The sequence below is a fragment of the Macrobrachium rosenbergii genome, chromosome 40, assembly GCF_040412425.1.
Source record: "Macrobrachium rosenbergii isolate ZJJX-2024 chromosome 40, ASM4041242v1, whole genome shotgun sequence".
Taxonomy (NCBI): Eukaryota; Metazoa; Arthropoda; class Malacostraca; order Decapoda; family Palaemonidae; genus Macrobrachium; species Macrobrachium rosenbergii.
In genome coordinates, this window is record NC_089780.1 from 27,441,564 (window position 1) to 27,513,652 (window position 72,089).

At 36.9% G+C, this 72,089-nt stretch overlaps 1 protein-coding gene and 1 long non-coding RNA gene across 2 annotated transcripts; one reads left to right on the forward strand and one right to left on the reverse strand.

The window, feature by feature from the left end:
• Positions 1-31,524: 31,524 nt before the first annotated feature.
• Positions 31,525-46,367, forward strand: LOC136825968 (uncharacterized). The gene is made up of 3 exons (XR_010849496.1): positions 31,525-32,338; positions 45,423-45,495; positions 45,865-46,367. It is a non-coding gene; the product is annotated as an uncharacterized lncRNA (long non-coding RNA).
• On the reverse strand, positions 38,180-49,556 carry LOC136825967 (uncharacterized). The gene is made up of 3 exons (XM_067082831.1): positions 48,362-49,556; positions 39,703-39,744; positions 38,180-39,360 (listed from the first exon to the last, which is right to left on the reverse strand). The coding sequence occupies exons 2-3, from the start codon at positions 39,740-39,742 to the stop codon at positions 38,684-38,686; spliced, it is 717 nt and encodes a 238-aa protein (XP_066938932.1). The 5' UTR covers positions 39,743-39,744; positions 48,362-49,556; the 3' UTR covers positions 38,180-38,683.
• Positions 49,557-72,089: the final 22,533 nt, after the last annotated feature.

A 72,089-nucleotide genomic window follows, 5' to 3' on the forward strand; every position in this document is an offset into this window, starting at 1 on the left:
CAAGAGATTGCAAAGACAAGAGCACACAAAAAAACACAAAAGATTTATTAATAATAGTTTCACTAAGGCAAAATTTCCCTAAAATCCCTTGTTATACCATGGTAGTAAAAAATAAAATTTCAATTGACCTCACACAAGCTTGTGAAAACCTTTGCAAAATCCACAAAACACACTTTTCGTATGACGCCATTACAGTTTTCCTAATTTCAGATCTCAAGAGCTAAGTTTAATATTAATGACCACAAAAATATTTTACGTTAACTTATCTCTTTTGAAGAGAGAGAGAGAGAACCAACTCTAACGGTCTCAGAAATCAGAATGAGCAAACTTTAGGGTTCCATTGGGAAATGAAACAACCAGGCAACGTCAGAACAATATGTGATCAGAGCAATGCAATCCTACAAAACATGGCTTAATCGATCGAGATACATGCATTTACTCTCAAAAGGGCATATGCGATTCGAGCAGAAAATCGTATGGGACAAAGCTCTTAACGAAATCTCAACATGATCAAAACAGACAGTAACTGGCCAGCCACAAACGGCACGCTTTCAAAACAAAGACGAAGAACCAAAGTTGGTTTTCAGAACAGTACATGAAACATTGTGAAATAATTCATCTTTTCTTGTATGAGACAAGACTCCTACGACTCGATTGCCATTCCCGCACTCGTTCACTCATTATTCTTGCGACAACAACTGGTCCAAAACACGAGTACAGAACACTTGTTGCTAGGGGACAAACTGCGTGGTCACATACTATGTTATTATTAAAACGTATTGCTAATTCTAAATTATGTTGTTAAGTTATCTAAAGCATTAATTCTTTTGTGATCTGACATTATGCTACATATGATATTTCAGCAATTATTACTACTACATACAATACATTATAACACATGATAAAAAGAAGAGTAAATATATAAAAACCATGAGGTGGTATACATATAACAAGGCAACATCATGAATATATATATATATATATATATATATATATATATATATATATATATATATATATATATATACATATACAGTATATATATTGTCAAGGGTTTATCCTCCCTCATTTAGATGCCAGTGTATCATTAATCTTGAAATGCAGTTTCTCTGTTCATTTGATGATCGGGGCAGGGAAATAGGGCAGGTGACGTAGCAGTGAGAGTATTTTGAACCAGAGAATAGCAGCTCGCACCAGTTTGTATCAATGTAGGGATCACTTCCCCCAATCACCTGATCTGGGGAAACAATGGGGACCCCTTTTCACCCCCATTAAGCGACGTGGGAGTAGATAGGTATGGGGGAGCTTAATAGGCATAGTGGGGCTAGCCGCCAGGTAGGACCTTAACCTCTAAGTACTTAATCTTTAAGGATCCTTTCCCTCTGCTTTTTTGCTGGCTGTATGACTTTTGCAGGTCCGATTGGCCTAAATTTCGACAAACAGCCCACGCTATTTGCCGTCTCAGAGAAGCCAGTCAGAGACCTCCTGTATCTTGTCAGGGACGCAAGTCTGTGTTCCTTTCCACTCTATGCTGGGTGAAACTACCTTTGACGAACGGCCGAATTGATTGTTTGGCGCCAACAACTGTCGAACAGGTTCGTGGATCGCAAGTAGTCAGTATGCCAGCTCCTTTCCTCACCCTAAAATCCCTTGATTTTGTTTTCCATTCCTTTAATCTTCAATTCCTTTCTCCACAAAAGCATTTCCCTTTGTTAAGTTGTCCTGCTTCGGCATCCCTGTAAATCGCTCCATAACCTGCCTTGAAATCAACTAAAGTATCCAGTGGTAAATATCAAATTATCCCACCCCAGTGCAAATTAAGGGAAAATTAGTCTAACTGATACAAGTGTTGAAGTTTCCCCCTTTATGTGTCAGTAACACGTGTTCATTGTTTCCGAGCCCAATCCACTACAATTCCAAGACTGTGATTACGTGATTTCTTATAATTATCTTCTGGGCTACGTAATGTTTAGAGTTTAAGAACGTGCATTTGTGTAATACTTTTATAGGGAGATTTCATTCCTCTTTTCGTGTGGTGTTAACTCATAACCTCTCTTACAGGGGAGACATCATCTGCTCAGTTGCCAATCTTTGTCTGCTAATTCTGACTGCCATCCAAATTTTGCAACCATTCCTGGTCGCAGCCTGATTGCAAGAGTCCGTTGCTGGCCCCACAGAACTTTTACATGAATTGATTCCATTATCCTGGAGTTTATACCTTTTGAAGAATAATTAACTGAGACAATTTAATGTAATTTTGACCTGACCAAGTTATTGTTATAACGGGAATAATTGTACATTAGCCCCTTCATGTTTAAATTGCTTGTTTGCCAAGTACTGCATTATTGCTCACTGTATATAATTGATGAGCCTGCCCATTGGTTACAATTTGCATTCTGTTTTGTCTCCTTGCATACTTACCTAGTCTCTGTAAATAAACCCCTTTTAATTGTAAAAGAAGTCTAATTTCAAATGGCGACCTTAATCATTTACTTGTAAATCCAGGAAAAATCTAAGGTGAGTTTCAAATACCTTCCTTTTGTTTATAAACTCGGGCCCCCTTGGTTCTTTGGTAGTACCTTATAATAAATTGTTTCAATTCTCTCCTCAACCAAGCCCCCAGTTTATAGCAATATATATATATATATATATATATATATATATATATATATATATATATATATATATATATATATATGTGTGTGTGTGTGTGTGTGTGTGTGTGTGTGTGTGTGTGTGTGTGACAGTGAAGTGAGCATGCGTAAGTGTAAAAGATGAATGAGGGTCAAGAGTGACCGATTGATTGATTGACAAAATGTACAGAGGAAAAGAAGGAAGGTAAGTAATAAATGTAGAAAGAAATTATTGAGAATAAGTTGTTCTTTAGGGATGTAAATCCTGAGAGAAAGGTTTTTGAGGTAACGGATCTCAGAGTAACATATGCATGGATCGTGCATTGATGATAGGGAGAAAAAAAAGGCATTTGTAGATAATGTAAGGTTGAATCTGAAGAAGTAATTAAGGGAGATTATGAATCTGTACTAGAGATGAGACAATACAGAGAGGAAGGTTATTGAGTACATGGATCTTAGAAGCAGTTTTATGTCGCCTGGGCGAGTATTTGGCCGATTTGTGGAATGTGGAGGGGGAAGAAGAAGAAAGAAGAACGGAGGTGAATGAGATAAAAGTGGAAGGGTTAAGCAGAAGTTTGGAAATGCTTGAGTGTATCACTGCTGAGGAGGCAATTAATAAAATGAAGATAGAAAGAGTACCTGAGTAGTTGATGCTGTACTTTTGTGAAAGTGTAAATGTGTAACTAACCAGACTGTTTAAGGTATATCTGGTTGAGGGAAAGGTTTCAGTGGAATGAATGAGAGGAATGATTGTTTTCCTGTGATAAAGGTAAGAGTGGTAAAGGTGACTGTAAGATTTATAAAGCATAATGTTACTTAGTATACCAGGGAGGTGTAAAGTAAGATTTTAACTGAGGAGGTGAGATAGATGACAAAAGAACCGATGGGAAGAGGGAAGACTGAGCGTAGACAAGGAAGAGGGTGAATGGATTCGGCATTTGTTATGAAGCAAATCATGTGAGAGATTTTAAAGCAAGGAGAAAAAGCTTCATGTGGCATACATAGACATAGTAAAAGTCTATGATAGATCAATACACATGGCGTGGAAGTCTTGAAGATGAATGGTGTAAAAGATAAAGTATCAAGAGAGGTAAAAGAATTCCATGACTGAAGGGAGTGCGCATTGGAATTTGTGGATGGGAGAGTCCCAAACAAAGGCGTGTTTTATCATGGAAGCTGTTTGGTACCTTTATGGATAGACAGATGTGAGAAATTCCTCTCACCCATTCCTCCGAAACCTTTTACTCAACCAGGTGTACCTTACTCTGGTTAGCCATTCAGTCACACTTTCACCAAAGTACACCGTCAGTCATCATAGGATAAGGAAACAGGTCGTGAATGGAGTGCAGTGGAATGGCTGATGTCTGCAAATGAAGTAGCAGAGAAACTGCATAAGCGTCTTCATTTATCACAGCTTATGAAAAAACCGAATCATTTTAACCCTGCATATTTTGGGTGTGCAATGAAACAATTATCATAATACTTAGTAGGCAAAGGTAGATGACTTTGAACATTTGTTTTTGTTCTTCCTGTGAATGTATATTTGTATGATCAGTATACAGCCAAGAACGTATAGAATAACATGAACAATTATAAAATTTCGTGTGTAATTTTCATCAAGATAACGCTAGAGACAAAATAATCCAAGCATTACAACAAAACAACTTGGAAGTAACACGTTAAGTCCTTTAGAGTACCGATAAGTCCCATGACATCTTCATCTGTCAATACTGAATATAATAAGCTGTGGATTTTATGTAGTAATACCGCTTGATTACCTTTATTGCCAATCAGAGCTCTTATTTGTTTTATTTTGACGTTAGTTGCAACGGTATTGTATGAATAGGCCTATTATACTTGTACGGCGTGAATTGTAGGGGTGAAAATGACTGCAGTTTTCATGGTTTTGTGCATGATTTCGTTAGCCCACTAATTTAATCATTTCTGAATGTTGTCTGTGATATGTACGTACAGTCTGACTCCCGTCTAATCAATATCAGTGTAAACTGTAAAGCAATCTCTCTCTCTATACATATATATATATATATATATATATATATATATATATATATATATGTGTGTATATATGTATGTATGTATACTATTTTTACTTACGTATGAAGACAAAAAATACCATCCGATTTAAAGGAGCGGTCGTTGTGCGGTGGTGAATGTTAACGGAAATGACCACGTGGAAGGATGCGGACAACTTATTGGGTAAACTTTAGTTAGCTCACAGGAAGTGTCCGTTTGTCGTTTTACCCAAGAATACCGTCTCTCTTTCACTCTAAACAACTTTTAATAACTTTTATCGATTTATGTTGATATGAACATTATGGCTCAGTATAATACTTTGAGGGGTGATGAGTTAATTATTGCCCATGCTATTATTATAGCGGTGTTGCTATGCTGGCCTCTTGAAGGTCAAAGATTGCATGAGTTGTTGTTCTATGTATTGTGCAACTTAAAACAGTCTGCTAGCTTGTACCAGCCTCGAGTATATTCTCATATTTTGCTATTCGTATTGTTTATATTGCTACTTCTATTTCATTCTAGTGTAAAGGAAATATAAATATTAATTTTAACTTTCGAATTTTTAAAAGTACGGTAGTGAACTACGGCTATTGCCTATTGCGTGAGAGTGGCGAAACCATAAGCGTATCGCTTGAGTTACCAGATGGAAGATAATTGTTAATCAGAGGACTGGAAAAAAAAAGTTTCAGTGCATTTCTAATTGTGTTAAAAGTTCAGAATTTCGGAAGAGTTCTTTGGACACAAGCTTCCAATTTCATCCGACCAAAAGGAAAACTAGATATAAAGCATCGTACATACACACACACACCAGAGCCACTACGTATTAAAGGAGCAAAACGTTTTGCATCCGAAGCCTTCAAGCGGCGCAAGTGCTAGATTGTTCTAGAACTTCCATTGGCTTCTTTGTTACCAGCTTTTCGCTTCGATTTTGGATTGAATACACTAACCTGGTTACATTATTTTTTTTATTATTATTATTATTATTATTATTATTATTATTATTATTATAATAAACATTTAGAACGAATTAGAGAATACCGTTATTATTATTACAGCAAACATTTATAACGAATTAGAGCCTATCATTCTTTATCTTATCAGAAAATATTAGAATGGTCATGGTTTTGTGCTGCGTAACTGAAATGTTATAGTTAACAAGATATCAATGATTATGGGGCAACTACCTATAATGTTCGTTCATGCCTTGCAATTTAATACATTCAGAAGTGAATTCCTTTAGGGATGCTCTGTAGTTCTATCTGAAAACAGAACAAATAGATAATGTATATGGCAATCTTCCTTTCTCGATTGGTCGGTCTATCACTTTCATCGGGAGTTAGTAGATCCTGGTTCCTGGTTCCTGGTTCCTAGTCGTTCACCCCACCAACACAGTTGCAGGCACACCCACTTTAATGAATAGTGAACGTAGCTCACATAATTCCAGTGGTTTTTCATGTCTGTATTCGAATAAGCTACCTTTTATCTGCGATTGATTTGACTAATTTCTGATAACGTCATCTGTCCTATTTCTGTTGACAGACTTTAAATCTGCCTATACTACCCGCTACTTCTCGTTTATTTATGACACGAAATTGTGATAGTACTATCGGGTTAAATGATAGAACTGTCGGTTAAAAGGCGTCTTTGTGTTTCGGGAGACAGCAGACCACTCGTGAAAAAGGAAGTACAATGAATTTGTTCATTGTTGTACATCCTAAAACAGTAAGCAGTATCCGTCTGAGAAACACTTGATACAGGATGTACTCAAATGTCAAAGGTCGCGAGTCGCCACTTTTCGTATTTTGGTGATGATACCGGTTATAGCTGCTCTCATCTAGACCCTTCATTATCATCTGTGAGGTCTCTTATTTCTGTATTTCCCTTTACCTTCTCTTGCTTCTTCCTAATGAACACCATATTCTTTGGAAGCTTGTATTCCAAGTCTATGGCCCCTGTGGGCCTGGTCCATATGAATAGGTTTCAGATTCTGAATAATAATAATAATAATAATAATTAATAATAATAATAATAATTATATAATAATAATAATAATGATAAGATAAACATTGTGTAATATTCCTCTTCCCTTTCATAAAAAGGCACCATTTGCCAAAGTAGATAGGCTTACGGTGGTTTTGAGATGAGCAACGGTTGGAATTTTTGCGATTGATTATTTCTTGAACGGTATAAACCATTAAAATAAGTAAACCAGATCAATAAAAATGGAGGGACAACTGATTCCGGTAGTGTGCTAGTGTCACAATCTGTAGCAAATTCCTAGCAAGTTCTCTCTTTTGTGATTAGTTCATAGGTGCTTTGTGAGTTGTGGCTTGCAAAATGGAGGAATAATTGAGTTTTAAATAAATATCGACAAAACACAACAAGTATATTAATCAAGTTAAATTTCAGCCCATAAAAATGTTTTCATTGATGAGTTTTTGCTTCAAAATAATTGGGAGCTTGAGTGGAGCATGGTTTATTGAGTACCGCTACAATCAAGAGAGTGAATGAAATCGTGTTTTATTGAGTAATTGCCCACATTTACTGGGTGAGTTGTCACTTCTTTGTCGCTAGATTCGTCTGCCAACAGCCCTTTCTTTTCCTCGTTTCCTCCCGGATTTAGCTGTAGCAAAGTCGTTTGCTGCGTTCGCCGTTCCAGTTAAATCTTGCTTTCACAATCTATGACCTCCGCGCGCATTCCAAGCCTCGGGTTTTTCTTGTTACTTAACCCCGGATATTTATTGATTTTCACATTGCGCGGCGAGGCGGGAATTTTACTGCATTTCTTTAACCGGATCCTTTAGGAGCAGAATAAATAGAGATTATTCTTCGACATTCACAAGTTACGATGTCAGTGTTTCGTATTTACACTGACTTTAGTTTATGGTTAGTTTTTCTACCAAGGTGCGTGAGAGCTAAGTAAGGTTCATCACCATCATCGCAGCCTCCAACGACGCGCGACGCAATTAAGGGTCCCCGTGAAATTCTGCCACTCCTGTCATTCTGGTGCTCCCATTGCCACAATTATGTTTATAAGTCTCTAGCCTCCCGTCTTGTACTTCTTATCCACTTAGTTATGGGTCTTCCGTCTCCTTCTTGTGCCCTTAGAAGCCCAGCTGACACTTTCGTGTATTATGCCAAAGAGATTGTCCAAACCATCTTTATCTCTTCATGATTGTCTCATCCCCGTAAGGTACCTCCGTAATTTCATTTATGGTGTCATTTCTAACTCTATCTTGCCACGTTACTCGTATTAATTCCTTAAAGCTTTAATCCCAGAACGACAAAACCGTGTAGATATAGTTTCACTGACGCAACATGATTCACGTCCGTACAGCAAAACATCTTGCTAGACTAGTGTATGATAACATTCATGCGTTACTTTCAGTCTATTTGCTTTCCAAATCTTAGTCAGCCTGCCTACTGCATGAGTTGCAATTTTTAGCCTGTCGCTATAAATTTCCATCACAGAACTTGTGTTTGGTGTCTTTGTGCTTGAATATCTCATACTCATTAATCCTTCCCCTAGATAGTATTATTTAAACGCTTCGTGTTACTTCTGTTTTTCTTAGAGTTTCCTCAAGTCCCATCTCTAGGCATAGGAATTTTATTAAACCAGCTTTGCAAACACTGTGGCGTTTTGTTGAATAAAATGGCGTCCTCTGCGTATTCTAAGTCTTTTGAGTTTCAAGCGTTACCCCAATCTGAACCTTCTGTTCCATCTCTGATTCCGTTTAAAGCCCTGAATAATTTATTCATTAGTACATTCAGGTCTTCTTCAACTTCTGGAGTATCTCCTCATATCTCTTATTCACAACTTCTTTAAAATTTTCAGCCCAACGTTGTGTTTCTTATTCTTATGGTGTTATTTCTGAAGCATCCTTCCTTTCGACAGGCAGTTTCTTCTGAATTAGTAATTGTGTTATCATGATGTTGCCAGTCCTTGAATACATGGCTTTGTCAACATCATCAGCCTGTCAACCCAAATATTCACTCTTATCTCTTCTTGGTCTTCATTTAACTTCACTATCCAGACTTGGGTGCTCAGTACCTTCTACTAAAGAGTTCTTAATCGCCTCCGTGAAAGCTTTCTTCTGTTACCTTTTGCTTTCGTCTATTCTTTATTGTAATTCCAAGTCTGCTCATACTCAGATACAGTTTCTAGAAATGCAAAGCCATTTCGACATATAATTGCAAAAGTCTCGCTGTTCATCTCCAAGATTCTTTATTGTATTTGACCTAGTTATGCTCTCTTTGTCTCTCAACTTAAAATACTCTATAAAATTATCTATTTAAAGGTTAACACTGAAATACAGTATTTTCTTAATTGAATATTGTAAATATCTCCTCTGCAGTAAAACTGATAGTGTACAGATAACAAACTCCACGTTTAGACTTATCGCATTCCAACCCGGAGCCAGCCTCCCTCACCTTTGAGTCTACATCCGTGAGCAGAATGAATGCACTTTGGTACCAGTTTTGGAAGGCACGAAACGTCTCCAAGATCGGGACTTAGAGTCTCGAACCAGTGTTATATTAACATTAATTTTGGTGGTATCAGCATATTAGTTGTGAAGCTTACAATGTTTCTATTGCCTCTTGCATGACCATTTATTATGGCCATGAAATCATATATCACAGTTTTTACTGCGTGGGGATTATTATAAGTTATTATTATGATGTTCTTATGTTTACGATATTTTTCTAATATTCAATTAATAATTCTACATCAGCTCGACTTCAGTGTGCTTTATTTTTATGAACAACTAGCTGACCAACCCTGCGCTGCCCAGGATAACTCTGAATGACAACCGATAAACTTTCTCTCTCTCTTTCTCCTCCCTGACACCCCCTCTACTCTCTCTCTCTCTCTCTCTCTCTCTCTCTCTCTCTCTCTCTCTCTCTCCTTTTCCCTCTTTCTCCTTCCTAACACCCCTCCTCTCTCTCTCTCTCTCTCTCTCTCTCTCTCTCTCTCTCTCTCTCTCACTTTTCCCTCTTTCTCCTTCCTAACACCCCCTCTACTCTCTCTCTCTCTCTCTCTCTCTCTCTCTCTCTCTCTCTCTCTCTCTTCTCCCTAACACCCCCTACTCTCTCTCTCACTTCCTCTCCCTCTCACTCTCTCTCTCTCTCTCTCTCTCTCTCTCTCTCTCTCTCTCTCTCTCTGTCAACCCTTTCCCAACCCCCAACTCCCTTTGGTGTTATTGTTGTCTTACCCTCACAGTACTCTTTTTCAGATAGTAAGTCAAACGTGTATCGAAATTAGGTATGATAAATTCGTAAAGTTACTAAGTCTACGGGCGTAACCAGCCCCATTTCAGGGAAGCCCTTCCTACCCCCACCCACTTTGGAGCCCTTTGGTGCCAGAGATGCCTTACCCTAACAGTGCTGATTTCTAGATAGTAAGTCATATGTATACCAAGGTTGGTTGAAATTGCTCCAGGCATTTCAGAGTTATTCTGGCACATACACACACGCACACATACACACTTACATACATACATCCATTTTTATATATATAGATAGACAGATAATGAAATTGCATCTTATTTTGCAGCACTTTAAATCACCAGAGCTTTCTCTCTCTATATATATATATATCTATATATCTATAGTAGGGTGGCTCTAGAGAAAAACAAGATAAATGTCACTGCCAGTCATTGTTTTCACTTCTGAGTCCAAGACGAAACCCAGTGCATTACACTTCCAAACGCCACTGACACACATGCAAAGGTAACACATCTCACATATCCAATACGTCTTACACCACTTTCTGGATACAGCACTTTTGTGGTTCCTGGGTGGCTATTCCATTCCAGCCTCTCCTCCACTCAGTCGACCCATCACTTTCTGGTTGTCCCTTTCTCACTATTTCCAGCTAGCCCATTCTCTCCACATGAACCAACCACCTGAAAACATTCAGAACCATTTTCCTTTCGTTGGTTACCTTTCCTTTCCTTACGCGTTACATGCTTAAATTTCTCATCCCATACTCTAGATGCATATTCATCACATCATTTTCCTCTTTTTCTCCTTTTTCGCGTTGAGCGACCACATTTCACATCTAATAAGAAAGTTGACTCAGCAATCACTCCCCCATAGGAGGCGAGTGCCGTCAGTGCACCTCATGCGGTGCAGTGTAGGCATTACTTAAGGTTCTTTGCAGCATGCCTTCGGCCTCTAGCTGTAACCCCTTTCGTTCCTTGTTCTGTACCTCCTTTCATATTCTCTTTCTTCCATCTTTCTTTCCACTCTCTTCTAACAATTGATTCAGTGCAACTGCAAGGTTTTCCTCCTGTTACACCTTTCAAACCTTTTACTGTCAATTTCCGTTTCAGCGCTGAATGACTTCATTAAAATCCAGTTCCTTTGACGTTTACTTCAGGTTTGCAACATTTATATATCCTGCTACACTTCCTGTTCCTCCTGCTCTGCCTGTTTTCAATTCACTTTTTCTGCATTCGACCACCATCTCTCAATACTTATTCCTGGCGATGACATAAGTCATTCATTCATCGCTCCATCCACCTGGCTTCCATTCATCCAAACAACCATTCACCGGTCTCTGCGGTTTGTCTTTACTATCACCAGCTGATACTTCATCATCTACGAACATCTATCACTTTGCATTCCGGTCAGAATTTTATTATTATTTTTTTTTTGTCACGCAGCCTTGAACCTTCCTTCCTTCCTTAAATTCTCTGGTCAGTTCGTTAATAAACTTTCTTGATAGCTTCACTAGCTTCACGCACACTATATATAAATATATATATATATATATATATATATATATATATATATATATATATATATATATATATATATATATATATATATATATAGATATATATGTATATGTATGTATATTATATATACATACATATATATATATATATATATATATATATATATATATATATATATATATATATATATATATATATATGAATTTTTGTTACACGCTGGGACATTTTTCGTATTTATGATTATTAAGCCACAAATTTCGTTGAATATCCAGAGCCTCGATGGCACAGTCGGTTACAGCAGCAGCTTCGGACTTCATAGAGGTCTGTGGCGCGGTTCAAATCCGCAGTCGACTGATCAGAGAGGCGGACACTTTGCTATCTGTGTAGACACCCCGGGATTATGTATGTAATCAACGGATAGGTTTGCTTAAAAAGCAAATGGGTGTTACAGATTAAATGCACACACAAAACAAAGCCACTACAACATCTTCTAAAAACATAACAAACATCTCACACGTCTCGAACTCTCGACCTACCCGCGCAACAACTTCTCGCTGCTGGGAGAAAGGGCGTTGGGTCTGGTATGATACATGTAACATACGCTACCGGGGTCTAAGCGATGTCAGGCAGGGCAGCCGATCGAGACTACGGTCTACCCCAAAGTCAAATCAAAAGTCCTTCAAAAGAAGGCATCGTGCTTACCCCATACAAAAATGGGAAAAAAGCACGTTAAAAGAAGAAGAAGAAGAAGAAGAAGAAATTTCGTTGAATATCCAGTTCACTGTACCTCGGGAATAACTAGTTCCTCGTTGGAGGAGTCGGTAGAGTTCTCGGCTAGCACTCGGCTAGGCCCGAGTTCAAGTCTCTGGCCGGTCAATGAAGAATTAGAGGAATTTATTTCTGGTGATAGAAATTCATTTCTCGGTGTAATGTGGTTCGGATTCCACAATAAACTGTAGGTCCCGTTGGTAGGTAACCAATTGGTTCTTAGCCACGTAAAACAAGTCCAATCCTTCGGGCCAGCCCCAGGAGAGCTGTTAATCAGCTCAGTGGTCTGGTTAAACTAAGATATACTTAACCTACTCGGGAATAACTTACACCCAATGGGACTTATAAGCGATAAATGCCTCTCGCTAGTGGAATTCACAATGCCGCCTGGTTGGGAATAACCAAGTCCAAAGACCTTGGGAACAACGACGGGTAAATGGTTATAGTCACTGTGCTTCGGTTGCTACCTAATCAGATGGTATTTCGAATTCCACTGGTGTCGAAGCACTTATCACTTACAATTCCAGTTGGTGCAAGGAACTGGATATTAAACGAAATTTGAGGCTTAATATTTGTGAACATATATATATATATATATATATATATATATATATATATATATATATATATATATATATATGTATATATATATATTATATATTTATATATTTTTTTTCGAAAGCATCAAGAAATAGGTCCATTGGCGGAGGAAACTGTTGAACATTTTTTTTTAACCATTTACATTTTCATTTTACCGTGTGAAACGATTGAGTGATATATCTTCTTGTCTAAGAAGATTACCGGTATTATATGTCTGTGTGCTCTTGTGCATTTGTGCATGTGTTATATTTTCCTTAACATAGAGTCGTTTCCCCGACAATGGGTGTCTCCATACAAAAAAAAAAACATATTGGGAACTGTCACATTCATACATTATCTGCTGAGTCTTGGACGAATCCATTATGCCGAAATCTTCGACATCATTTGCCGCTTCATACACCTACTTAGAATCTCACCAGGGGTCTGTTGAACACCCGTAAACAATCACTGCACCATCACATTTTATATTGCACGTACTCTCGCCCCTCTTGGATATAAGAACCTTTTTTTCCAATGCCTCTTCCTCTCCTGCTGCTTGCTAAGACTTCCTAATTATATGTTCTTTCCACCAAAGTATTGCCTCCTTTACCCAACTATCTCATAATACTCTTGCTAAGCAATGCGTTCTCATATTCCCCCAATAGGCTTCATAGGCACTTCGTCTCTTCAATTTGACACCACCCTAATTCCTTCCTCATCTGTTCTGTGACTCACTTCTTTACTCATACTAACTCCATTCATAATATTTACTTCTAAATACGTAAACTACTCAACTGCTCACATTCTTCCACCATTCACACAACATTCATAGCTTCACCTTCTTGGTTACACTTTCGCCCTCATAACCTCACTGCTGCATTTATAAATCAGCTTTTCCTCTTACAAACACGTTCAAACTCTTTTATTAGTTTCTGCAGTTGCTCTTCTCTCTCCTCAGTCAGTATTGTATCATCTACAAACATTGACCATTCAACAACCCATTTATGACACATTTCTTATCTTCTAACTTTTCACCAATATCTATTGTCCTTTTCCTGACTTCTTACATTACTCCATTCATCAAAATAATCAATAGCCATGGAGAAATTGCAACACTTTTCTCAGACCTATATCCGTACCAAACCAGTCACTCTCCCGTATACATATTCGAACACACTCTACCTGGGGCAACTTTAGGAGCTGTAAGGCTCAGCTGAGAAATATTATTTTGGGGGGGAGGAAATCCCCAGATTGAGAATTAGTGTCTGTAGGATCACATAGGTATAAATAAACCCTGTTATATAAATTTTATTTACATGTTACGGGTAGAATGGAAACCAACTAAATGTGTGCTTAAAACAAAAAGGTCATGAGGGCGTTTTGAAAGCTTATACGGAAACGAAACCTCTGTTACTGAGAGAAATACGAAATAATTTTTAAATAAAGGATTGTGTGTACCTGTATTTACTAAAAGAACATGTTCGCCTGAACATATCCTATATTTTGGCGTTGGTATAAACATTGCATAGACACCTATCTAGAAAAACATATACACAGTCGTTTTTTCGCTTAAGTGGGAATAAACATATTATTGGCAAGAGCAACATATAGAAAGATGTATATGTTGAAAAGTACACAAGCCCATGTATGCATGTATGTATGAATGTATGTATGAATAAGTACTCAATACTCTTGAGTGTACGGGTGAATATGATTAAAGTATCAAAATACTTTTTTTTTCATTTTCGATCAAGTAATATTACTGATAATGTATCAGATAAACAAATATCAAACGTCCTCTTTTTCTCTCTCCCCTAAACAAAGGTTTTACACAGTTATTGTTATGTCATGACCGAAGTGTGTGAGTCACACTTTGAGCGTAAACAGGAGTCCCGTGATGAGAGAGACTTCATGTAAAGTCGATTTTCGTACTCCAAAGCCTGTCGTTTTGACTCCAAGCCACTCTGTCTTTTGGCGCTCGCCACCTAATGGGCGGCCGTGAGTCATAACGCTCGTGGAGATGCATGTTTATCATTCAGCTATCTCTCAACACTTCGCTCATTCCTCTGCAAGTGTCTGGCATTTTTATATTTTTTTCATTGTGGAAAATAGGTTGATCATTTAGGAATGGGGAAGGAGCCAATGACTCACAGCAATGGAACTTCCAGTTGTCCAAAAAGAAAGGAGAAAAGTCAGTTCTCACGGAGGACACGGGAGCCTCGGCCTGGCTCCGGAGGACAAAGCTTCCTCGGACCGCATCCGCATAACCCTTAGAAGACTGGTCGGGATGACGGATTCGACAACCTAAAATACCCATGGAATTTCTTCGATGGGTGTTTGAGCATTTTTTCTAATAAACACTGCAGTATCCTGGCTAAATTAATAATAATAATAATAATAATAATAATAATAATAATAATAATAATAATAATAATAATAATAGCTGTTTCAAAGGCATTTGGCTTTCAGAGTCTTCTCTATGCTTAATATATTCTTCTCGTCTGCCGGTAGGTGATATAATAAAGCAGAATATCTTTCCATGTCCTTTGGATATTTATTATACCTAGCTAAAAAATTCATCTTTCCTAATAATAATAATAATAATAATAATAATAATAATAATAATAATAATAATAATAATAATTACTAGAAAGCGTTCAGAATAGCCGAAGTAATTCTTATTGTCGTAAGTGATTTTTACTCTAAGGTAAAATACAAAACAGTTTCGCCCGAATTATAGTGATTTTCTTATCTTTACAATGTCAATCATGGTTAAACTGTTAAACAGATGGAAATTTTGCGACCGAGTTGCACTAGAACTTGCGGTGATCAAAATATAAATAGAAAACGGTGTATAAGTTATTTTAAGGGGGATTGCAGAGTGGGGTTGCGTAGGTTGCGTCAGTATCATATGTGGCACTTCGGAGGCTTTGTTCCTGCTCAATATATATATATATATATATATATATATATATATATATATATATATATATATATATATATATATATATATATATATATATATATATATATAATATACTTATGTATATATATACAGTACATATAGTGTATATTATGGAGGGGACAAAACTTCGAAAGAGCCAAATATGACACTGAATTTTTTTGAAAATGAAGGGACAATTATTCGTGCGTTGAATTCACACATTTTGGCCACCACAGGGATGAAAAAAAAAGGGTCGTAACGTTGTATAAGATAATTAGGCGATGCCATACCACAGATCTTGTTAAATCTAAACAGCACAAGTAAACAAATATAGGCACTACTGTTGATAACGGCTGAGACGAATTCCGTTAAATCACTCTGACGTTAATACTTAGATAAGAAATGTATAAGATAAAATACGAGATTAGTCATCATCATATTCACGTATTTCACATTATAAAGTGATCATTGGGTTATTCCGGGCCGTTAAATACGGCAAAGTTAGAGGAGGATCGGAAATTCACCACTCAGGAAAAGATAAATGACAAATAAAGGCAATTTAAAAGATGTGAGTGTACATTACCCGACAGTGTAGGGGCACGTATTGTAATCAGTACCACCTGGGCAGGCCCCGCTCCTGAGTATCGAAGGCAATGGATACGAGAGAGTTGTTTGACTTTCTTGATTTTTTGCAAGGAAGTGTTCACTTCATGACCTTAAAAGCTCGTTATGGAAAAAAATGATTAAGACACAGGAGAGCTTCTTCTCGATCATCACCTTCTCAATTTAATCCTCGGTCGTGGGACTGATTAAAAACAAAAATGAGATTGATACGTCTCTCTAGGCTAAGCTCTTTAGCAGTCGCTCTAGGATAAGCTTTTTACAATCTCCCTATGCTAAGCTTTTTAGCAGTCTCTCTAGGCTAAGCTTTTTAGCAATCTCTCTAAGTTAAGCATTTTAGCAGTCTCTCTAGGTTAAGCTTTTTAGCAGTCTCTCTAAGTTAAGCATTTTAGCAGTCTCTCTAAGCTAAGCTTTTTAGCAGTCTCTCTAGGCTAAGCTTTTTAGCAGAGTTGTCAGAAACTACTGAACTGTACATTTGAACTGTTAACTGCATTGCTGGAACTGCTGGAATGCACCCTCACACTAAGAAACCTCAGGAAATAACGAATGTACTGTGTAGAGATTTGTTTTTACAATCTTTGGAAACTCGAGTTTCCAAACACAAAGCATTTATGAAGTCTATCACAGAATTTTCTCTCTATGTTCATTTCAAATATAGTATCGAAGCTTATAAAACGCAATACCATTGCATATCTGTACTGATTTCTTTATATTGACAAGCAGTCAAATGAAAAACTAACAATTATGATTAGACCAGCTTTTATAAACAATACAAGGGCAATGTATGGTGAATTAATTCAAACTTCACTAGGAAAAACACGCACAGAGACAAGTATTAGGCAATAAGCTTAATAAGTATTTGATTGCACATTGCTTAATCTCTATTCCTTTTATCATTTATTTTAGTGATTCGTCATAGTCTTCGTTATGATCTCTTGTAATTACCATACTGAAAACCTTTTTTTAAAGAGCTTAATACAAAGCATATGTAAAATACAAATGACTACTTGACAACAAAAATATATATTAAGATTATAACTGAATTTAAAAACTGCACAAGCAGAAACGGCATGCATTTCCTGTGTCCACATTCCAGCGAGTGCAGGTTCGCTGACGTCATAGCAAGCGTAGGGTGAGTCATGGGCGGGCGGGAGAAGTTGAAATTCTATGACAGCGGCCGAAGAACCAGATGCCTTTACACTTGTTCACTTTTCATACATAATGCAGCAAGAATCTGCGTCGAATGAAAATAACATATTAAAAGGATATTCAGTACAATAACTATTACATTACGGTGAATAAATTTAAGAGATGATTTTGATTTGTTTACGCAAGACATATGTTTTTAACTTTTGGTTTTATTCCCAAATTGAGAGGTGGACTTCTTCCAAAACAAAATTAATTATCTCATGGTGAAATGTTGCTTTTATATTTATGAAACGGGTTTAGCAGGGAAAAAGTGTCCTTAACAATGGTAACATTCCATTCACTGATAATAGTTATTAGTTCACTAAAATATATATTTGAAAAAATTTCTTTAATTGTACTCTATTTTCTAATCTAAATAGCAATGGCGCAACGGATGCTTTTCCACTGTGTCGTAGTCCAGTGGTTCTCAACTCCCAAAGCTTCACGGACCCCTTGCAATCATAAATGAAATTGCCGGACCCTTGTACCATAATAAATTTGGGATGAATATTGAAATGTCATCCGCGTGATAATTAAGTGTCCAAACAACACCCACTGTACTCGTACACACAATTGCGTAAAGAAAGGGCATTAGTGAAATGACATTCCATTTGCTTTAAGAATATACCATTTTAAAATCTACCTGCAAAAATTAAACAAAATACGAAAATTCAACTTTGCAGAAGAAAATGAACATAATATACACCTAGGCCCTAGAATTAATATAACTGAAGTACAGAAGAAAATTAACATAAGTCATTTGGAATTAATATAACTAAAGAACAAAACATAATATATTTTACAAGTGAAAAATAAAAATTAGTGAGAAACATTTTGTTTATGCTTAGAAATAATGATATCAATACGAGGTGCAATTTTTGATAAGTAAACGCGCAGATCACCCTTAATGCCTAACCTAGACCTATATTTTGTTTTTACTGCAGTCAGTGCTCAAAAACCTGCTTCATAAAGATATGATATACTAAAAGGGATAAGAATTTTCATAGCCATCTTACGACATGACGGAAACTCATCATGACATTGAGACAAAAATGATTCTAAAGATTTTCCCTTGAATAGAGGTTTCAGAGCACTGGCTATTTGATGAAATGTCAACGAGCTCTTCTAATAGCTTGGATGGAAGGCTTAGGGAAACGTGGTCTCGATATTTGTGGAGAAGGGATTTACAATTCATTTATATGTGGCTTCTTCATCCTCTGATATGTTAGGAAAACAATATTAAACTTATCCAGCAATCCTGAAAGGTGCGATGTTACTTGAGGCTGAATTGTACTAAGTTCAAAATTATTATCTTGTGGAAAGTTGCTTACGTTCACAAAATTATCAGTAAAGCCTGACGAAACACGGTATTCCCATAGATGTCATTTTCTTTTAAATTGAGAGATACAGCATTGATAATAATAATGATACTGCGCAATTGTTGTTGTTTTGTCCTTATTTTTTTATTTATAATTTTATTTTTGTGATTTTCCAAAAATTCTCTCGGACCCCCTACTCTATAGTCACGGACCCCTTGTGGTCCGGGGACCGCCAGTTGAGAACCATTGTCGAAGTCATTATACCTATGTGCTAGGCCTCTCCAATGACTGCCATCTGACCTATATCCTAACAACTTGGCTGTGTTCAAGCTTCAGTTTCTTCCTTCATTTTCCTCTCGATATCAAAGTAGCATTACAAGCCTAATGAATTATCCTATGTAAGATTCAAGTTAATTATAGTGATCATTATACAAGAGTTAGCGTTCCTTTTCATGAACCGTTAAATCGTCATTAAGAATAGGAAACTAAGTAAGTAAAACATAATCGAATAAAACAAGTAAATAGAAATGACTCGGTAAAAGGTTGAGCAGGTGTTAGTCACTGTACTGGATGTGATTTTTATTCTATTGAGCCAACCGACTGCTAACTGCATGTTAGCAAAAAATACATAAAAACGAAACGAATAGAATAATGTATAAGCAAACTCAGTAAGTCATTTATTCATACATTAACGGGCATATTGACGATACAAACATCGACAATTTATAAACTCCATCTTTCGGTACTTATAGAACTATTAGTAATGGTAGAATGGTTGTAGAATTTAGTGGCTACTACTTATTGTTGATTATTCTATCTTTAAATCGATATGTAGTATGCATCAGTTTATTAATAACTGTAATTAGTTATTCGATGACCCTTCATGTGATGTAACTGCAGATAATTGATTTTAGAACGAGACTGATTCTGCAGACACTCGTCAAGAGAGTCGTCGCCCGAATTTCCTGTCGAGCGACAAGTATAACAGCGCACAGCTGCGCGCACTGCGCCTTCTTTTGTCTCTTTCATTGCCCTGCCTGTGTACTTCAACTGTGCGATTGAAATACTAAGTCGACGTTAAGTTTGCATAAGTTTTTGTTTATATTTCTTCGAGAACGATAGGCATCATGCACTTTCAGCTGTAGACATTTTGGGGCCCGGTGGGCACAGTCACATTTAGGGGCCCCTCTTGTGGGGTGGGAGGCGAGCGGAGCGAGCCAAAGCAGCTGGGGAGTTGGGCGGGGGGCCGCTGTAAGCCCCCGGGAAAATTTTTAGAATGTGAGCAACTGTGGGATCATTTCAAAGGCGCTTGTAAATGCAAATTTCAGAATTTTTATTTCTTCAAACTAGGTGTACATTGAATAATTGATGAGGATAATTAGGACCCCTGTTAGCAGTAATCAATTGCCTTAGATCGGCCCTGCCCTAACCCCAATCAGCGTTAACCCACCCTCCTCCGATCCTTATGAGAAGGTCTATAATGGGTTCTACGATTGGGGGGGGAACCCTGGATAGCCCAATTTCTTTTACATAACATTTTTGTTCACAAAATTGGAAACTGGGGCCCTTTAGTGGGCCCCAAACTTTCGGGTCCAAATATAAACGGGGCCCCTGGACCATTCTGGGCCCACTGGATTTAGCAGCAATGGTTAAATTTCGCATTTTGACCCCCCCTCACTTTGGGGCCCGGGGGGCGATTTCAAACAACCCACCCCCTCAGGAACGCCACTGAGCTGTAGCTTACTATTAAGTCGTTAATTTCTAACTTGGTTTGGGATTTCTCCGCTGCTGGTTCAATTTCACTCCTCGTTGGAACTGCAATTGTGTCACGGTTGACCAAAAAGAATTTCCAGCTTGTTTTGCTGAGGTTATTAGTATTGTCCACAACAAAAGTATTTACATATATAGGTATAAATGGCAGTTACGTATTTTATTGATTTCATAAGACATTCACACTACAGTTCTATTTTACTGTTGAACTTTCCATCATAACTTAAAATATTATAGATGAACAGAAACCTACAGTAGACATCTTTACAGGATCTCTGATTTTATAAGTTGCAAAATCTTGACAGCAACTCTGATATCACATAAGAAACTTGACAGCCACCTAAGATTTCATATGTAAAACGTGAAAGCACCTGTCATTTAACCTGAGAGGTCTGGCAGGTTCTGTGACTTCACATGCAAAACTTGACAGCACCTCTGATAAGTTTGGTGGTAGATCAGTTTGTTTTCCCTTCACAGTATGGTGGTCCCGAGTAAAAGCCCATTAAGAACCATAGTTTTGAGTTGAACTGAATATAGAATTTAGGCTAAAGGCCAAGCACTGGGACCTGTGAGGTCATTCAGCGTTGAAACGGAAATTGACAGTAAGAGGTTTGAAAGGTGTTAACAGGAGGAAAACCTCGCAGTTGTACTATGAATCAATTGTTAGGAGAGGGTGGAAAGTAAGATGGAGGAAAGAGAATATGAAAGGAGATACAGTAAAAAGAATGAAAGGGGTCGCAGCTAGAGGCCGAAGGCACGCTGCAAAGAACCTTAAGTAATGCCTACAGTGCACCGCATGAGGTACACTGATGGTACTAACCCTCTACGGGGCATAGTTTTGAGACTATCATCTTAAATTAAACTCTTTAGATGCGTATTGCCGTCAGTGTGCCTCACGTGGTGCAATGCAGACATAACTAAAAGTTGCTTGCAGCGTCCCTTGAGCCCCTAGCTGCACCACTTTTTAGTCCTTCACATTACCTCCATCCCCGCTTCCCTTTCTCTCATCTTAGTGTGCAACACCTCTCAAGCGTTACTTCTTAGCGCAGCTGTGAGGGCCCTCCCCCCGTTCCATCTTTAGATCCTTCTACTTCATCCTCTTTATTGTTTGAATCCCTTTATCTTACTATCCAGCCACTCTAACTCACTCTTTTCGCTGTCTGAAGCTCTAAATGGCCGAATGTCCTCCAGTGCTTGGCCTATAGCCTAAATTTCATTAATCAAATAAATCATAAATTCAAATTAAATCTCCTTTTGCCAAGAATTCTGTTTTCTACATTAGAATATATTCTGCTGTACGACAGAGCGTGCACATAAGAGTACAATAAGATGCAGATAATTTCTTGCAAATAGGTATATGAAAATCATAATATATCAACTTCAGCTTTCTGGCCCAAAATTGCAAACAAGGTTAAGTACACGTCATTGTCATTCATATATAGGAATACTTCTTTTTATGGAGAATTTAGACTATTTCACAGTTAGTATTGTATACAATTGCTTTTAGAAATAATAATCCCTTACAGTTCAACTTGTATTTTAATATTTTACTTACATTTTTATTTATATATATATATATTGTTTATATGATAACTTATCTGTTTTTCAAATGACTGATCTCCTCTTTCTGTATTTCCCATTACTTCTTTAGAATAAACACCATGCTCTTTGGAAGCTTGAATTTCAAGTCAATGGCCCCTATAGACATGCTCCATATGAACAGGTCTACGGTGCATTAAATATAAGTAACTTTTTCCCAAATGAGTCATATACTGTAGGAATGAATCACGTCCATTGGTAAATTAAGAACACACGTAAGACTATTTTAAGATTACACATTATTTTATATGGAGCCGTTAAAGCACAAATAGGCGTACAGTACATGTACACAAATGTACCAAGTCGTACGAACGCATAAGAAAGATACGTAATCTTCCCAGGAGTAAATTGATCTTATCGATTTCAGGGACTGCCTATTGAACAAGGTCGGTCGTTTCACCGCTGACGGTATGTGTGACTCACTCTCACGTCCTCGAAATTGGCGGTACTATCTCTCTCTCTCTCTCTCCCCGATTGTTGTATATTCAGGTGTTGGGTTTACGGTTTTACGTCTTAACGGGTGATGTTGCTGGCCCGTACTCTCTTACTCTTGCTTGGGTCTACAGAGGCACAGGAAGTGTTTAACAAAGATTCGAACTAGGCTTTGGATTCGAATCTGTGTCCCACAGCATTAGTGGACGTTATGGATGTTGATGTATGGAAATTTAAGCTATGTTGCCCCGATGTTTTTCAGGATATTTCTGATTTAATGTGTTTGTATTTAGATATGTATATTCATTCGGTATATTGACTATCTGGACTTGCCTCATGTGAGTATATGCACAATAAAGCGTTTCTCTCTCTCTCTCCACACACACACACACACACACACATATATATATATATATATATATATATATATATATAATACATATATATATATTATATATATATATAATACACTTTGTATATATACATAAACATATATACATACAAACCCACCCACACACACACACACATATATATAAACACATCTATACCTGTATGTATGTATGTGTATCTATTCATCATTAAGCCGTTTCCCCTGACAACGGTAGGTTCCACAGAAAAAATGGAACCATGATTTCCATATTGAAACTTTTTGTAACTATGGATGAACTCCCTGTACAGTTCACTTTCATGTATTTTTATTTATTTTTTTAAATCCGGGTATCAACCAAATATTTATGGACGACAACCAATTAGAGTACACTGCTTATCCTGACTGGTTGTCGTCTATAAGTACCGGGTTGCTACCCGGAAGTAAAAAAAAAAAAAAAAAAAAATACATGTTTGCGTGGGCTGGTGTAATGCATGCACATTTCACAAGTTGCGCTACTTCTCTCTCATCTATTATCGTTTTGCATTGTCTTTAGTATACAATTTATATTCCCCTACTGTTTTCTTGTAAGGAATGTGCACGTACGGACACAAGCAGAATTTAAGTACAGTCATGTGTGTTCCTTCCGAAATCGGAGGCTTGCCGTATATCAGCTGAACCAGATCCTGTTGTGACGTATTTACTGCTTAAACATTTCACGTAACTGTGAAACTTCTCATTATCACTGCATTTTCCATGAATGAATAAAATAACTTCGTTGTGGGATAAAAGGTGTATGTTATGACGCACTGAAGGGAACAAACTTGACACTTAGATATATTGGCCTAACGCCAGCTCTCAATTCCACTTTTTTCCTGGTTTGAATGCTGCTGATGCATCATTGCGTTCTTGATATATTATCAGTTCGTAAGTGGCGTTTATAAATTTGTCAACATCGAAGTTAACCTTAAAGTGCTACGAAGTATTACCAAAGAGCTGACGAGATGAAAGTATCACTAGCAAATGAATAAACATCCTCCCTCTAATTGCAGCCCGCCCAGCCCCAGGCATAGGCCAGAAGCTGGCAACTTATGACACAAGGTTCTATAAAAGAAGAAATCACTTGGAAAGTTCTATAATTCTTGAAATTCTTGATGGCTGACGCCTATTATCCTTGATTAATTATATTATATCAAGATATAACATCGATAAAACTAATAATAAGACCAACTGTAAAAGAGATGTGGAATTTGCCGGGACAGAACTTTGGTTACGAGAAAGAAAAAGCGAAAAGGCAAGGATATTTGAAGGCAACAACTGTAGGTATTTTTCCACCCTCTCTTCCATGTGTCAAAGACATTGTCTGCAAACAAAACAACCAATCATGAAGTGCCGAGTTTACATAGCATACGTATGAGTGACGTTGGCTTTTATCACAGCCACCTTGAGCTTTTAATTTTCTCTCTGATAATTTTACATTTGGTTATCACTTTATCTATGACGTCATTACCTACGACGGATATGAGTTGAACAGAGAGGAAGCCAGAATCTTGCATGACTGTGATTTCGTATTTATACGAAACCGGTAAAGACGGGGCAACTTTAAGGCAGTGGCCAGACACGAGTTCGTTGGCTATTGGCTAAAACAACGTCACACGATGTGCCTCGCGGTGTGACGTCACAGGTCGCCCGATTATTTCCCTCGACTTTTTTTTTTTTTCTATTCCCTTCGCTTTAGTCAACGGAGGAGAGTTGCTTCTTGCGAGAAAATGTAGGGACATTACACGTAACTGTGTCTTCAACGGAATGTACCATCAGCAGTTTGTAAAGACATTATTTTGGCCGTGGAGGAATAATTCAAAGTATTTATAGTATTTTCTAAGGGAAAGTTGTGGTTGCTAAATTGATTTGCTATGGAAAAATGGCACAGCAACTTTCAGTGACATATATCTAGTATTTCTTCTTCTTGTCTTTCCTAAAAATTCCCAAAGTTTCCAGTGATTTCTCCTTTTGCGCCAGTGTTAATATTTTTACCGCTTCTTCCACCAATCCACGTTTCTCTCTTTCAGTTCTTTTTATGCCTCATACATATGACAACCAATTCATATCATTACTTTCAACCCTTGTCCTTTACATTTTCATGCAACTTCCGCTCTTTGCTTCCATAAACAACAGTTGGCTCAACAAACCTTCATATATTCTATCCTTGGCTTTCACAAGACCTCTAGTTTCCCTCCAGACTTATGTATACGTCCTTTTTGTGACTTGCCCTTTTCTCTTATCCCACCTTCCCTGACATTTACTACCACGTGCCTATACTGTATAAGTCAACTGCTCCTATTCTTTCACCAGCCATGTTGACATCATTGCTATATCTTCCTAGTTTCCATTTAACCTCGTGACTTTACTCTTGCTCGCATTTACTTTCACCTTTCTCCTGATCTCCTCTTTCCATTTATTTCAGTCTTTCTTTAGTCTCTGCGGATCTTTCCTAGATAGTGACCTCCAAGGGCTTTCGGGGGTCGCTATCTAGGAGTAATATTTCTTGGGGGTACTTATTTTTATGATATTTAGAATCTTTTGTTTATCTTTTTACGGTGCATTCTGTGACTTACCTCTTCTCTCATCCTAGCGCCATCACCATTTATTGTTCCACCTTCCTAGTCACTGTTTATCTTCATAACCTTGCTCTTGAGCACTTTCATTTTCAACTTCTTATCTTACAAAGCTCTTCAGTGTCTCTCTAATTTCTGTAGTTTCTCCTTGCCCATCTCCAATTGATAACAGCAGTTTCATATGTCATGCCATTTTACAATACCTTCGTGACCCCACGGTGATTCGAAACTTTTCTTGACAGCCTAGTGGTAAGAGTACTGTACTCTCGTCACTGAGGTCTCAGTTACCCGCTGTTCGGTGGATCGAGTCCACCAGGTGACGAATCACTTTTTAATCATAACTCCGCTTCGGTATTATCCGAAGGGGAGCGAATTGGATATGAAACGACATTTGTAGTTTGTTTGTGAATATATCACGGGATGTGGTAAAAATTCACACAAACATATATATAACTCCATGATTCGTTGTTAAAACCACATTAATTATATTAAATGTATGTGAAAACAGTTTGAGGAACCTTGTCCATTGTACACTGAACAGTTTCAAAGAAAACATAAAAAACATTATACTTACCATATAAACCTGTAGATATTATATTAGTTACTCAATAGAACCATGAAATCAATTAGCACTTCGAAAGCGAAATATGATTCGGCAATCACGTATGTAAAAGATCAGCCTTCGTGAATCAATATACACCAAATACTCTCAAAGATTAAACTGGAAGTCTTCCGTTGAATGAGGGAAGACTTCCAAGGTAGCTAGACTCATAGTCTAACAGAGGTTTGAGAAAGAAGTGTCGGTGCTACTTTGGCTTGTTATCTACGCGTCACCTACTCGGAGGTGCTAGTACTTAACATGGCGGAAGCTCCTTTGGACGCCATGTTTGGTACTAAGCCCTCGGGATCAAAGTTTTATATACACCCATTTCTATATTTAGTGGTCGACAAATATTAATAAACGATATCTTCGAGCGGCCGTCTACTGTACATTTACCTTACGGTGTTTAATACTAGCACCTTGGAGTAGGTGACTCGTAGATAACAAGCCAAAGTAGCACCGAAGTGTCTTTATTCGAGGGAGCACGAGATTCCTCAGGAGGTACAAGTCAGTGAAGTCAATGACAATATTTAGTGTGGTTGACTGATTGATTTTCACGAAATTTAGACTGCCATGGGGCACTCCCGGTCATTCAGAGCTCAAGATGGAGAAGAGAGGAGTTGGAGTGGCTGGACAGCAAATTAAAAAGATCCAGAAAATAGTGGAGATGAAGTACAAGGATCTAAATTTGGAGCTGGGAGGAAAGCACCAGAGTTTCACTAATAAGTAGGAGAATTATAAGTAAAAAATGAAAAACATATTTTCTAAGACGTATATTACAAAAACATTTTGAATGGTAATGACTAAGTATTGTGTATGGTTACAGATTAAAGAAAATTGTTATTAAATATAAGGTGAATGTATGATGAACATTTGTAAAATAAAAGTAATAAAGGAAAACAAATTTAAGACAGGTTTAAAGTGATGTACTGAGGAACATTGTCACAGGAAATTTCGTGTAAAATTACTATTGGAGACCATGTATATTGTACAATGAACATTTTTAAATAAAAGATAAAAAAAAGTAATTTTAGAGATGATGGATAGCAAGTCTGAAGAAAGGAAATGAGAATTGAGGTAAAGCAAAAAAATGGGTCCATCTAGGGGCAGAAGGGAAGCGGCAAATAACCTTTAGCAATGCCTATGCCTACAGTGCACCACAAGAGGTGCACTGACGAAATTCCCTACGGAACAGCGCTTTTCAGGCTAGTTTAGTCAAATTCCATTGTGCCTCTCTCGACATAAATTGTGAATTAGACCCCTGGTAGTCAGTTGTCTGTCATGGGTCTAGCAGTCTCATCCCAAAATGCTTGCTGAAAACCGAAGGGATAGCACTTTCTGGAGCTGACTACCTTAAAAGGAAATTAGGCTTACGAATGATATCAGCTAATACTAAACACAAATGCAATGAGAGAGAGAGAGAGAGAGAGAGAGAGAGAGATGGCGGAAATGGAAAGTCCATATTAGGTATTCGTTGGTGCTCCTTTCAACTGTTGAGAATAGTTCGACGTGTGACTTGGAACTTGGAGTTGCGCTGTAGAGCTGCATCCTGATGCAATCCTTTGCAGTGGTTGCGTCAGATTGCGTACCGCTCTCTATCTCTCTCTCTCTCTCTCTCTCTCTCTCTCTCTCTCTCTCTCTCTCTCTCTCTCAGTAGCCTATCTGTTGTTTCGTTACCCACAGTGTTTAGTACCTGCTATAATAAAGCAATGTTCACATTAAATACTAAAATCGATCGCTCATAACTGAAATAACGGAAGGAATACCAACCTAAACAAATAGGTCAGGTGGAAAACGTGTGCTGCTATTCACCTTCTGCCACGTCTTCATGTTGCATAAACCACTATTGAAACATTCTAGAATATTCCTTGGGGAGTTCGGGTCCTACTTAAAGTAGGTCACATGACTGAATTTGGCGCCACTTCTACTGCGGCGCAAACGTTTCGCTCTTTAACACTTCCAAGTCCCTCCCCACCCGTCCCCCAATCTCTCTCTCTCTCTCTCTCTCTCTCTCTCTCTCTCTCTCTCTACTAAGATTTAATGCTAATAAGTAAATTATAGATTTTTGATAATTTAATAAATAGAATTGCGTGGCATAAACGTGAAACAGTATTGTTTCTTAGAACTAGTTTTCAAACGAAGGCCGGGGAAAGTGATGAAGAATACTAGCTCGCAACGTTTAGGCCCGATTTGCCAGGGTGATAAAGTAAGAATATCAAGGAATCAGTCATCCTTAACTGAACTCGTTTGAAAACAATATCAAGTTTACTAGTAAAACAACAAAATTTTATAATTTCAATATACTGGTGTCACTATGCGTTTATAAAGAGTAAAATGAAATAAGTAACTTATTTGCTAATCAAAATGATCAACATATCTGTGCATTGATGTGCTGTGATCCTTTCCGTAATACCAGGTTAAGTAAGTACTTGCCTGAGCAGTTTGAGCTGATAATAACTATGGTATTGATTTTTGCGGTGGCAGTCCTTATTGATACTGTAACTTATTAGTTTTTTTTATGATACTATTGATATTTGTCTGAATGGAGAGAGAGAGAGAGAATAATTTAGTCCCACGTGATATGTCCGTTTTTTATTAGTTCACCATAAAAGAAGACGTTAAGGGGTAACAAAAATGTTGAAAAAATCTGTTATTAATTTTTGTTTGGTTTCATCGCAGGCCTGTACCGAAGTCGGGATGGGGGGTCGAATGACCCCCCCAAAAATTTCTGGAAGTCCATATTTTCTGTGACTATCCTTTTCACTGAACTGTACTTATAAAGTAATAAATAACAATCTTTTGTTTTTTTGGAAAGTCTTCTTTTATCAATTTTGTTATTTAACATTAACATCATTCTTTAATAGTTGGAAACATAACTAAAATAACATTTTCAAGTATTTCATCTTGTATATACCTATATATGCAATGACACATATAGAATAAAAGGTCCAGTTTTGGGAAAAACGACCCCGCCCATAAAAGAACTCTGGGTACGGGCCTGCATCGTTGAGACAAAAACCACGTTGATCTGACACTCCAAAGAAATTCATGTTGGCTCTTAAAACTAACTAAAACTGATGTGTCATATATTTGTGAGGACTTCTTTGAAGCGATATTGTTTGCGAATATTTCTTCCACCACGAACGTTCATTTTGTTGTTCAATGTTTTCGAAATAGATTTTCTCCACATTTGTATGTTGTTCCCTTCTTCAGTTTACCTCAAAATTATAGTGTATAAGAGCAACTCAAAGCTGTCAGTTAATACTATGTGCAGCCAGGACATCTTAGGTTAGAATCAAACTTGTAAATTTATTGCTACATTCAACAAAAACGTTGTTACAAAATTCACCTTTAAATATAAAAAGAACATGCTATTAAAGACAACATTACTCAACATACGCTTTTGTTTAAAATCAAAACAAGCTTTGTGAAAACATATAGGCCGACCTATAAACGGCAATAAACTGGTACATCTTACAAATATATATGGTATAGTATGAATTGTTTACTATTGATCAACACAAGCTGTTTAATACTTTTGTTATTATTTAAATCAGTATTATTATAAAATTGATTTATAACCGGGACGTCTTTTTCATTTGTCTCAGTCATAATTGTGTCAGCAAATGCAGAATTCGAGCAATTAACCTAGGGTGGCCAGACGTCCTGCTTTAGGAAGGACAGTCCTGTTTTTGAGCATTCTGTCCTCTGTCCTGCTCCACCTTAAGAAAGACGCTAAATATCCTGCTTTTTGAGTCTGTCTAAAAAATATATATATTAATACTAAAAATATAAATAAATACAACTTTTCAGAAGAGTGCCCAGCCATGTACAAAAGACTTCTAGCCAACAGAAACTCCCAGAGACGGCAAGGAAAGGGGCAAAATACAAACATTAGATTGCTAATTCCTTTAGTTTCTGAAATAATGTTAATTTTTTCACCCTAGGTATGTACTAAAATTTCCATCATGAATAAAATTGAATATTAATTAATTTCAGCTCTCTATTCATACACTATTTGACATTTAAACACACAAGTCAAGTTATATATATATATATATATGTATATATATATATATATATATATATATATATATATATATATATATATATATATATATATATATATATATATATATATATATATATATATATATATATATATATATATATATCAGTATGTCTAAGGAGAGAGGGGTGTATATGCCAGAAAAATAAAAAAACCTAAAATGTAGCTCTAGTCATGCTCTTTCCAATGGTATGACTTATAAGCCCCTGCACCATTATCTATAAGAGCTAGTCTAGGTTGAAAACCAATGTTTTTTTCATCCGAAAGATTATGGCCAAAATTGGCTCGCGCTGTTAATTAGGAAGGGACTTATGCGACTCGACTAGGTAAAAGGATACGGAAATACACAGTGGCACACGCGCCTTCTTGACGGCCAATCAGGATGCCCGACTTGTGCTGCTTTGGCAGAGTAGAGTAATTCCCGCCAATCAGTGGCTTCGTACCTTCACACTTTTAAAGTACTTCCAAGATCATGTGAATGTTTACAGACCGCTTAGTGTATTGCACTCGTGTTTTTCACTGTTTTTTTACGTAAATTCAGCGTGCTTAGTCATAATGGCTCTAGATAGTGATAGCTCTGTGCATGGGGAAGATCCTTTGAGTGACTTTAAAACCCTTTGCCTGTACATAGCCTTTATTTTTATTATCTTTTTTTCTCGTAAATTCCTTCCACTTTGCTATTGTGCGTATGTTTTGACGCGCGCTTGCGAATCTGGAATACAATTTTAGGACTTTGGGGGTAGTGGGGGTCGGAATGAAACAACTATCTACCAAAAAAGTCTTTATTTCTAAATTACAACATAGAAAAATATTCTTTTTTATTGTACTATTTTGCGTGTGTTTTTACGCGCGCATGCGCGCCAGTAATGTAATAGTGTGTTCTGAGGGATGCGAGGGTTTATGGCGAAATGATTTTATAGCAAAAAAATCTTTTGTCATTTACAACCCCCAAAATATTAATGATTTTGTTTTATTGTCTGCTTTGATGCGCGCTTGCGTGCGCGCAAGCGATTCCCAAATAAATTTTGGGGGTCTGTAAAAATTCCAACAACATCATCTATAGTTGCTGCAAGTTTCATCTTAATATCTTTAATGGTTTTCCTGCTACAAACGTTTAACTTTAACCCTTTGTTTCTCTTTTTCTATGGCCTTTTTGTATTTTTTAAAAAATGGCATATTGGCCCCTATCTCCTTATACGCCTTATATATATATATATATATTATATATACATATATATATATACATATACATTATACAACATTTTATATTTGAACTCCTCAATAATCAGGTTTAATTTAGGTTAAAAATTGGTGTTGGCAAAAAAAAAAAAAAAAATTGTCCTTCTTTTTGGGAATTTGGAATGGTCACCCTAAATTAACCTCTATCCAGAAGGTCTCTTCATCATCATCATTCTGTTTCTTTTTTACCATATTAGTATGAGTTCTGTTTTAGTTTCAATATTTTTCTGTTCATCCAATCCTTAAGTCTTTTATTATGCTTCTCATATCTCCAGGTGTTGTCCATAACCTTGAGAAATATAGTAGGCTATGTCTTACGAAACAATTTATGCTTCTCTTAATGTTTTTTTTCCTAGCCCAGAAACATTCGGGTCGTTTCGGCCGTAAGTCATTTAGGTCGTAAGCACGTTTACGTGCAAAATGGGCGCCGTTTTTCGTACCAGCCCCTTGGGGATGTACGTAAAACATGAAATAATAATGGTAAATACCATAAACATAACGTCTTACATTGTTTTGGATGTTACGGCCTAAGTGACTTACGGCCGAAACGACCAGGACCGGCCCAGAATACTTCATAGTGTATATACTCAAAATTCGAAGTGATTTGCTTCAAATTCTACTGATGCGTACAGGGCAAGCGCATTAATAGCAAATCAGCGCATGCGCTCTGTTAATATGTCGTTGTTTGTTCACCTCTTCATTGGAATGTCTGAATCAGGTGCATGCGGAGGTGAAACTCAAGTTGATTTTGCCCGTATATATGCACATTTGCAGGAATCCTTAATCCAGAGGAATGTGGAATTCAATCTAACCAAAAGTAAGTTATTATCCACTTTGCTTTTAACATAATTCTGCATATTTTAAGTTTTTATCATGTTCCACGATTTAAGGCTTGAAGAAGGCTAGGCCTAATGTTTGCCAGCAGAGGTTGTCGTTTTGTGGGCAACTAGGTGTACTATATGTCATGTAAAATATTGATAGGGACAACCAAACACAACTCATATAACCGACGGACATGGAGTTTAATATATTTAGAGATTCCATATAGCGGTAAGTCTTAAAGGAGATGTACAGACAGCCGAATTTTGTGGCTATACAAACACATTGTTCACAAGGAAGATGTCAGACCTGTGAAGTTACCGATGCCACAAGCAATTTTCCTCTTGGTTGATTATTGTCTCCAGTATACCCAATTGGCTAATGAGATAAAAACAATCACGGACGACACCGCGCTTAGAATCGATCGTACTCCATTGTGTATCAATAAACTATAACATGTAAACCGTAGAAGGTTCGGGATGTGACCAGGTATCGCTTCCATCGGTCTAGACGAACGGGTGCGGCCTGCGAAAATGACCCGTGATAGTGTTCTTGGTAGTTTTTGTGTTGGGGGGTGGGGTTCCGGGACAGATTTACAGTTTTCGGTTTGTACGTCAAAAGTTCTACAAGTCTGATAATTCATAAACTATTCCAGAGTCTTCACTTCCTATCCATTTGAAGCCTACTATGATAAACCCACGCAGTACCTCTGTGTTAGACGTACTCGTAGGTCTATTAATTAGTGTTACACACTTATCATTATCCATTTATTTCAGGAAGTCACCGATCGCAAAGAATAATAATGTTTCTGTTAAGCGCTATTCCTAGTAAACTATTGCTTCTTCTAGATATACAACGGAACAATACGGGAAACAAGTTTGGCGTCGTCTATAGATCCCATGACTAATTCTTTATTCTGGTGTTTCCTGTTTCTTCCACCTATTTTCAGCCAGCTACCCTTTTCTCATGGCTTGTCATATTTTATCATTAAACTATGGCAAATTTTACAGTAAACAGTTCGATAGCCCTATAATATGGGCCAAGAATCGGGGATTTGGGGACGGGAGTCGCTGCCGGTCGGCCTTGGCAACTGCCCGGTGGCCCTATACCGTACTTTCAGTATGTCTGCCTCCCATTACCTCATGTGCGACTTGCCTGCCCTTGCATTGACTGCTAACCTCATACCTGTGCATGTTTTGGTACGCTTTTACCAATAAGTATTAATCGAAAACAATTCACACACACCCCCCCCTGTTCGCCGTAGCTTGGGTATTGCGTCATATGACCAGCTTAAGTGATGGAGAATGCAAACAGTGCGTGTCACATTGCCCACAGGGTAAGCCTTATTCTTTGTTCCTCTGCGCTAACACGCCGTGTGTAATTAAAAAAAATCCCCATCAGTCTACCACTTCCTTCATGCTTAGGAAACGCTTTTGCTCTCTTGAATGAGTTTCCTTTAGTCCATTTATAAATGGAGTTTCCTCACCCTGTTGGCCTTCAGATAGAAAAACTAGGTTATATAACAGACTTTCTCCTGGCAAGGATTTTTGCTGACGCAAGCTAAAAGAAGTGTTGCATCAGATTTTATGTCTGCTGCTTTGGTAACTAGGAGACGAGTAGGGCCATAGGAGTCTCCCCACCCCCGCCCCACCTATCCCTCTTCGGGTGCCAGCTATGCTGTCCACGTTTTGGCGGCATTTGTATTACGAAATAGCGCCTGCTCCACGCGCGTAACCGCGGGTACGTAGGCTACTGTATGCACACATTTTTTTTGATGCGTGAATTATGTTTGCTTACACCAAAGGAATGAAAAAAAAAAAACAGGTATAAGAGACTACATCAAACTAAAATTACACGTTCAAATTAGAATAAGTGATATTTTTTGTAAAGAACACTTTATATCAGATATTAACGTGGTAGAAATGAAAGTTATGTATTTTGCTTTGATCGGCATAACTTATAATTGGCAAATATTCTCATAGTTGGTTTATGCATAATTTGTTCGCAGCAATTCACATGAACATACATACACACACACACACACACACACACACACACACACACACATATATATATATATATATATATATATATATATATATATATATATATATATATATATATATATATATATATATATATATATATATATATATATATATATATATATATATAAAATCACGTCCTTGCGTCTATATGCACTTTTTACACTTGAACAATTACTTATTGAAATTTATTGTGCTTACACTTTATGCTAATTATTCCTTTCCCACAATAGACCTAAATATTCCCAAAACAGTGGGTGTAAATGGTATTTAATTGGAAACGATGGAAAGAAAAAATCAGGGAGATAAATATAGCTTCGGAGAGGTCTCTGTGGACTTAATGCTTTAATGAGTTTCTGTGTTGGTAACTGAGGAGGTTAATACTACGAATATTGTCAGCACAAGGGATTCATCTTTGATTGAAGAGGCGAGAAATGTACATGTCAGTGACTGCAGTTTTAGTGAGATTATATATATACATATATATATATATATATATATATATATATATATATATATATATATACATATATATATATATATATATATATAAACTGTATATGTATATATGTATATATATGTATATATATGTATATATATATATATATATATATATATATATATATATATATATATATCAGATGTGTGTAACTGCATTTGTTTTTGCAGTTTGTAATAGAAAGTGTACAGGAAACAGGCTGGTGTATTTAATGTCCCCGGTGTTGAGACTCATTTACCCTCTCTTATATTACCATATTTTTACCGTATTTCTACTAGTACACAAATGTATATATATATATTTACACACACATATATACATGATGTGTGTATGTAAATAAACTAAAAGGCTTATGCGTACACATATACAACATTTACTACGATGAACATTTTCTGAGCAAATTATTTATTCTTGATGAAAAGGGAAATACCGTCTAAAAATTTGCTCAGCAATTTATGAAATGGTTAATGTTTTTTTTTTTTTATTCTGTTAGTTTCAAGTACATCTTTATTCCTGTTTGGTATAAAGTTAGAAGTCCGATATGTTGCCTGCTGTGCTCACTTCCGAAGCCAAGTACCCGGATGCATTGCTCGAGTCCGTGACGTCACAAACGGAATCGCCGCGTGACTAGCACATACAGTAAAACGATGCAGCAGTGGCGTAGCCGGGGTGGAGGGGCCATGGTCCCCCCAGCTGACAATAAATAGTTTATCAATAACAATAAAACTATAAGGAGTCTTTCAAGATTGTCGATATTATTTATGGGGAAAAAAGGACCAAATTTGTTTTTTGCGTTTGCGTGCATTCATTCAATCCTTTTTCTACACACACTTACACTTACACACTTACACACACACACACACACACACATATATATATATATATATATATATATATATATATATATATATATATATATATATTATATATATATATATATATATATATATATATATATATATATATATATATATATATATATATATATATATATAACAGGTGTGTGCGCGTGTATGTATGTCCGTAGCCTACGTATTAATGTATATGATGAATGTAGCCAATATTTATTTTTTTATCTCCCGATATATTCATATTTTTTGTATGTAGACTTGATGCTGGTTTCGGGACGTTTTGTAGGTTCCTGATTAGCCTGTTCTGAAGAAGCATTGACATTAAAAGTTTGCAAGTCGAACCAAGCAAATACCTAAAACTTGTGTTGAATGCGTTCTGGAGGCCCGTCCCGATTGACATTGCATTATTGGCTGCAATGTATGGTCTGCTGTGAATTTTCTAGTTTATTATCCTTTTTTTTAGATTCTTGGAGACACTGAGAACAGACGCTTCCAATAAAGATTGAAGACCAAGACAGCAGGAGTTCTCCAAATGAGTGGGCAAAGGGGTGGGCTAATATATATATATATATATATATATATATATATATATATATATATATATATATATATATATATATATATATGTGTGTGTGTGTGTGTGTGTGTCTGTGTGTGTGTCTAGTCATAAAAAATTGTGCAATATTGAATATCGTCTTGACTGTTTGGTCCCTCCAGTCAAAAATCCTGGCTCCGCCACTGGGATGCAATACTCAATCAGTGACTATACTGTACTGTATGATTTACTTTATGCTTGTGTAATCATGAGAGAGAGAGAGAGAGACAGTCAGACAGACTATTCTGCGAAAAGGATTTCAGCTTCCGTCGAAGCTCTGCCGTTTTGATGATATGCATCAAGATATTGGTATTAATTTTGTCGCAGTAACGACCACTCATGTTTCTCTCTCTCTCTCTCTCTCTCTCTCTCTCTCTCTCTCTCTCTCTCTCTCTCTCTCTCCATACTTTAGCTGCGACCCACAATGATCGCCCAACATTTAGCCATATAATTCCAAGCTTAGGTCAACATAAAAGCACATCTGTCCCATCTTGCCCCTTTCGGGAGTCGATCACAGGTCATCCAGACGCGCTACCATTCAGCTGCGAGGCCGTAAATAGACAAAGCGAAAGAGACGTTGTAGACTATGTTCTCCGAAAAACTCAGGTTATGAAAACAAGCGCTGCAGTTCCTCAGATAACAAGTAAAAAATGCGTCGAAGTTTCTTCGGCGCAATCGAGTTTTCTGTACAGTCGCTATAATGTTGTATGTGCCGCGGCCCACGAAACTTTAACCACGGCCCGTTGGTGGCTTATCCTACATCGTTGCCAGAAGCACGATTATAGCTAACTTTAACCTTAAATAATATAAAAACTACTGAGGCTAGAGGGCTGCAATTTGGTATGTTTTTAAGATCTGAAGGCGGATAGAAAAAATGCGGACAGAAAAAACTGCAGACGGACAGAAAACTAAAAAGTATCCATCGTTATATTAAGTAATAAATTATACGAAGGTGATGGCATTTGAAAATCAGAAGTCTAATACTTGGAAAATACGTTTCCGGATGTAGCAACGAATGCTAATTAGCCATTTGTTTAATGAATGGGCGTGGTTCACCTTCATGTAAAATCACAAAACCTGTCACAACATGAGTCTCCTCGGACACGGCAATCACTGCATGCCGTTGTGCCTTTAAAGAGGTAATGTGTAGGATACATCATCTTCATTACACACACAACACAAACAAAACACACACACACACACACACACACACACATATATATATATATATACACACATATATATATATATATATATATATATATATATATATATATATATATATATATATATATATATATATATATATATATATATATATATATATATATATATATATATATATATATATTATATATATATATATATGTATATGAATGAATTTTTATCACATCACCGTGATTCATACACAAGCATTAAGCTATAAACGTCCTTTAATATCCAATTCACACTACCTCGGGAATAATACATTTTCACTGTAGTCCTGAGTTCTTCTCTTCCGTGGTTCGAGCCCACGAGACGGCGAACTTATTGTCAACTAAAAAATTCCCCTTCGGGTAACATATATGAAGATATGTTATTACCGAGGTAGAGTGAATTGATATTAAAGGACGTTTTAGTTAAGTTTATATATATATATATATATATATATATATATATATATATATATATATATATATATATATATATATATATATATATATATATATATATATGTTAGAAAGTCAATATGTACCGAAATTTTTCATAAACGACTTAGCAATACAATACCTGCCTCTGCTGAATAAACAGGCCAATCTTTATTCATTATTCTAATTATTTAGGTATAATAAATTATACTGACATTTCCTTAGCACTTTTAATACAAAACGATTAAAGCTTTCATTTCTTTTCCAAGTTTCCGTTGCCTAAGCTGCCACACAAAAATGCTAGTAAGAATTACAATGGGTATGTGACGATAATGGTGAAAATCAAGTGGGTACGAAATCAGCGAAGTTTGAGAAATCCTGTAAATTCATTATTGTTCATGGAATTTCTGCTATAGTACTGGAAATGCTTGGAAAGTTATTGGTGTGAACTGAAGCAGAGATGGTATTACAGTAATCTACAGAATAATTCTCTTCTCGTATTTCAGCAAAATCTTAAAATAATGAAAATAAGCACAGTTATTTAGCTATAACAGATTTTTTTAAACGCAAAGCTAGAGAAGTAGTAATCTAATACTTTCATTTACCTAGCTATATATATGCCGTCTACATATATATGAGAAGGTAACACGATATACATTTTTTTCTGGTTTAGTTTATAATGATACCAAAAAAAATAAAAACCATTCTGTCTACTCTGTCTTGTGTTAAAGTTGATGTGACCTCGACTTCACTATTTCATTAATATCAGCGAATAGAACGGGATCAATAATGTCTTTGGTTTCTGCCTCCAGTTCTTGCATTCGCGGAAACTCACGGGGACCACTTGGCGATGATCTCTGTGGCTGGACTTGCATGTTTGGTTGCTGAGTTCTCGTCATCTTCTGCTGGGCTGCTGAAGCGTCTCGCATCCTCAGAGTAATCTCACACTGCCTACAATCATGAGGAGTCTGGTACTTGCAGAAGGGCTTGTGACCTTTTTTCTCCACTATTAAACCGTGGTTAGCGCACAGTCGACAAGTCTGAACTCTCTTTTTTTGACCTGGAGCAGGTCCACCAGCACCTAGTCCTGGGGGACCCTGAAACCCTGAGGTAGATGGCTGACTTGGGTCCGTGTAGCCAGTAGCCCCATGGTCTGCGTACTCTTGTTCTTGATAGGCAATAGGGCTGTGTGATTCTGTATCTAGCTGACTTTGGTGAGAGCTGTAATCCATTGGTGCATCTTGACTGTAGAGGCCACTAGGTGGCTGGTACTCGCCGTACCTTTGGTCGTAACTTGTGCTGCCGCTGTACCCTGGTGCTTCAAGGAGAGGTTCATTAGGGTCACTCAGGCCTGTGTATTCTTCTTCGTATTCTCCCTCTTCATATGTCCTTGCTCTGCCTCCTGATTGAGAAGAGTAAAATGCGCATTTTTTAAATAATAGTTGGAGAAAATGTACTTCATGTGAAGAGGAATTGATTTAAATTTAAGGTGGGATTTGGGCATAAGATTTATTATCCTAGGTTTTAATTTTTCTCTTATTGCCATGTACACACACACACACACACACAAGTCAAAGCTCTCTTAGGTTCTGTATATATCTCACAATTTCACTTGGAATTTCAGTGCTAAATTATGTTTTCAGCAGTACATAATACATTGTGAAACAGCACTGTAATAATTTTTTCACAGAAAAATGCCTATAATGACGAAGCAAATGTACATGTACAAGACAAAGTATCTTACCCTTGAAAAATTCATATTTCTTCTTAGGTCGCCTGTCCATGGCTGAAAGAAGAGAGAAGAATTACCAGATTTAGTTAATGAAACCGTTTTGATATCATAGGACTAGCTCTTTTTTTGAGACTTCTGTGATAAATATACTTATTACCTAACAAATTAATTGGAAAACCTTAAACCGTCTTGAAAGTTTGTTAGAGCTTGAATTTAAAGCTAATGAAAAACATCTAAGCTGCTCAAACTAAATTTTTATTTGCTGTACAGTGCTTAATGCATTATTGTATTTAACTTGCTTGTGTTTATTGTGTAGCAATAATAATATATATATATATATATATATATATATATATATATATATATATATATGTGTGTGTGTATATATATATATTTATACAAATACACACACATATATGTGTGTGTGTGTATATATATACACACACAAAACACACACACATATATATATATAGTGTATATATATATATATATATATATATATATATATATATATATATATATATATGTATATATATATATATATATATATATATATATATATATATATATATATATATATATATATATATATATATATATATATATATATATATATATATATATATATATATATATATGAGCCTTGAACCTAAATGACGAAACTCACAAAATGAAGAAACCTTGACTTTCGTGAAAGGACATCGAACCAGCGCAAGACAAGTAATTATGAGGTTACTCATAACTACTCGGATACATTAAAATACCTGTCGAATACAGATACATTTTGTCAGAGCTAGAACAGACCCCTCCTCACCATCGAAGCTTTAGGGCATAAACACCTTCCAACACAGCCAAAATGACATATATCTGGTTTAAGCATATTCGGAATTGCAGAAGTCGCCTGAAGACACTGCTGTCAAGGAATTTCATCTTCGCAGTGTTCGTATTTTTATATGAAAATCATAGGCCGATGAAATGCAAATATTCCGGCTCTCTCTCTCTCTCTCTCTCTCTCTCTCTCTCTCTCTCTCTCTCTCTCTCTCTCTCTCTCTAAATATATATATATAATTTATATATATATATATGTATATGTATGTATAGTATGTATCTATATAGACATATATATACATATATATACATATGCATATATGTATATACATACACATATTCATATATACATACATACATACATACATACATACATACATATATATATATATATATATATATATATATATATATATATATATATATATATATATATATACAGACATACACATGCACATACACACACAAACATATATATATATACATACATACATATATATATATATATATATATATATATATATATATATATATATATATATAGAGAGAGAGAGAGAGAGAGAGAGAGAGAGAGATAAACAGCCGGAATATTTGCATTTCATCGGCCTATGATTTTCATATAAAAAGGCGAACACTGCGAAGATGAAATTCCCTGACAGCAGTGTCTTCAGGCGACTTCTGCATGAGTATAAGGTCATAACAGACTGAATAATCTTGTTCCCATTTGTATGCCGTAACTGTTCGATCATTATTAGCATTTTGTTTGTGTAGTGGACTCGGTGCCATCCCTGGAGAGGAAAAAGTTTTAATTTCATTTCATATTTGGATATTCAATGGATGTCAGTGTAGATCATATCCAGAATAACTGGGAAATCGAGACGTTAAAACTTCGTTTTATGACGCTTATATTTCCATAGATGTGTGAAGGCAACATGATTTCAATTTCTTATTATCATCCAAAGAATTTGGTGTTCATTAGAAAGAAGGGGAGGTGAAGGGAAATACAGAAAGAAGAGATCTCACTTATTCAAAAAGAAAAAGAAAATTAACAAATTAATAAGTTGATAAAAGTGTATGTTATTAAAATGCAAGGACAGCTGTATCAGGGCAGTTATGCTTTGCATCTTCGATTGAACTTTTGAAGATTCAATCGCACGACATCCTCAGGGAGACTGTTCCACAGTCCAACGGTGTGAGGAATGAAGGACTTCTGGAACTGAGAAGTTCGACAGCGAAGCATATTTACTGCATATTGGTGCTGCTGTTCAGCAAACCTGTTTGCTCTCGGCAGGAAAAGGGTACGAGGGATCAATTGTGATTGTGAAAAATTGACAAACAAGACGTCCGCCGATGGTCCAAGTCATAAGACATAATATTAAGAAACAGAAGCCTACCACCACGAACCATTCTGTTCAAAAGAGATAAATCTCTGGCAGAAGGAAACATGCATACCGGAGAACAGTATACTAGTAAAGGAAATGCAAATTACCTAAAACAGGTTGCACTGATTTTATCACTGTTGTGAATATATGAGGACTTGCGTATAATGCCTAACTTTCGTGCGACATTTGCTGACACTTTCATTAGATGTTTCTCAAAAGTATTTTGTGAGTTATACCTAGAATAGTTAAAGCTTAAGACTCATTCAGTAGAGTCCTATCCACCTAAAGGGGAGGCTGGGGTGGAAAATCTATACGAGATCTACTGATCAATAGTGTTTTCGTTTTACTGGAGTTCAGCCTCATACACTATTCGGTGAATCGGTCCATGTCCCGATTGAGGCTGAGGGCAGCTTCATGTCCCATAAGTGGAGACTGCTACACCCATAAGTGTTGCATCATCGGCGTGCTGAGCACTCTTGTTTTCCAGGATAACAACCATATCCCTTGAATACACTAAAAATGATAGTAGACCAAGAACACTACACTGTGGAACCCCAGACACAATAGGTCTTGGTACGCTAAAGATCCCATCAAGCAATTCGTTACTGCCTACTAGTAAGGAAATCTTGAAGTAAACCTAAAACATATCCCTCCACTCCAAGTTTATGAGGTTTATAAGTAAGTGCCTTGTGATTTACTAAATGAAAGCAGCACTTAAAATTTATTTTAATTACTCCACACTCAAAACCTTTATCAAGGTTCTCTTGCCAATGGTATGTCAAATCTAAAAGGGCATCACAAGTACCTAACTGCTTCCTATATGCATATTGAATATCAGCAAACAGTCCTTTAGATTTCACATACTTATACCGTGACTTAAAAGTAAGTTTTTCTGCAACTGTGGAGAGCACAAGGAGAATAGAAACTGGCCTAAAGTTACTGCAGTCTGCAGATATACCATTCTTTGAAACAGGCACTTCATTACTAAGCTTGTGCTCATCCTCAAAGATACTTCGTTGACCTAAAAATATATGTAGAATCTACTATTCTTGGGAGGCAACACAATACAAAACTTGTTTTATAAAAAAACAAAGAAAGAAACCATCAGGATCTTCTCCATCTCAGCTATAAAGATTATCAAGAATTTTCTTAACATCCCTTGAGCGAAGTGCAAATTTTGTAAGCATAGGTTCAGGATGACGAGCATCAGGGAGAGGGACATCCTCAGCTGACTGCTTAGCTTCAAAAGCTCGATGAAGCAGTTCAACCTTTTCTCTAGGGCCAGTAACCAATCTATCATCATCTGTTAGTAGTGAAGAATGGAAGATGAGTCAGACCCATAGACAAATGATGCCCGTTTGGTCCACCACAGATGAGGCAGAGTAATTCCTTCAAGTTTCCTCTTTAAGGAATTATTGTAAATTCTCTCAGAAGAAGAGAAAATATCGCAGACGAAATGCCTTTGGATGAAATCTGTTGAGAAAAAGAAAAAACAAGAAAATTCGCCCTGGGTATAAGAAGATATTTTTATTTGACGCTTTAAAGTCCATGGACACTTGAGATAACTGAACGAAAGTACAGTTTCTATAGAGTATGAGAACGTCATTTACGAAAAAGACTGGTTTAGATGATATGGATAACCTGTAATTATTATTATTATTATTATTATTATTTTTTTTTTTTTTAAAGATGAACCCTATTCATATGGAACAAGCCCACATGGACCACTGACTTGAAATTCAAGCTCGCAAAGAATATGGTGTTCATTTTAAAAGAAGTAACAAGGCAATAGAAAAGAAAAAAAATTGAAAAATTGATATATAGATATAAAAAATGTAAGTAAATACAAGGAGAATTGCTTAAAGGTAGTAGAGTATTGTATCTTCGCTTGAACTTCTGGGGTGCAACTGCACAACATCCTCAGGGAGACTGTTCCACAGTCCAACGGTGAGAGGAATAAAGGCCCTCTGGAACTGAGAGGAAAATAAATATGGAATAGGTAAATGAATGAATGAATGGATAGTGTAACTAACGAGAAGGTTAAAAATTTAGTAGTTCGTTGAGTTATTAATCAATTAGTAGGTTCATAAATTAATCGAATAATTACCTAAGAAATGTGTAGTCTAATGAAAATAGCACTATCACTAAAAATGTGAACAGCATTTATACATACATTAACACACATACACATATATATCAATATAATGTATGTATATATATATATATATATATATATATATATATATATATATATATATATATATATATATATATATATATATATAATATATATTATATATACTGTATATACATTTATAAACAGGCACACACATACATACATTATATATATATATATATATATATATATATATATATATATATATATATATATATATATATATATATATATATATATATATATACTGTATATAATTTATATGTGTGTGTGTGCGTACACGAATTAGTACGCATGAATAAAAAAAAGATATAGTTATCTTCTTTAATTCCTCGTGACTACCGTCATCCGGTAAGGTTCAAAAGATATGGATGAAAAACAAAATAAATCACCAGCTTATAGACGGTCTCTTTCTCTCTTGCTCTCTCCCTCTCTCTCAGGCACGTTCGCACTCTCAGAGACTTGCGAGAGAAGTTCTACTTGTGAGAGAAGTTATACTTATACCAATTCTGCTTAGGTTTTCCACATACTCACGCAAGTATGTATGCATATAATATATATATATATATATATATATATATATATATATATATATATATATATTTATATATATATATATATATATATATATATATATATATATATATTTATATATATATATATATATATATATATATATATATATATATATATATATATATATATATATATATATATATATATATATATATATAATATATATATGTGTGTGTGTGTGTGTGTATGTATATACTGTGTACGTATGTTTTTTATCTGATAAGTATAACACGACTGTTATATCGCTAACGACAGGTTGGAAACAATAAACATTAAGAAATTCCTGGTGTTTCATTCAAACTGTTTTTTTATATATATAAATGCAACGTTGTAAGTTCACACAATATTCTATTTTGTGTCATTTGTGACCAGTGTCAGTAAAAATTGCACGAAATAAAAAGTTTCATCACAATATTTGGCTATAGTCACAACGTAAAAATGTGTGAACAGCGATGTCTACCAAGAGTCCAGGAGTCCTATACATATACTGAGGAAGAGGAAGATGGCGTAATTAAGATAACCAACCGGACGTTAGTAGCGCTGTTTTTCATAAATTCCACCTTTTGTTTATCCTTTAACTGCCTTACCAGGGATGAAGTAACCGTGCTTCAACGCTAGACTAAAAAGCAACTGTACAGAGAGAGAGAGAGAGAAGAGAAAGCCTTGCTGGATAACCTTATCTTCTGCCTTCCGAATTACAGTGATATCAGAGTGTCCCTTTATTTGCACATTAAAGAACAGATTTGATAACATTATTAATGTCTTTGCAGGATAATCCAGATTTGGAATGTGATTACCCTGATGCTGTGGTTACCAGCCTACGATGCAACAAAATGAAATTAGGTAAGTTTAAATTGCATAATTATTAGTCTGCTTTTTACTGAATTAATAAATGTATGAAAAAGATAGAACAGGTTTAAGGTTTTTCTCAAGAAAATTTAATATACATTATATATATTTTCACACTAAGATACTTAAAAATGTCGAAAACATTGTTTTCGAATTAGGCCATGATCGTTAACACAGTTACAGTAAACTCGAGGAGGATTTTGCTGTATTTTGTGTATTTCTTACGTATTTAATGTAAATAATCACTTTGCGTTCGAAACATTCATAGTTGGCAAAACTAAATCATATTCGCTTTTTAAATTGAATGCATCAGCAATGTTATTTGTTTCTTACGCTTTTGTTTCTTTGCTTTGCCGTCACCAGATGATAATCGGAAACGATATAACGAAAAATGAAGTAATAAGCATGTATAATAATGAGATGAAACAAGAAAAATGAATAGGATTTGAACCAAGCAGCGCTCAACAGCTTCTCAACAGGCGATTATTGAAATGAATAAAAGAAACAAAAAAAAAAAAGAGGAAAATAAAGGAACGAAATTGTCTAAAAATCCTAACTTGACCTCTCTTTGAATTTTGCTCTTAGTTTTTCCTATGATATTATTTTTCGTTATGACTGGCTTTTAATTGCGTTCTACCGATATTCTCCCTCTGCACTTTCCGATGCTATCTTGTGACAGTATTGTCTGTGCTTTATCGCCGATTATCTACTAATTCTCAGTTTTATCAAGTCTTTTGTGGCTATGCTCGCAGGCTTCGCTTGGAATTATTCTGAAACTGAAATATAGATGATCAGGTATTGCACATTTGCATATTGGCCGTTTGTTGTGTAACGTTCATTTTCGTGTGAAATAAGTCATGAAGCAGCCCTCTCTCTTTCTGTTTTCCTTTTCTTAGATATGCATCATCTAGTCTAGGTTATGATGCGACACAGAACGCAGTGAGCTTGTATAATGTGACGTGATAATAGTATTGAAATACATGTCATATATATATATATATATATATATATATATATATATATATATATATATATATATATATATATATATTATATATATATAAATATATATTATATATATACATATATTTATACACACACACACACACACACACACACACACATATATATATATATATATATATATATATATATATATATATATATATATATATATATATATATATATATATATATATATATATATATATATATATATATATATATATATATATATATATATATATATATATATATATTTAAATTGTTTAAATATATATTTTCAGGCCATTTCACATTATTGTAGAGCATACTTCTACATATCTGACTACGACACTGCACTGAATTCCAACACACACACATATATACATAAATTATATATGTATATATATAATACACATATATATGAGTATATACATATATATATTTATATATTTATTTATATATATATATATATATATATATATATATATATATATATATATATATATATATATATATATATATATATATATATATATATATATATATATATATATATATATATATATATATATATATATATATATATATATATATATATATATATATAACAAATAGAGATAGAGAGTCCGTATACATATGATACATATGTGTGTGTGTATGTGCAAGGAGTAATGACGGTTAATGAAGTAAGAAAAGTAAATAATGCAATGACGAACTATAGTGTTTTGAGATGGGCAGGTCATAAGGAGATAAAGTACCTATAATCTCGAAGGCGCTATAGGGGTAAATGGCGGTATTTTTTCCCTCTCCCGCAAAACTAAGGACTTATGCCCTTGATCTGGTTTTTTCTTGACACATGTAAACTTCTTTCAAAATGTGGTTGTACCACTTCCTTTGGCCTACTTGAGGACATAGTGGGAATCCTGTTCACTTGGGGCAGCCGTGAGGAATCATAATGAAAAGCGAATGATTGTAAAATGTTAAACATATCTGGGAGGAATCGATAGCAGATTTATGTGATTTATTGAAAGGTAAAACAATTGTTTTTCTACGTTGTGCAGTGTTTAAAATATCATGCGATAAATTCGAGTATTCTAAGAGGAAAACGTTTGAAAAATAATATTCTTGAGTGTCAGTTCGACACGGAGAAATGTTTTTATGCGGGTACGCTCGAAAAAGTAAGAATTTGCTTAGATGTGCAAAACAGATTTGTTACTAAGACCTCAACCCTCATGCAGTAAGGCAGTAAATATCGCATGATTGATAGGTTCGACGTCTGGCAGCACAAATACAAAGCAAACACGGCATTCCTGAAATATGCGACATCCTGAAATTTGTTCCGTAAATGGTAAACTGTTACCGGACGAGTTTTTTAAAATTGTGTGACAAAAAATAAAAAGACTTTCTCTAGACCTTTCATGTTTGAGGTAATAATTTTACGTAGTATGTTTAATCCCGTAAACGTACCTTGATCTTTAGGATGTGTTAACAGGGATTTTTTTTCTAGTCACTAGAACTCTTACCGCTAATAGGTGGGATACCAAAATATCGTTGCCTTGAGAGAGAGAGAGAGAGAGAGAGAGAGAGAGAGAGAGAGAGAGAGAGAGAGAGAGAGAGAGAGATAAGTTAACTTAGCATAGATCAGTTGATTCTTGCTGGAGCAGACACTCATACATACTAGCTTTATCCCATAACACATAGACCTATGAACATACGAAAGCAAACTTATATCAACTTCACACACGAACGCAAACCAACCGTTTCAACGAGTACCTGGAAGACAGCTGGAATGAGCGAGAGAGTGAGCGATGGAGTGAGAAAAGTTGGACAGTCGAAATGAAGATCGCAAACATTTCCAAATACAGTCAGGAGTTACCTTCAGGGTTTTGGACGTGTGCTGGTCTTCCCAAAAGTCCGTTTTAGCATCAAGCGGAAGAAAGCGCTCCGTTTTATTATTCTTTGGCAGCTTATGCTCGTTGCGGGGCCCCTCCTTCCTCTGAGAGGGGTGATTACACTTGGGGACGTCCGCGGGGGTATCCGAAATTATTATAACGCGAAGCCGTTCCTATATCACCCCTCAGGCCCCTCTCTCCCTCTCCCTCCCCCGCCCTCAGAAGCCTCTCCCATTTCTCCATCTTTCCCTCTCTGTTCTTTATTCCCCTCGTACCCGGCCCCGTCCCCCGCCCCCCTTCGTTATCGCTTTGGTTTCATGCGAGTTATTCGCTATTCTTCGGGAATCCTTTTTGTGTCCTTATGCAGTACCTCCCCTACCCTCCCTTTCCCTCCCCTCCTCCCCTCCCCTCCCCTCCCCTCCCCTCCCCTCCCTTTCCCTAGCCGAGTTTTTCCTGGAGTCCCTCTGCCTAGATACAAGAATTTTGTTGGGTCTTTGATTGCCGGTTGTCGAGATCTGGTTTCGTTCCGTGATAACACTTCGCTCCCTTGTACACGTTTTTGGGGGCCATTGTTCAACATAGTGCAGTCTCCGTTTCGCCCCGTACTCTACATTTTGTTCAACTTTGATTTCGGGCGTCGAGGTTTGTTACGTTGCGCATTTTGTTATCACGCAGTCATTCCGCTATTTTCCTTGACCACACATCACGAATAAGTAATTACTTTTAGCTGTTGGCTTCTGATCTCTTGAATTCAGAAGTAGGAAACGAGTTTTGTTCTTTTGTTTTATACTAAAAAGAAAGTGTAAAAGAAAATTAAGGAAATCTTTTGCTAGTTGATGTTTATCGGATAGAATAACAAGTCATAACAATGTGCAGCCTATTTATCAATTTGTTATTTTATTTGTTCTTTTCAGTAAGTGAGATCTCTTCTTTCTGTATTTCCGTCTACCCTCTCTTATTTCTTAATGAACACCATATTCCTTGGAAGCTTGAATTTCAAGTCAGTGGCCCATGTGGGCTTGTTCTGTATGGATAGTGTTCATCTTCTGAATAATATAATAATAATAATAGTAATTTAATTGGCACCTTGTGGAACAAATGGAAAGGGGGTGAATTTAACAGAAGAAAGCTCCATATATGAAACAAGGGAAGTAGAGAGAGAACTGGTGTTATGAAAAATATAATCTGATAATTACGACTGAATGCAACTAACAAATAAGTAAACAAAACATCTGTATCTAATAACCGCAGCGTTAAGCAAAACTGAATGTGCCAAACACAGACCCTAGAAAGACTTTATAATGCCATGACTCTGAGGCTACTGCACAACCCAGGATTCGAGGAGATTAGGTTGCACTACCCCACCTATCAAAAGGCGACTAAAACGACACTCGAGATGCCCCAGGGCTATAAATAACAGCATATATGTACTTCATTGAACTAAGCAATTTATAATTGAAAGGAGGGGATGTCGATGCTTAAAGTATACATAGTTTTCATAAATTTGCGTATTTTTAGTACCTGGCAATTCACGTTAAAAGATTCGTCAAATACAGGAGGTAAATATGCGTAAATGCGGTGTATTCTTGTTCGTGTGAGAATGCTTTTCCATAGGCTCCTCTTCGGTAGTTCTGGCCCCATTTGGAGTTGTAAGCCGTAAAGTCTTTTGAACCTATTGGAGCTGTCTTGTGAAGGGCTATTCAAAGACCAACCAGATCCTCTTATCTAACTAAAAGATACACGAAGTTTGAGGAGGAATCTACAGGAATTCATCACATGCGCGAAAGATTATCATGACTGTTGATCGCGCGTCAAGATGTTTTCTCAAGAACTACCTTCTTCTACACTTTTTTTTATTTGTCTCTTTCATTGTTTACCCAACTGAATGCTCTTCTCAGTGAGTGCCAGCCAAGTACTCTCGGCTCCGGATTTGCTGTCTGTTCAAAGATGGCAATCACATACAAAGGCAACTCGAAACACAGGATGCCCCGCTGACTGCAACAAAGCCGGTGAAGGGAATTAGTATTACGAGCGGTGTCTCCATTCCTCGTGGGACGCAGACTAATTTCTCAATTACACTTACGTGTTTATAAAGTAGTTTAATTAGACCAGTTCGTCATTTCTAGACTTGCCCATGGCGACTCCGAAGAAAATTAGATCAAAATAAACCTGAGGAAGTTGGACATCTGGGTGGAAAGAGACTAAAGGGCAAACCTTTGTTGTCATACAAGAAATTAAAGAGATATTAAATACACGAACACATTAACTCATATATATATATATATATATATATATATATATATATATATATATGTATATATATATATATATACATATACATATACATACACACGTTTTTATGTATATGATTAAATGGAGGAGCATATTGTATTAGACTATCTGAAAATGATAGATATCTCCAAAACATTGTCTAACACAGAAATTATACGGGTCGCAAAAAGGGGAGTAACCTGGTTACCTGACTTTATTTAATCATTATGAAATGAAGATATTTTTATGAGGAAATTTCTCCAGAAGAAGACGAAGTTTCCCATCAGTAAAACTAAGATTTCTTTTGATCTGAACAAGATATTCTCTACCGGTCAGTTTTACCCGAATTTCTTTTCGGCTTCTTCAAAACAAGAGACACTTTTTTTTATTCATCCATCATCCATAAATCACTCATTTTCAGCTTACCTTCTCATCGTTCTTATGAAAATAGGTTTTATTCTCCAGATTCCTGTGGTGTCCACAGGGGCCTGACTGATACTTTTACGTACTATTCTCCCAGGAGTGGCGCGAGGGACATGTCCAAGCCATCTTCTTCCTTTCAGCATCATCTCATCTGCATAAGGAACTTCGGTCATTACAATTGAGGTTTCATTTCTCATTTTGTCTCCCCATGTGACTCCTAATATTCTTCTTAATGCTTTAGTCTCAAGTTGACAGAATCTTCTGCACAAAATTTCACTGACTTACATGGCATGATTCATGTCTGCATAGCAAAACAAATCGCACTAGACTAATGCTACATAATTTCAGTCTGTTTGATTTCCAAATCTTACTAAACCTGCGCATTGTCTGATTTGCCTGCTTCAGTCTTTCACCAAATTCAGGCCTCAGAACATTTGCATTGGATATCGTTATTCTTAATTATCTGAATAATAATTCAACCTCATTCATTCTTGCTACATCTAGGGTTGTTTCATCCCTATGGGCATACTGTGTACTCATTACTTCTGGTTTTCTGCTGAATACGTTTTTCCGACCTAGTAGTGTTCTGCTGATTAAAACAGTACTGTCGGTGTGTTCTAAGTGTGTTAGACCTCTATCATCACTCCAGCCATAACCTTCTCTTCCGTCTCCAACCATTTTTGATTAATGGCTCTGTGATCTATTTGGTTTCTGTGACTGCCAACTGGAGTCGTCCAAGAGTATCTATTGATGTTCTTGTGTTGAATTTGAAAACCTAATCTCAAGCTATAAGACTGCAGCACAGAAACTAATATGTTACACCCAGTTCTCGTTTGCAGCCCCTCCTGGGTTTTTCCTGCCTTTTGCATCATCCATACTTTCTTCCACTGTTCATACCAACTTTTTCATCTATATCATTCCACAGTTCTATATAAACTTTATCTTCTGTTTCTACAGAGAATTAATTTGCTGGTACACAGCTTGTAATACTCATATTGCACTATATATTCCGACTCGAATCTCGCCAGCAGTAGTCTTCTGCTCACTTCTTTCTAGTCAGTCGGTGCCTTATCTGTAATTGTTATTAAGATCCTGCGTATTCTCTCTCTCTCTCTCTCTCTCTCTCTCTCTCTCTCTCTCTCTCTCTCTCTCTCTCTCTCTCTCTCTCTCAATTAATTCCATTTGTTCTTCTGGAATATATATGTAGATTGAGACAAGTTCTTAGGTTCAAATTCTAATTTTAAGTATTACACCTGGTATTAATTAATCAGAAGATTCTTAGTAGCCCCAAATCCCAGAAATAGGGTCCTCTTCCAAATTTTTTTTTATCCTTGAATGCTGCAGAATCTATTAAGGCTTCATTGGCTGAATACACTAAAGGATAGCCAGCACTTTGTAGGATACAGTTCCTAAATGTTAAAGGCCGATGTCCTCTAACGTCGCCTATTGGTTGTTAACCAAAGTCATCTCTTAAGCGTCAAGAGTTGAAGTTGAGGAGAAAACAAGTAAAAAATGCTCCCAAGTTTCTTTTGCCCATGAAACTCTCAGCCGCGGCCCATGAAACTTTCAGCCACGGCCCAGTGGTGGCCTGTGTTGTTGGCAATTTTAGCGGTGCCAGACGCACGATAATGGCTAACTTTAGCCATAAATAAAGTAAAAACTACCTAGGCTAGAGGGCTGTGATTTGGTATGTTTGATGATTGGAGGGTGGATGATCACCATACCAATTTGCAGCCCTCTAGCCTCAGTAGCTTTTAAGGTCTGAGGGCGAAAAAAAAAAAAGCGCGGACGGACCGACAAATAGCCATCTCAATAGTTTTCTTTTACAGAAAACTAGAAAACTTGACGCCTCAACCTTATCCATCATCCCATGTCAGTTATTTCTTATTCTCATGTAAAACACGTCCACAATTTCCGACTAACCTTTACCATATAGGTGTCAAGGTACAAGGTAGCAGGAGGAGCTTGTACCATGAGAGCTCGGGGGCTCAAATCCCGGTAGCTGGCCAAGCTGAACTTGACGCCCATCAAGATCCGAGGAAGCAACTCCCTGAAGGTATTAACTTAGCATACTATTTCATAGCTACACCAGTTTTTATAACGGCTCAGTATTATCATTACATAATCCATCGGCATTGATAGTTTTTTTGGGAATCTATCGCAACAGAAAATGTTCATGATCATTAGTAAATTAGTCTACAGATCCTTTACTTTTGTAGTGAACTCTCTCTCCCTCTCTCTCTCTCTCTCTCTCTCTCTCTCTCTCTCTCTCTCTCAGCTTCTAAAGGGAAAACACTCCAGTTCTCTAAAATCGCTTAAACTATTCGATGAAACAAAATGTTTGAGTCTGAATGTCCAGTGGTACTAGAATTTCAAATATATCCACATTAATATTAAACCGACAGGAGTCAGAAGATCGACGTCTCGCTGATGATGCCATCAGCAAACTTATGATGGATATGGCGATAAATTACTAGGGAGAACAGTTCTTGCTTGAGAGAAGTCTCGAATGTACAGATTAACGAGGCATGAACACTGGAAACACGTGGGGAAATAGAGTATGAAATATCCATTTGATTTTGGAGCGTCGATGCCATGCACCAAAGAGCAAGGGAAAGGCTACGAAAATTGATCTTTCGGTTACCGTGACCTCTTCTAATTCTAATCCTGGGAAGGAGTACTTTAAGCTATTTAAAAACGTTGGGCTTTGACCGAGAATCAAATAACTGGAATTTGCCGGCAATCCGGATCTGGATAAGGAACCAGGAACCCCCACCCCCTTCTTTTTAGGGAGTTTCAAGTGGTTTTTGGCTCGGATTTCCATAAATAATGATAGCAATGACTGTACATTATTCAGAGGACATTGCCTTAATACTACTTTGTGTAATATATACAAGCGTAGTCTCGACTGTAATGTACAGTCATGACAGAGGGTTTTTTAACTTTTTTTCTTTCTTGTAACGAACTTAAGTTTTTTTTTTTTTTTTAGTTTAAGTCAGGAAAAATGAAATGATTCGAAGAAATACAGCCTGACTTCAAGTATATATATATATATGATATTATATATATATATATATATATATATATATATATATATATATATATATATATATATATATATATATATATATATATATATATATATATATATATATATATATTTATATGTATTTATATATATATATTATTATATATATATATATATTATATATATATATATATATATATATATATATATATATATATATATATATATATATAGAGAGAGAGAGAGAGAGAGAGAGAGAGAGAGAGAGAGAGAGAGAGAAAAAGATGAAGTTGAATTCCTTGCAGAAGCTCCTAGTTTAAAAATGTCTTGATTGTTCGAGTTATTCTCCATAGCTTTTGCCTCCGGTCAAATTCATTTTCCTATTTCAGGGAATCGTGTGTTGTTGCTGTTATGTTACAGGGTCCTTTAATTTCATTTTTTCAAAGTCAATCTATATATGTATATACAGTATATGCTATCTCTAAAGGTTCCAGTCCTGTTTATATTACTGGTAAGAGGCTCATTATTCCAGTGTTTCACGAGTTACAGCCTTCGCCAGGAGAAGTATAGAAAACAAGTAAGAAATGCCCCGTAGTTTCTTCGGCGTGTTTCTGCACAGTCGAGTTTTCTGTACAGCGTATAATACTGTATAAAGCTCTCAGCCACAGGCCATGAAACTCTCAGCCGTGGTCTTTGAAACTTTCAGCCACGGCCCGTTGGTGGCCTGTGTTGTTGGCACCTATAGCAGTGCCAGATGCACGATCATGACTAACTTTAACCTTAAATAATGTAAAAACTACTGAGACTAGAGGTGTGCAATTTGGGATGTTTGATGACTGGAGGGTGGATGATCAACATACCAATTTCCGGCCCTCTAACCTCAGTAGTTTGTAAGATCTGAGGGCGGACAGAAAAAGTGCGGACGGACAGACAAATAGTCATCACTATAGTTTTCTTTTACAGAAAACTAACAAGAAACCCTTAAATGAAAACTCGTAGAGAAGTGTATAAAACCCGAGGTATACGTGACTGATATTAAAATGTGTCTCGGGGAGGCCTGCATAAACTATCTAAACGACACCTGAGCGGTGATGATTTGCGGAAAGCTGCGCCGAAGATTCTTGGATGCGCTCAGGACCCTCTTAGTGGGTCCCGGATGCGCTTGAGTAGTCGTCATAATGCAGCCATAACTATTGATGCTCTTACCGTTTGTTGTTGGTGTATTCGTCACCCTAGTGTCAAGATTGGATTACGTTACATAATGATGATAATGTTCATTATTATTTCCACCTGTTACTGCAGGTATCGCCTGCAAATGCAAGCGAATAATGCACTTAATCCTGTGATTTTGTTTGCATTCGCCATGTGGTAGTAATAGTACTGATAGCGGAGGTGGTGGTAGTACTATTATTTTTAATTAGAGATAACAATAAAATTTCATTCCGTTTTCTCTTATTCCCTTTATGCACTGATTTTTTTTATCTTCTTTCTTAAGAAAAAGAAACCAAGTGTAATAAAATCCCCCCAAAAATGAGCAAGTTCATGAACTCGTACACAACAGACTAAGTTAGGCGGCCTGTTATAATTTCAGAAGTTAAAAAGTTATTGGAAACGCCGAGGATAGGTCGTGAGTTCTGCAGTTTGGAATTGTAGAACATGAGGGACTGGACAAAGGGCCAGTTGTCCAGCACACACACACACACACACACACACAGAGAGAGAGAGAGAGAGAGAGAGAGAGAGAGAGAGAGAGAGAGAGAGAGAGAGAGAGAGAGAGAGAGAGAGAGAGAGAGAGAGAGAGAGAATCTAGTGATCAATGTATCTGTTCGTTCGTCCGTCCACAAATGTTATTGTGTTTCAAAGTGGCATAGTTTTTAACTATACGAGATGGAGACTTCCCGTTTGCCAAGCAAATAGGTCAAGGTCATACTTACAGGTCAAAGGGCAAATCGTCGGGACCTCTGTGTTGCAAAAAAAAACCATTTTTTCTTAATGTAACCTCTGTGCGAATTTAATGCAATATTTACATGATTATATTTTTATTTGTATACCGCAAAGTTTGAGATCGTTATTTATGAAATGTTATTCTGTAAAATCTCAGAGTATTGCAAATCTGACAAAGGCTGGGAATTGGCGAATGGACTAAGCCTTTATGGGCTTCATTTCCGCAAAAAAGGAACAATTCAAATTACAGGTGACGTTTTTAGAAAATTAGCTTAACGTAACAATAATAACAATGAGAGGAAATTGCAAACACTTTCACATAAACAACTCGAGGAGAGGTTATAATCCTATATTTGACTTTTTCCGGGAGCCAGCTAATTCAAGATACATAGATTGTAAATAGCCTGCTCCTGCAGACAGCATTTCAGGATTGTTAATCCTGAAACATTGTCTGTAAATGTATATGGTAAACTGTAAATAGTGAATAAGCTTCTTCACCATTCGCTGTTCATAGATTTGTTTTCTGTAAAAGAAAACTATTGTGCCGGCTTTGTCTGTCCGTCCGCACTCAGATCTTAAAAACTCCTGAGGCTAGACGGCTGCAGATTGGTATGTTGAACATCCAACCACCCTCCCATCTTCAAACACACCAAATTGCAGCCCTCTAGTCTCAGTAGTTTTAATTTCATTCAAGGTTAAAGTTAGCCATAATCGTGCTTCTGGTACCAGCAACATAGGCCACCACCGGTCCGTGGCTGAGTTTCATGGGCCGTGGCTGAGGCCACCACCGGACAAAAAACTCGATTGCGCTGAAGAAACTTCGGCACATTTTTGTACTTGTTTTTATCAGTTCTTATATTTCTTTTGAGCTTCTGCACCCGAAAGAAAAATAGAATAGTGCCACAACTTTTCAGAGGGCAAATGTGTCTGCCCATCCATTGCCTTTTCCAGTATAATGAACTATTTTATAATTTTATCCTTGACTACTTCATCAAAGTCAGGCTAGCGATTACATGTGTATCGTGTACGCAGCATTCCACAGAGGCATTAGCGACGTCCCAAGTGGGACCAAAGAAGTCTGTTTTTCTGTACCGGACCTTCAAGTCTATACCCGTCGGTATAGAGCTGAGGGATTCTCACTGTAAATCATCTACGGGAATTATCATTTAGCACCAGATTCTGTGACCAGCAATGACGCGCAGTCGTCAACACGGAGGGCGTTAGACAACGACTTCTTTTTCCAGTTCCTTCTACTGAAGACGATAAATTACCATTGAACCGTGATGCAAGTTTTCTTGAACTCCTGAAACACGCAAATCCTGAATCCGCCTGCGGATTCAAGGACACGGCAGGATCTCCATATGATCGCTATTATAGCGCCTAGTGTTCTAGAACATGAGGCAGCTCCCGAAGGGTAATAAGGGGAGGGGAAAAACCGTGTTACAGCAGTATTAACAAAACGTTACTGGAAAAAGAGGCGAGATCAGAGATGTTACGTCCATGGCGCGTGAAGAATGGCGTCCTCCGTCATAGTTCTTAAAAGACAAAAGGAAATTTAATAGCGATTCTTCCATGGTGCTCACACGACAGTTCACGATAATGACGTCACTAACCTTAGCAACAGCAGCCAAACGTAAGCAGTGCGAGAATCTCTTGTTGGCGTAAAAAGTGTCAAGTAAGACAACAAATGAAATTACGGGTTTCGTCTTACAAGCGATTCTTTTATAGATCCTTATCTAGAAATTATTTCCCTAATTTCATCCTGGCGAATAAATGGCTCTGGACGAGTTTTGCCATAGACGTGAAACTAGTTAGAATTCTTTATTACCTCTGCCTAGATGAGTTAATGGCGTCTTCATGAAGACGCCATTAACATTGAGAAGAATATCAGTTATTACAATAATATATATGTTCCTTTGTATTATATATATATATATATATATATATATATATATATATATATATATATATGTGTGTGTGTGTGTGTGTGTGTGTGTGTATAGTTATATATACACACATATATGCATATATATATATATATATATATATATATATATATATATATATACATATATATATATATATATATATATATATATATATATATATATATATATATATATATATATATATATATATATATATATATATATATATATATATATATATACTATCTCCCCAAGCGCTATGTGACGTAGAGGGCCTCTATGAAATTCCGTCTCTCATGTCTCTTATGCTTTGTCTTCCAAAATCTCCACTCATGACCAGCCTCCTTCTCGTATGTCTCATCCAAGTAGTTCCGGGTCTTCCAATTCTCCGGGTGGCCACAGGAACGCAGCTGACACTATCACTCACTTTTCTCCCAGGATTTGTGCGGTGGATATGTCCAAGCCATCTCCATGTCCCCGCCATCATTATCTCATATACACATGGAACTTCTCCCCAGGGGAGTAGTGCCATCAGTGTACCTCACGCGGTGCACTGTAGGCATTACTTAAAGTTCTTTGCAGTGTTCCTTCGTTCCCTAGTTGCAACCCCTTTTATACCTTCTACCGTACTTCCGTTCACATTATCTTTTTTTCCATCTGACTTTCCACCCTCTCCTAACAGTTGTTTCATAGCGGAACTGCAAAGTCTTCCTCCTGTTACACCTCGAAAACCTTCTTTACTCTCAATTTCCCTTTCAGCACTGAATGACCTCATAGGTTCCGGCGCTTGGCTTTTGGCCCAAATTTTATATTCCAATTCCAGCTCCAACGTGTTCCATGTTGGAACTTACGAAGGTCCCTCATCTAGCATTTTTTACTCTATCCTGCCGTCTGACTCTTAATATTCTTCTCAAGAAGTTGATTCTTAAAATGACCGAGACTTCTGGATTTAGAGTTACTGTCATAACGCGATTCATGTTCGTACAGAAATATAGATTCTACTAGACTCTGTATGACGTTGCTTTACTTCCGTATATAGTTTCAGGCTATTTGATGTCCAAATCTTATTCAACCTGCTCTATGTTTGATTTACCTTTAGCCTTCGCTAAATTCCAACTCAAGACAACCCATACTAGAAATCAGTATTCCTTTATCTTTTAAAAATTCAGGTTAATTGTTATTTTGTCCACGCTTGCACACTTATTTTAAGCCTCATCTCTATATTAATGATGCATTTCTGTTAAGGGAGGGTTTATAAATTTTGCGATATCATCTGCATACCGGAAATCTTTTACGTTTCGTTTGTGACTCCAATTTAAACCTCCGCCATCTCCAGCCACTTTCTCCGTTATGAGAGCTGTGAGAAAGGCTGAGAACAAGGGTGCCAACACGTTCCCTTTCCGCACCCTGTTACTTAATGCAGACTCACTTGACAGGACATCATCAACATTCACTTTGCATCTACTTCGTTCTTGAACCTGCTTGATGGGCAAGTTGTCTGGTGATCGTCCTGCCTTTTTTTCACCTTTTCCTTTTGTCCTTTTTCTCTGTGCTGGAAAGTAAATTATGGCCTCTTTTCTGCAGATACTATTTCGGTCATTGTTCAATGAAGGTATTCAGTCTTTCTCCTAGGCTGCTTCATAGCGCTCGTCAAGTTATCACATTCATTTTCAATCTGCAGAAACCAGTGTTCATCAGATCGTATGATTTAGCAACGGTCTACGAGTATTTTTAGATGCTGTCGTGCTCTGGAATTCTCTCCCTCCTTACAATTTCCACGAATTTCACCAATTTCCATCTCTTCAAGGTCTATAACTTCCTACATGATCCAGTTTTGCCACATTTCTTCATTCTTTTATTTATTGTTTAGATTTAACGACCATACACATTCCATTACCCTACATAGTGGAACACGGAAATTATATACCATAGTACTGATCGGGCACTACATTGCCTACCCTTGATAACCGTGTTTTCCTTCTTTCTATAACGAAGGAAAGTCTCAAGCCATTTTTCTGTCTCCTCTTTCAGCCGGAGCTGCAATTTATCTTCTCTTGTATCAAAATCTTTTTAGGTGGTTAGGTTACTTCAGAAAATCTCTTAGGGGCCCCATACACGCTCACTCCAAACGTCAGTTTAGAGAGAATACTTGATTGTAACGAGTAAACTTACCCCTGGAAAACTGTTTTCGCTTTTGCTTTTTATTTTTTCAGATCCTGTTAGTTCTCTTGGCTCACTGGCTAAAGCATATGGCCTTTATCCGTTGCTGCTTGGAATATTGCTCACATACTCATGGTGCACCTTCTACTGTATTATTTCTCGACATGACTGAATCAAAGAACATGAGTTTAATCTGTGATATCGCTGATGCCTCTTTTCTAAGTACACTTTCTCTTCGCCACAGCGTAACTTCACTGTCTTTTCCTGCAGGCATTATTGAGATCACAGTTAACTGAATGAGGACAGTGATGGGGATGCCTGACTTGTCCTGAAAAAGAAGGCTCGAGAAGGAGATATGTTTCTTAAGTTAACTGAGATCCTGTGGATCCCGCTGGTGCCAGACGATTGGTGAACACGAAAACTTGCTAACAGTATATCATTGATTCGTTTGTGGAGGTTCGTAGGTTCAGATTACGTAATGAAAAAAATTAGGCGATCACGTCTTTCACATGATTAAATTGGCTTGCTTAAGCATATAGTTTTCTTAGAGACTCAGACCCCGACGTAACACCTGTAAGGCCACCACATCCCGTATTCTCGGTGGAAATGAACTTACACCCTCTGCAGTGAAGCACTGGAACATTCTCCCTTCCATTTAACTTTAGACAAATGGAGAGACATCATTTCCAGACCAGATTAAAAAATGCCGTTGCAATGAAGGAATTAGCTACTTGCAAGTGAAATAGCTACGTGTATGATTTTACAAGAGAAACTTGCGTATACAGTAATTTATGTTTTAGAATTCAGTTAAACAGGAAAAGCTGATAGTGTTTAACAGGATCTCTCGAATATTTTCACTCTAGATATAAAAATTCATTTCTGTAACCAGACGGAGATATTCTGAATTATATAAACATTCGATTTTCTATTTTATATATAGGAAAAAGAAACTATAAACCTCACGAATTGAAACGTTTAGTCACAAGCATAGATTCATAATGTAGTTCTCGCTCGTCTCTCCTTTAATGCTTAGATAACAAACCTACCTTTTTTTTTTAGCTCTCCCAGGCATCTTCTTTGGTGTGCAGCATCGGTTCCTCAGTATCCTTCACCTGAGCAGCTTCTGGATATAAAAGTTAAATCCAAATAGTTGTCGTGTAGTCATTATTTTTGGCCGATAAATTATATAAAGCATTTGGGTGACATCCTAAACCTTTTCAAGTTTCTTGGTTAGAATCTAACACTGTTTTGTTATTTAGATAGCATTTATATGTATTAAAATGCCACTGAAAAAAAGAATCAGGGAAAGGAAAAGAAAAATGTCTAACCTCGACGGGACTGACTGCATTACTATTCTGAAAAAAGAGAAAACTATTTGAATTTGTGTTTATGGAAGAATGGAAATATTAGTAGCCCTGCCTCCAAAATGAGAGAAGATCATTTACATCCCCACTTCTGAAAAGAAGAAATGGTATTTGATCTTTACTTCTGAAAAGAGGGAAGGTTACATGCATCCCCACTTCTGAAAAGAGGGGATGGTACTTGATCCTTATTTCTGAAAAGAGGGAGGGTTACATGCATCCCCACTTCTGAAAAGAGTGAATGGTTCTTGATCCCTACTTCTGAAAAGAGGGAAGGTTACATGCATCCCCACTTTTGAAAAGATGGAATGGTTTTTTAAAATAACTTCTGAAAAGAGGGAAGGTTACATGCATCACCACTTCTGAAAAGAGAGAATGGTGCTTGATCCTTATGTCTGAACAGAGGGAAGGTTACATGCATCCTCACTTCTGAAAAGAGGGAGGGTTACATGCATCACCACTTCCGAAAAAAGGGAAGGGTACTTGAGCTTTACTTCTGAAAAGAGGGAAGGTTATAGGCATCCCCACTTTTGAAAAGAGGAAATGGTACTTTATCCTTGCTTTTGAAAAGAGGGAGGGTTACATGCATCCCCACTTCTGAAAAGAGAGAATAGTACTTGATCCTTATTTCTGAAAAGAGGGAGGGTTACATGCATCCCCACTTCTGAAAAGACAGAATTGTTCTTGATCCGTACTTCTGAAAAGAGGGAAGGTTACATGCATCCCCACTTTTGAAAAGAGGGAATGGTTTTTTATAATTACTTCTGAAAAGAGGGCAGGTTACATGCATCACCACTTCTGAAAAGTGAGAATGGTGCTTGATCTTTACGTCTGAAAAGAGAGAAGGTTACATGCATCCCCACTTCTGAAAAGAATGAATGGTTCTTGATCCGTACTACTGAAAAGAGGGAAGGTTACATGCATCCCCACTTCTGAAAAGAGAGAATGGTACTTGATCCTTAATTCTGAAAAGAGGGAAGGTTACATGCATCCCCACTTTTGAAAAGAGAGAATTGTACTTGATCCTTAATTCTGAAAAGAGGGAAGGGCACTTGAGCTTTACTTCTGAAAAGAGGGAAGGTTACACGCATCCCCACCTCTGAAAAGACAGAATTGTACTTGATCCTTACTTCTGAAAAAAGGGAAGGTTGCATGCATCCTCACTTCTGAAAAGAGAAAATGTACTTGATCCTTACTTCTAAAGATCCTTACTTCTGAAAAGAGGGAAGGTTACATGCATCACCACTTCTGAAAAGAGGGAAGGGTACTTGAGCTTTACTTCTGAAAAGAGGGAAGGTTACATGCATCCCCACTTCTGAAAAGAGAGAATAGTACTTGATCCTCACTTCTGAAAAGAGGGAGGGTTACATGCATCCCCACTTCTGAAAAGAGAGAATAGTACTTGATCCTCACTTCTGAAAAGAGGGAGGGTTACATGCATCCCCACTTCTGAAAAGAGGGAATGGTTCTTGATCCTTACTTCTGAAAAAAGGGAAGGTTACATGTGTCCTCACTTCTGAAAAGAGTGAATGGTTTTTTATCATTATTTCTGAAAAGAAGGGTTACATGCATCACCACTTCTGAAAAGAGAGAATGGTGCTTGATCCTTACATCTGAAGGTTACATGCATCACCACTTCTGAAAAGAATGAACGGTTCTTGATCCTTACTTCTGAAAAGAGGGAAGGTTACATGCATCCTCACTTCTGAAAAGAGAAAATGTACTTGATCCTTACTTCTGAAAAGAGGGAAGGTTACATGCATCCCCACTTCTGAAAAGAATGAATGGTTCTTGATCCTTACTTCTGGAAAGAAGGAAGGTTACATGCATCCCCATTTCTGAATTTATCATTATTTCTGAAAAGAGGGAAGGTTACATGCATCACCACTTCTGAAAAGAGAGAATGGTGCTTGATCCTTACATCTGAAAAGAGAGAAGGTTACATGCATCCCCACTACTGAAACGAATGAATGGTTCTTGATCCTTACTTCTGAAAAGAGGGAAGGTTACATGCATCCCCACTTCTGAAAAGAGAGAATGGTACTTGATCCTTACTTCTGAAAAGAGGGAAGGTTACATGCATCCCCACCTCTGAAAAGAGAGAATGGTACTTGATCCTTACTTCTGAAAAGAGGGAAGGTTACATGCATCACCACTTCTGAAGAGAGAATTGTACTTGATCCTCACTTCTGAAAAGAGGGAGGGTTACATGCATTACCACTTCTGAAAAGAGGGAATGGTACTTGATTCTTACTTCTAAAAAGAGGGAAGGTTACATACATCCTCACTTCGGAAAAGAGAAAATGTACTTGATCCTTACTTCTGAAAAGAGGGAAGGGTACTCTAGCTTTACTTCTGAAAGAGAGGGAAGGTTACATGCATCCCCATTTCTGAAAAGAGGGAATTGTTCTTGATCTTACTTCTGAAAAGAGGGAAGGTTACATGCATCCTCACTTCTGAAAACAGGGAATGGTTCTTGATCCTTACTTCTGAAAGGGGGGATGGTTACATGCATCCCCACTTCTGAAAAGATGGAATGGTTATTTTTCCTTACTTCTGAAAAGAGGGCAGGTTACATTCATCCCTGCTTCTGAAAAGAGGGGTGGGTTCATGAATCCCCATTTCTGAGAAGAGGGAATGGTTCTTGAGCCTTACTTCTGAAAAAAAGGGAAGGTTACATTTACATACATCCCCACTTCTGAAAAGAGAGAATGGTTCTTGAGCCTTACTTCTGAAAAGAGGGAAGGTTACATTTACATACATCACCACTTCTGAAAAGAGGGAAGGTTACATTTACATACATCACCACTTCTGAAAAGAGGGAATGGTTCTCGAGCCTTACTTCTGATAAGATGGAAGTTACACGCACGTTCACTTCTGAAAAGAGGGAATGGTTCTTGAGCCTTACTTCTGATAAGAAGGAAGTTACACGCATGTTCACTTCTGAAAAGAGGGAAGGCTACCTACATCCCCTTTTTCAATGAGCGAAAGTGTTACTTGTATTACCATTTCTGGAAAGAGGGAAGTTTACTTTTATCGATAGTTCTTCATTGGGGGGTTGGGTAGAGCTCTCGGCAAGCATGCTGTTGGCCCAGCATTCGACTCTCCGACCGGCCAATAAAGAATTAGAGGAATTTATTTCTGGTGATAGAAATTCATTTCTCGTCATAATGTGGTTCGGATTCCACAATAAGCTGTAGGTCCCGTTGCTAGGTAACCAGTTGGTTCTTAGCCACGTAAAATAAATCTACTCCTTCCGGCCAGCCCTAGGAGAACTGTTAATCAGCTCGGTGGTCTGGTTAAACTAAGATATACTTTTACTTTTATCGATTTATCTGAATAGAGAAAAGATTACTTGCATTCTTATTTCAGAAAAAAGGGAGGATTATTTTTATCCTTACTTCTGACAACTAGGAGGATTACATGTACCTCAGCGTTTTGGAAGACCGGAAGTTACTCCCATAGCGTTTTGGAAGACCGGAAGTTACTCCCATCCATGCTTCGCAAAAGACTGGAGATCATTTGCATCCATATCTCTGAGAGAAGAAAATATTACCTGGGAAAGTTGCCTGTATCCTTACCTATAAAAAGAGGGAAGACAATTTGCATTTATACTTTTGGGAAAGGGAAAGTTCTTGTGTTCCTGCAGTAAAAAAAAAAAAAAAAAAAGATGGTAGGTCGACTATATTCCTGTACTTGGAAATGATTATTGCTTTTGTGCCTGCAGATGACACGAACAAAATTGCTTATGTCTACGTCTCTAATAAGAGGCAGGAAAGCTTGTTATCCATAAGTGAAAAGAGCGCTATCAGTTGAAGTCACCCTTCCCAAGGGGTCAAATAGAGGATAAAAAGAGGAAGGCGCTTTATCAGCCATGCAGAAGTTCGAAATACATGAATTTCCATCATATTAAAGATTCATTTTTTCCATATTCGGATGCACAACACACACACACATACACAAACTCACTCACGCACACACACACATACACACACACTCACTCACGCACACACACACACACACACACACACACGAGAGCGATGACCGAGCGGACACGACTATTAATTAGTGGTCAGACAAAGGCATAGTTCACCTTCTTTATGTGAAATCCTCCATTTTCTCTGTTATGCAGATGAACTCACAGGTTATTAGCAATGCAAATAGACATACTAAAATACATCATGTGTTCGGTAAAGACGGAAATAACTTTAGAGGGAAAATAAAGCTGACTGAAGGGCATAAATAAGAAAGTTTTTGAGGAAGAAAAGTGCAATTTATTTAGATCCCTCCCATGACTCATAGTTTTTTCTCATACTGTAATTTGGAGCAAATGTGCTGACTCAGAGAACAATGTGTTTCTAAGGTGCATCCGGGACTTATGCTTGCTACGTGACGTGAGTCTGCAGTATCTAAATATTGAAAATTGAACGTTATCAAATGATTTTACGACGTCTTTGTTTTTTTAGACTGTATCAAATGACGCATGTAGTTTTATGTTGAATTTCATGCGCGAAAGTACAACCTTTTACTGCTTTGGATAAAGTAAAATAAATGCTTATTAGGTTTTCTCATCACGTGGAAATAACTTTTTCTGTGATCCTTCTTTTAAACTTGTTTTTGTTTACTGAAGCTCTTTTATTTGATGCTAGCTTAAATGTAGCGTCTATTGCATTTGGGTGCGTGCGTTGTGCGTGGTTCAGTAAAGGAAAATATTGGCAGCCTGTCCCCTAATCACCGCTTCCTTTCGCGTCTATAACCACTCTCGTACCTCGATATTTGTTCAGTTTGACACAGAATTAGTGGAAAATGAAGAGGTGCAAGTCATATAATTTAATCCTGACCCTATATACCCGAATCAAGTTCGAAAAAAATAGCGTTTAGCTCTAACACATTGCGGGAAATAGGGTTACTCAGTGATCGTTGCCTGTCATGTCTGGTTTATTTCCTGGAGATTTAGACTTGGTTAAGAGTGCAATAAAAATTCGTGCTGTAACCATTTGGACATCCTCTGGAAGCAGCTCAGTCTGTCAGTAGTTAATGTAATTCCTCAAAAGGTTTCTGAAACTCTCAAAGGGCTACTAAGGACATAAAAACCACAAGTAAGTTCTTAACTACTTTTCATGTTCAATTAAACTAAGCATGGCAGGTTAGTTCGTACTTACATTTCTTTACATTTTTTGTAAATATTCATTGACTTGATGCTGCCAAGCTTCAATAAGTAGACGAAAAAATAAAATTAGACGTAATGCATTCAGCACTTCTATACTTTATATCGTTGCTTTTAGTGAGACTGCAAAAGTGAGCTATTCCTAAGTAAATTCATCCCTAATTATATCAGTACTACTACTTCTAGATCAATAATGGTAATAATAATGGTTATTGTTATTATTACTGAATAAGCACTAACAATCAACCATCTTATAGGTCTAAACTTTTTTATCCAGACCGAGCGTTTACCAGGGACCTAGTTACCGCTGTCTCTGTACTACATAGACATAATAAACTTTCTCTCGGTGATGCCAACAGATCAGCAGGGGCGTTGTTTTTTTATGGCTCCCTATTTGTACTTTATTATTGGGTGGGGGATAACAATAGGCACAAACAAAATGTTACTGTAGAAGAACTTAGAGAGAATATATAGAATGTGCTAAGTGCTCAGTTCTAATTAGTAAATTTAAACGAACTGCTTGGAAAAATAAGAGAAAATTTCTGGAAAAATAGGCAGATGGTACTGACAAAGCTACGGGAGGGAAGCAAACAATACCATCAGAATCAACTGGGGTTCTGTAGGCACCAGAAGAGCTGGAAGACCCAGAACTACTTGGATGGGAACTATGAGAAAGGAGGCTTGAGATGAGTGGAGATGCGTGGAAGTGAAAACAACTGAAGCATGTGGTTACAGTAATGATTTCGAATCTTTTGAAGGCGAAGAACTCCAGCACTAGGACTAATCCGCTTAAGACCGAGTGAGTTATAGAAAATCGATTTTATTTTGGCTTTATTTAGGGAGAGATAGTCTGTACCGTCAGCAAATTCAATAGAAATTATTGGTTGACTACTAATATACATTCATTCGTGGATGATTGCCATCAGTTTTGCGTAGAATTTGCTTTGCTCGTGTGCCTAGTTCCTAGAGTGAATGAAACTTAACATTGTGAAGTGTAAGACTAGTCTATTCTTTTACCATTTTCGTATGGAAAGCAAAGAAATAAACTTAACTATTAACATGTGTAAGACAGAAGTAGTAGAATGTAGTGAGGGCTGAATTGTAGCTGATGTTAATGAATTTATTTGAAACAAATTCATTCGCATACTCTAAATTGGAAGAGGAAGCAAAAGAGATGATTTTGATTGTTGTTGGAGTGGCTGGACAGCAAGATAAAGAGGTCCAGAAAATACAGAAAAATAACCACAAGGATCTAAAGGTGGAACCGGGAGAACACCCCACAGTAGCACTAAGAGTAATAGAGAGAGGATGGATTGGAAGACTGAAGAAAGGAGGAGGAAATGGAAGTAAAGTGAGATCTAACAAACGGGTGCAGCCGGGGGTCGGAAGAACTATGCAAACATGTTTTAGTAATGCCTGCAGCACACCTCGTGAGGTGCTCTGATGGCACCACACCCCTACAGGGACAAAAGTGGTGATGATGATTGAGGGAGGCACACGAAGAAGAATAATGGCAACAATGAGTTGACAGTTGAAGCTTGGTAAGAAAAAGGTGCAGGAAGGAGACAAGGCAGAACAGGTGGCAATCTGAGACACAGAAAATCTTGAAAGGGAAACGAGCGAATAAATTCCTGAAAGAGAGCAAATGCTAGAATATCTGTTTGAGCGCCATTTTCCTCCATGGTTTCTTTGCGTCTTATTTTCTTTCCTGGTGGGACGTACAACCTAATCCTGACGTCAAACTGAAGTTTATAAGATAAAGAAGTTAAAGGGAAGAATAGCTAGGCAATAGAAAGCAATAGAACCACTTGTAAATTAAGTAAGATCCTAGATGACTGAAAATGTCAGGCATCGAAAATCCTACAACTTCTTTTCAGTCATTTTGGCAGTTATCAGTTGCAACACCAGATATAGAGAGCAGTTTTGTCCAGAGAGAGAGAGAGAGAGAGAGAGAGAGAGAGAGAGAGAGAAAACGCTTCACGAAAGATGTGGCCATCAGACGTTTGTGAAACTTTACAGATGTTGGTTTCTCGTAATTGAATGAAGAATCTGACGGAGGATTATCATTTTGTTTCCTTCGACCTACCCTGATTTCAGAGGTGGTTTTATTTCTATAGTATAAGAATTTTCGACAATTCACAACATTCTTTGAAATAATTACTGCCAACGAAAAAGTTTCAAATTTTTATCTTTGGTAACAGTTTTAAGTGACATTTACTGACGGCACTACCCTCTTACGCGGACTTTATCTCGGGCAATGTTGTTTAATTTCGCGCTGTCACCTGCTGCCCGAAATTGATCTCACTTCGCTGACTAATGGTTTATTTGTCATTAGCAGAAGATCCTAGGTTTAAATCCCAGGCAAGGACGTGACGACTGCGCACTTTCCTTTAAAGTACATTGTGCCACTGTTGACATAAGCAGTGAAATAATTACTCGGTAGTTTATAGTGTGGTGGGATGCAGCCAAGGGCATTGGCAGGAGGCTAGCAACCTTATCCCGAAATACTAGCAGAAATGCGAGAGGGAAAACGCTTTCATGTAAAAAGAATGCTCTCTCTCTCTCTCTCTCTCTCTCTCTCTCTCTCTCTCTCCCTATATATATATATATATATATATATATATATATATATATATATATATATATATATATATATATATATATATATATATATATATATATATATATATATATATATATATATATATATATATATATATACATATATATATATATATATATATATATATATATATATATATATATATACATACACATCAGGGGCGATCCTAGACATTTTGGGCCCCGGGGGGCACAGTCCCATTTTGGAACCCTCTTATGGGGTAGGAGGCGAGCGAAACGAGCCAAAGCAGTGGGGGGTTCGGGGGAGGGGAGGGCGCTGTAAGCCCTTCGGGAAAATTGTTAGAATATGAGCAATTGTAGGATCATTTTAAAGGCACTTGTAAATGCAAATTTCATAAATTTTATTTCTTAAAACTAGGTGTACATTGAATAATTGAAGGCCAGATTCATTGACTCATTTGAATGTGCATTATCTGGGCAAATGGGGTCATTATGGGGTCCCTCAGAGGATAATTAGGACCCCTATAAGTAGTAATCAATTGCCTTAGATCGGCCCTGCCCTTACCCTAATCAGCGTTACTCACCCTCCTCCGATCCGTATGAGAAAGTCTATAATGGGCTCTACGACTGGGAGGGGCACCCTGGAGAGCCCTATTTCCTTTACATAACATTTTTGTTACATTTTTGTTCACAAAATTGGAAATTTGGGCCCTCTATTGGGCCCCAGACTTTCGGGTCCAAATATAAATTGGGCCCTGGACCATTTTGGGGCCACTGGATTTAGCTTGTCCTGTCAGCAGCAATGGTTAAATTTCGCATTTTAGCCCCTCCCCCCGCTCACTTTGGGGCCCGGGGGGCGATTTCAAACAGCGCTCCCCCGCCCCCCCCTCAGGAACGACACATATATATATATATATATATATATATATATATATATATATATATATATATATATATATAAAGGCATTGTTAAAAGAGAAAGGGAAGAGCTAATTAAAAAATCTTCATCTTATTTCTGTTGCTTGATTAAAACCCACAAGCCTAATAAGCCAGTTCGACCAATCACTAGTTCTGCCGAGGCAGCCGTGTATAAACTGTCAAAAGGGCTTAATAATGAATTGTCACTTCCGTTAGGAAGTATACCAGACTTGTCTGTGAAAAAAAATGTTGATTTTATCAATCATGTAAGAGGCTTTAATACCAAATTGACTTTCAAATGATCAGTTTTGTTGTTACATCAATAATTGATTTTTATAGGCGATGAGTTTCATAATTATAAATTGTCTCAGCCCCCTAATACTGTTTTAGAATTGATGACTGTTTACTTAAGTTTTAAAATCTACTTACATAAAAAATTTTTATGAACGAGGATTTGGAATGAGTGTGGGAATCCCTTATCACCAGTGCACTTTTAAGTAACATCTACTTGAAATTAATTTTTTTTTAGAAATTTCAAGAAATATTTTGTTTAAAAAAAGGGTTTTATGGTTCCGGTGAGATGATGACATTCTTTTGTTTATGTTCTTTGAATGAAGGTGTATATGTAAATTTACGCACGTTAATGACATTCAATGGTTCCGTATATAAAATTTATTGCCGAAGAAGAAACAGATTGAGTTCTATCCTATTTTAGAAATTCGTCATTTTTATTTTAACTATCATTTGGAAGTAAAGGTTTCCGTGTTTTCTTTTAAGTTTTAAGAACACTTTGAATTTACTGCTCAGAATACTTGGATGATGAGTTTTTTGCAAAATGTATGATACAGTGAAATGCTCAAAATTTTTAGAAAAAACATTTTATGCAGTTGACATCGTATACAATTGTTGCTGTTTAAAGGTCTCCTATCTCTGAGTGGGAAAACCAGCAAATGCTCGACTTAACAATTTGGTGAATAAGGAAGAACAGCAAAGGATCTGTTGTGTCTACATACTCTTAGGAAATTATCCAGGATACGATGTTCGATTATCTTACTGGTATTCAAATATCCAAGAACCCTACCAGCAAAGATGACTGGCTAAGAAGGTATAGGATTTATAGGATTAGAGCATCTCTCGGCGACCATGATTAGAGAGGGGAAAAACTGGAGGATGAGCAGCGTTGAAATCTCTGGAAAAAGAATTGTCTCAAAACTGAGAGACGAAGCAAATAGCCTACAACTAACTAGTTCGAATTATAGATCGGTTAGATGGAAGGAAGCTATTCAGAATTTCGAAAAAAAAAAAAAAAAAAAAATTCAGGATCTTTCCTAGGTAGTGACCCACAAGGGTTTTCGGGGGTCGTTATCTAGGACTAGTATCTCTTGGGGGTCATTGTCTTTACGACATTTACAGTCTTTTGTTTATGCTTTTATGGTCATCCCCAACGGTCTTGTACTAAACACGCCGCAGAGGTGGATACATACCGGGTTAAAACCCTTGGGTGTCACTTTCTAGGAAAGACCCATAATTCATATATTATTAATGATATGGCACACCATCAGGATCTTAGTTTTATTTTTAGGTTTAGCGAAAAAAAATCGTCTAAGCAAAGAAGTCCAACCTGTGGCAACATGAAAACATAAGGACCAGAGCTGAATGGGAACCGAAGGTTGACCAGTTGGTCCTTTCCCTGGGCAAAATGACTTCATCTGTAACTGCCAAGTCAAGAGATGGAAGAGAATAATCTCCAGGTCCTATTTTGACATTGGAGATGGCGCCTGCTTCGATAAATATTGCGAAATTAGGGCAACAGTTCTTCAACAACAGCCAACTTGCTCCAATCGAAATTCAAGGAGTACGGTTCTTGCATCAGCTCTCTAGCCTTCAAAGTACCTTTATTAGCTCTGAATGGGCAAAATTAGAGGATCA

Coding starts and splice junctions, on each gene's coding strand:
- LOC136825967 (XM_067082831.1), bottom strand. CDS start 39,742: ATGGACAGGCGACCTAAGAAGAAATATGAATTTTTCAAGG. Junction 39,361..39,702: donor GAAATATGAATTTTTCAAGG/GTAAGATACTTT, acceptor CTTCTCAATCAG/GAGGCAGAGCAAGGACATAT.